Consider the following 72,089-nt stretch of genomic DNA (forward strand, 5'->3'; position numbering starts at 1 on the left):
TTTTTGGCCCCATTTTGCCTTCAGATCGTTAAGTCCTTATGTGTTAAGATCGCCATGGGAGGTGGAAGCACTGTCCCTCCCAGGCTTCCTCTCTGATCTTCTGGCTCAGGAGCTCAGCCAGCTGTTTTCCTTCAGGTTCTCCCCACCCTGGGCCAGATACCCTTGGGAAGGTCATCAGAATCTTCTATAGGTCATTTCACAGCCAAGATGGGAGGCAGTGAGATTGACACAGGTTCTCATTTGCTCTTGAGGGTTTTAGTTTGTCCTCACGGGTTTAAATTTGTTTTTGTGTATATGTCTGCTGCATTTCCAACTCTTTTTCTGGATTCATGACACTGCCCCCAGGTTCATCATCATAGCTAGATGTTTTCCAAAGACTTTGTGAGCTCTCACAAAGGACTGTGTAAGGATTGATCACCACAGTCAGTGACCCACTTCATGTCATTCCTGGTGCATGCGTGCGTGCTAAGTCACTTCAGTCCTGTCTGACTCTTTGCAACTCTATGGACTGCAGCCCGCCAGGCTCCTCTGTCCATGGGATTCTCTAGGCAAGAATACTGGAGTGGGTTGCCACGCCCTCCTCCAGGGGATCTTCTGACCCCGGGATCGAATGCATGTCTCTTACATATCCTGTACTGCTAGGTGGGTTCTCATTCATGGTAGTTCTGCTTATCTGGTCAAACCCTTAGTAAAGTGAAACACACAAAGGAAAGCTGTGGATGTAGATGAACTGGAATGGGAAGCCAGAGGGCAAATGTTAGCGTCACAAATCAGACAGAATTTGGAGAAGTAGTTGGATTCTCCTTCCCCACCCCCAACACTGCTTGAAGAAGCAAAGAATAGCAGGTGTATTTGCACAAGAAACAAAGCAACCAGCAGCCACTATAAAGGCAAGATGTCCTAGGAAGACAGTAGCACTTCGAGGACGTTAGGAACCCAAGAAGAGTATCAAGATGCCAACTCAGCCCACTAGGCAGCATGGCCTTCCCCAATTAGCCTGCTCAATTACAAGAAACAAGGTTCTGTAATCAATCACATCTGTACGCAAAGACAAATGAACACAGATTATCAAATTAAAGGAAAAGTAGAAAAATCAGACCTTACTAATTACTTGAAGGAAAGCAGTAACATGAATGAACCATCAACCTTAACCAACAGAATAATTCATTAACACTGGACTATGCCGGAGCAAGCCTTAAGCATTTAAACATTGAAAACAAATGTGTTTAGATACACTGGACATAATTTAATTCCCACAAAGGATACTGTTATAAACTAAGGAAAAACATACTTTAAAACTTAAAGCCTTAATATAACAAATGAAAAATGGGAAAACATAGTAAGAGGATAAGAAGCAGAAGGAAGAGAGCTCGGTTATTTACAAGTGAATATGAGTCAGATGAATAATGAAATTTTCAACACATACATTGAATGTAGGGTGGCAATACAATATCTTAGATATACTGGCGTACAATTAACTTGAAATTTTATTCCTCTGTTCAGCTATACTAGAATTTGTGGGAAAAGACAAATGAAACCATTTTTTTTGGTGCTCAAAGTCTCAAATTTTTATCAACTAGAGGATATTGCTGAAATAATTATTTAGGAATAAACAGTTTTAAGGAAATCTAGGCTAAAATAAGTCGCAATTCAAAATATAGCAGTAAATTTTAAGTATTTGTCTGAATAATTCTTGCCATAATTTTAAAAATCTGAATACAGAATCCAGAAGATCTTAAAACAGAAATCTTGATCAGGGAGAAAAGTAAAAATATGCTAAAGTTTCTCTTCTTCATAGATAAGATGGAGATACTGTTTAGTGCCAGTCTGTAGTGGAGAAATCTGAGATGAGTGGAAACAAAAGAATGGTTCAAATCACCAAAAGAAATGAGGGAAAGGTAAAATAGCAAGTGGGGAACTAGAAAACTTGAAATACAATGACAGAGATGCAACCAGGAAAATGAGTCTAATGAAGGATGAAGCGGAGAGCATCTCAGTGGTTCAAACAATCCAGCAAGTAGCCTGTGCAACAGGCTATTTACAAGAAATTGTACTCAAAGTAGAAAAAATAGAAAGTCTAAAAATACTGGGACAGAAATGCTTTTGCACAAAAAATTAAACCATGTATTGTAACACTGATATCAGGTGAAATTCAAAGAAAAAGGTTTGCAAGGGTTCAGAGGATGCACCTTCATCCTCTTCATTCATTACGGTGCCAAAGCTCTGATGAATTAAGGAGACATTCATTAGGTCTGTGAAGTGTGTCTGAAGCATGGATGGTACTGTTGTTATTATTAGAAGGTGGCCAAGAACAAGACCGACCCAGTGCATAATGAAAACAGGAACTTTCAACTCAAACGATTCTGGGGGAAATCTGTCTTCAGAGAAGAGTCCCATTTCAGTCAAGGTAAGAGTGGAACAACTCTTTACAAATCCCATGATGATAGAGGTGAGTTTGCAGATTATCAGGGAAGAGATGATTTTGAAGTAAAGCACTCCAGAGTGTGGGAAGAAACGAGGATAAAGAATATAAAGCAGAATGGGGCACGAGTCATGGAGGGGACAGTCATTTGAGGGGTATGCCCTGGGATGTGGGTGTGCTTGCCCCAGAGAAATCAGCTGTGATAAGCCCAGGCTTCCCTTTTCCTCCCAGTAGTTAAGCATCTGTCACAGAGGTGGCAGTGGGCAGACTATCTTTGGGGAAGGCCATGAAATCAAGGTGGCCCTTTCTTAGGGTTTTGAGTTGACCTTCTAGTTTTGGTGGCTGGCACTCGCAAAAGGAGGAGCCTCTGCCACTAAGGCTGCCCCCTCTTGAAATTTGCTTCAACCGTATTCTTGTTACTTGTCACTTTGTAGCAGCATCCTTTCTCTGCACAAATGCTCGGAAATGTAAAGAATTATGAGATTCCACTATGAAACATAAATCTGGGTGAAATAAACATTCAAAAGGAAGAAATGAAAATGCAAAATTTGGAGATGTATTCCTTATGGAAGGAAGTAAGTCATGTATGCACCTACAGACACTCATACACACTCATCTATGCTGATACGCTTGGAAGTATCCTTACAGCATCTTCTGAGCATGCAGAAGTGGCTAGAAACAAGCACGGCTATGTGCATGGAGGTGGAAAGAGGGAGTTGAGAGATGTGAGAGTTCCCCTTCAGGGCCATCCTAACAGCTTCTCCTCTGGTATCTCAGACTCTGGATACAGACTGCAGGATGGGAATGCTGGGTCTAGCACTGACTAACTTTGTGATACTTGTATGCAAAATGAGCATCATTCATACAGTCACGGTGAGAATTAGCTGAGCCAATCTAAGCTGTGTGTCTAGCTTTGCATTTGGCTCAGTGAATGTCCAATAACGTATTATTCTAATCAGTCCTCTTTTTTCCCTATTGGATTGTTTGGCAGAAGAGGAAAGTAAGAGGAAAAAAATATATATATGTACAAAATATGAAACCTGGCAAAGCTGAACTTTAGTAGGAACTTCTCTTAAACAAATGGTGATATATATTTAGGGGGTTGGGTAGAGACACAGGTAGGTCTATACACAGGCATGTCTGCTAGCTGGATGGGGCATATAGAGTCTCATGGAAAGCTTTTCATCAGAGGAACACATTTATTTATAACTTTTCCTCTTGTCAGATATTAAAATATAGATTATTATACCATCTGGAATATATCTGTTTGACTCCTCCTTCTCTTTCTCCTCTGATTACTAAAATTTTCAAAAGAAATCAAAGTCTCAAAAATTTTATTTTATGTGGAGAAAAATCAAGCTTCAAAAAGTCTTTTACCACAATAAAGGTGTTTTTAAAAAGTCTAGTTTGGGAAGCAAGGTTTTAAATATTTTGCTTATAAAGATGCTACTGAATAGTCAGATTTATTTTTCTTACTAGAGGCAAAATAATACACTTGGTTATTTTTCTATTGGAGGTTGTGGCAGTATGTATTTGCACCAGCAGTGGAGGGAGCTTCATTGTTCTACAGCCTTGCCAGGTCTAGGCATAGTGAACGCATTTTCCCTTCAATCATTCTGGAGGGTGTGTAATGATAACACATGCATAGATCACCTTTACACCTTTTTGTTTTTGTTTAGTTGCCCAGTCATGTCCGACTCTTGCATGCCATGGACTGTAGCCCATCAGGCTCCTGTGTCTATGGGATTCTCCAGGCAAGAATACTGTTCAGTTCAGTCACTCAGTCGTATCTGACTGTTTGCAATTCCATGGACAGCAGCACGCCAAGCTTCCCTGTCTATCACCAACTCCTGGAGCCTACTCAAACTCATGTCCATAACATCAGTGATGCCATCCAACCATCTCATCCTGTCATCCCCTTCTTCTTTTGGCTTCAATCTTTCCCAGCATCAGGGTCTTTTCCAATGAGTTGGCTCTTCGCATCAGGTGGCCAAATGATCAGAGGTTCAGCTTCAGCATTAGTCCTTCCACTGAATATTTAGGACTGATTTCCTTTAGGACTGGCTGGTTGGATCTCCTTGCAGTCCAAAGGACTGTCAAGTGTCTTCTCCAACACCACAGTTCAAAAGCATCCATTTTTCAGTGTTCAGCTTTCTTTATAGTCCAACTCTCACATCCATACATGACCCCTGGAAAAACCATAGCTTTGACTAGACAGACCTTTGTTGGTAAAGTAATGTCTCTGCTTTTCAATATGCTGTCTAGGTTGGTCATAGCTTTTCTTCCAAGCAGCAAGAGTCTTTTAATTTCTTGGCTGCAGTCACCATCTGCAGTGATTTTGGAGCCACACCATCCACCCCTCCTCCAAAAAAAAAAAATAAATCTCTCACTGTTTCCCCATCTATTTGCCATGAAGTGATGGGACCCGATGCCATAAAGTTAGTTTTCTGAATGCTGAGCTTTAAGCCAACTTTTTCACTCTCCTCTTTCACTTTCATCAAGAGGCTCTTTAGCTCTTTTTCACTTTCTGCCATAGGGGTGGTGTCATCTGCATATCTGAGGTTGTTGATATTTCTCCCGGCAATCTTGATTCCAGCTTGTCATTCATCCAGCCTGGCATTGTTGCCATTTCCTTCTCTATTTCAAATTTACCTTTACTCACTTTAGGATATTTTGTTGACTTAGTGATGTTTGGTGCACTGTCTATACAAGTTTCTTGCTGTTCTCAGTTTTCATTATGATTTCTTCTTGAAAAAAATGGATTATTACGACCTGTATTTCTGAATTCTTCAACCTATGAGATTTTCTTCTAATTACTCTTATTATTACCTGTTTCTAGCTTAATTGATGGTGATATGCATATAAACATAGTTAATATGATTCCAATCTTTTAAATTTGGTGACATTTTAGTTGAAAATCTGATAAAATGATAATTATTTAACTTAACTATTTCTTATACACTGACTAGAAATTCCAGTAGATAAACTGAGCTTACTGTTTTTATAAAGATCCCTTAACCATGTTCATGTGTTTCTTTCTGAGCCTTATATTATGTTCCATTGATCTATTTGTCTATCCTCTTCCTAATATCATTCTGGCTTAATTAATGCAACCTTGTATTATGTCTTGAATTTGATAACTGTGAATACTCTGGATTTTTTGCTTTTTCAGTATTATGTTGATAACTCTGGGTTTATTTTTCTACATAAAATTTAGGACTTTTTATTGATACCTACAAAATAGCTTGCAAGGATTCTTACATTTACTATTTTGTAAGGCAATGGCTACCCACTCCAGTACTCTTGCCTGGAAAATCCCATGGGCGGAGGAGCCTGGTAGGCTGCAGTCCATTGGTTTTCTAGGAGTCGGACACGACTGAGCTACTTCACTTTCACTTTTCACTTTCATGCATTGGAGAAGGAAATGGCAACCCACTCCAGTGTTCTTGCCTGGAGAATCCCGGGGATGGGGGAGCCTTATCTCTGGGGTTGCATAGAGTTGGACATGACTGAAGTGACTTAGCAGCAGCAGCACTGCCATGTATTAGCCCTGATAATTTTCTTTATTCTAGGCCAACTTTGTCTGTAATTAATATAGCTACTCTAGTTTCTTTTGCTTAGTGTTGGCATGAGACATCTTTCTCCATTACTTTTGCTTTACCTATCTGTTTATTTACATATAAAGTCTGTTTCTTGAGACTTGATAGAGTTGAGTCTTGATTTTATATCCAGTTCTACAATTTCTATGTTTTAACTGATATATCTAGGTCATTAATTTAAAGTACTTATTGATATCATTGGATTTAATGCCTCTATGTTTATAACTTTCTATTCACTACATTGATTCTATTTTCTTTTAAAATATGTTCCAGCTTTCTTACTTTTTTGGTATTATTTGGGTATTTTGTTTGATTCCATATTCTTTCCTCTCTTATCACATCAACTATACTTCTTCCAATTTTTTAAGTAGTTACTCTAGATTTTGCAAAATATATGTACAACTAAGTTAAGTCAGCTTTTAAGTATTGATAGTACAGTATCAGTTCATGAGTAGTGCAGGTAACAAAATATTTCCATTTCATCACTCCTGTCCCTCACAATATGACTGTTATTCATTTCACTTATTTATCTATAGATCAATTAAGATAATAAAATATAATATTTCATTTTACTTATTTTTCCCTTTCCTGATATTCTTTATGTAGGTTGAGTTTCTGACTATATCATTTTACTTCTCTCTGAAGAACTTCCTTCAACACTCTTGCAAGGGAGGTCTATTGGTGACACATTCCCTCGGTTTTGAATAGATTGATGAATGATTAGACAAGATATAAGTAGGATGATAGAAACTACTATTTTTTTGAAGCTAAGTAAATATAATGCAAGTTATCTTAACAGAGGAAATGGAACACTTGGGCTTCCCAGGAGGCTCAGTGGCGAAGGATCTGCTTGCCAGTCCAGGAAATGCAGGATCCTTGTGTCCTGCCTCTGGGTGAGGAAGACTCTGTGGAAAAGGACACGGCAACCTACTCCAATGTTCTTGCCTGGAAAGTGCCACAGACAGAAGAACCTGACGGGCTGCAGTCCATGGGGCCCCAAAGAGTTGGGCACAATTGAGGGAGCCTGCACACACACAATGGAGCACTTAGAAGCCAGATGAGGGCTTGAGATTTCAACAGAGCAGGAAAAAAGGAAAAACAGGGGCTCTCTAGAACCCCTGGGCTGGACGGATGAAAATAATCAGCCAACTGAGTGTAGAATCTGGAGCCAGAGCAGCCTGTCGAGCAGGAGTTGAATCCAGGGAGCAGATGCTGCCAATGAGAGAGACAAGGTTTGGGGTGGAGAACAAGGGGAAGAGATGTGCTGCTTTCTTCCTCTGCCTCCTCTGCTGTCTTCCCTGATCCACCTGCAGTGGAAGACATTGACAAAAGACCAGATAAGATGCCCTTTCGGCAGCCAGACACCTGTTTTACAAAGCAGTATAAGCAAAGAATGAAGAATACATCTAAGGACAAAAGACTTAGAGGCATTTATTTATTATATTTGTTAATATCTTTGAAACACTCATTCAAGAAAAAAAATTATTTGTCATCATACTAGGCTAAATACTAATATGACAGGTACTGGAGAATAAAAGCACTAGGAAAATTAGGTAAATGATTCTAAGGGTCAGTCGCTCAATCCTGTCCGACTCTGTGACCCAATGTCTGCAGCATGCCAGGCCCCCCTGTCCATGAGATTTTCCAGGCAAGAAGACTGGAGTGGGTTGCCTTTTCCTTCTCCAGAAACACTGCCCCTTCCTTATCTCTTCTGTTTCTGTTAGCATTCACATCACAACTACTGGCCAAACTAGACAATCTTCTTCCCAAATTATATCTGGAATATCTTCATTTATCACTTTTCCTGCTAAAAAAACTTGAATGCAAACCATTGTTATCTTTTGTCTTTAATATTATGGGAGCTTCCTGTTCTACTGTTGGGCCTCTCACTCTAAAATCCTCAAAATAACAAGAGTAAACTTTTGAAAATATAAGTTATGTCAAGAACATGACTATTCAATAGATTTCCCAAATTTAAATAAAATTCAGGTGATATTATAAGACATTCACAAATGTGTATAACTCAGTCCCTGATTTCTTTTGCAAACTCATTTCATACCACCTGGGAATCCCCACTGAACCAGTGGTAAAGAATCTGCTTGCAGTGCAGGAGATACAGGTTTGATCCCTGAATGGGGAAGATACCCTGAAGGAAGTGGCAACCTGCTCCAGTATTCTTGCCTGGGAAATCCCATGGACAGAGGAGCCTGGTGGGCTAGAGTCCATGGAGTTGCAAAGAGTCAGAGACCACTGAGCGTGCGCATACACACACACACACCATTCTTTGTCTGAGGTCTGTTTATTCACTTATCGTTTCATAGTTATTAGTTTATTTGCTTGTCAAAAATATGTCATCTCTACTAGACTGACTGCAAGAAAGAGGAGAAAAAGAACTATCATTGCTTTGCTGATTTTTGGATATCCTTGTCTATTCAGTCTTTAGTAGTAGGCTTGCAATACATATTTGTGTGTGTATAGATGAATTAGTATAGAAAAAATAGGTTATGCTTTATGTTAAACTCCCAAGAATTACCGAGGGATATTTAATTCTGATGTAGTTGATTGAACCATGGATGGTTGCAGCTTGATATCAGGAGATTCTCAAAGGATTTTCAAGCATGGCATATGCTTGAAAAAAAAAAAAAACTATCAGGACATTTTCCCTAGCAAAACACAATTCCCCAACAAAAATGATCAGGCATTGTCTGATGAGATATTTTGAAATTTAGCATGAAATCATCTATCAAGTATTCTGATTAGATAACTGACCACTGCAGGACCCAGGAAAGAAAATAGTAGTTAGTCTACAGAGAGGTAGTGTCATACCACTGAATCCTTTCATAGATAGTAAGGTTGGACACAAAAGTAAAGCCTAGAAAATAGCTCAGAGAAATGTCACAGGCTGTAGGACTCCAAAGCTTGATGCAATCTTGGATGTGCTATTTGGCTGGCCTTGACAGGAAAGCCTTCTTTCAGTGTTTCTGTTCTGATCACGTCAGCAACCTGCATTCTCTTCAATGCATTGTCTGTTGGTGGCCAGCACATTAACACCCTTATCAGCAAATACACCAAGGGCTCTTGAGGTTTTTTTTTTAATTGAAGTATATTTTATTTACACTAATATGTTAGTTACAGTCTGACACAAAATTGCAGATCATATCATACAATACACAATATAAATTTTCTAAGTAGTTAATAAGCAAACACAAAGAGATATAGGATGTATAACAGATCATCAGCTATAGGGTTCTTTGAATGCAGATATTTATTGGAATTTCAAGGCAAGTTTAGTTATGGAAATATTAATGATTTACAACCTGGTTTTTTTTTTGGATTTTCCTGTACTTTCACACTTATAATTCAATAAATTCCAGTATTTCTCTGCCTCCAAATCTAGTTTCCTGACTACACTCATCTGCATGAAATAATTGTGCCAGTACTCTTAACAGCTACTCTGTACTAGTGATACAGGGCTATTTTTTTTTTTTTCCTCCTGTACCTTTCTGTGTAATTTCAGAACTCAAGGAGGATGCCCACTTTTCAGGGTATGTTCTATAAAATTATCATTATTTTTTTTAAAGAGACACAAATGTTTAGAACAGTCTTTTGGACTCTGTGGGAGAGGGCGAGGTTGGGATGATTTGAGAGAATGGCATTCAAACATGTGTAATATCATATATGAAACGAATAGCCAGTCCAAAAAAAAATAATAAAATGAAATAATAAACCCTTTCCTAGGGAAAAAAATGAATTAACAGCTAAAGGAATTGGAGCTAAATATTTGTAAATTATATGTGAAATGAATCTTATAGCTGCTCACAAGAGTAGTAGATGACCCAAGAGTGCTTAGTGCCAAAAAAAAGGCTCCATTTTTATAGTGTAACCAATAGTTAATTTTCATGTATGTTTGTAGTCTACTAAATATGTATAATGCAGAGAATATATCTATTAAAATGCATATACATTACACATGTATCCATTTTTATAAACACAAATTATTACCTTATATAAAAAAGCTTTTGAATGTTAAAATGTTCTCAAAACTTAAAAAATTATGGACAAGTTTTAAGAATATTCCAAATAATAAGTTGATATTTATATTATAATTATGTATTTATATATAATATATTCATACTAATAAAAATCATACCTTTAATACAGTTTAAGCCATATATTCAAATATAAACATTGAGTGATTGGAGTCATGGAATAAATATATATGAATTTACGATCCTAAATTCATTGGAGTTTATCTTCAATTCTCATAAAATATAGTATATGAATCTTAGGCTCACAATGATGAACTAAACTCAGACAATGTTCTTGCAGATTTCAAGTAAATACACTTAATGTAGGAACATGTATTAGGCCTTCAACAAAATGCACTGTGATTTTTACATATCAAGAAAAAACTCTTAATATCATGGACATGTGACACATGACTCCATAATTGCTACATATACAAGTTGTTGCTGTTATTTAGTCTCTCAGCCATGTCTGACTCTTTTGTGATCCCATGGTCTATATAGCCCTCCAGGCTTCTCTGTCCATGGGATTTCCCATGCAAGAATAGTGGAGTAGGTTGCCATTTCTTTCTCCAATACACACAAGAGATACATACAATTTTTACTGATTTTATGGACCATGTATGTGTTTACTGAACTTTAATTTTGGAGACTCTGTGAAAATATTTATTGCATTGAGTTTGATGGTGAGAAGTCAAGAGAAATGCTTGGCTCTGTAGTATCAAGATTAAAGTTTTAAGTACTCAATGTGCAACCAAACAGACAAGTGAAAACCGAGTGTTTAGACTGTGTGCCATAGTATGGGGTCTAGAAAAGATGAAACTTCAACCTTTTTTGTATCTTTCATCTTCAACACTATGCAGACTATCACATAAATTTTGAAAGAAATCCCTATGGTCCTCCTAAACATAGTTCTTGGTTTTCAATAGAAAAGCATTTGTGAAGGTTCTCAACTCTCAATATGTCTAATTAGCTTTCCTTGTGCATTGAGACAAATTTCTCTCAAGATTCAAAGCTAAAGTTAGAAACAATTTTAAATGATATCAGAATCTGGTCTGATAGCACTTTGATTTTCAATATAAAATGAAACATTTGAGAAACTATAGGCAAATTATCATGTTAAATTATAGGCATTTGTCAATGTTTCAGCCCTTTTAAAACACTTTATTGCAAGTTATTGAAATGATAACAGATCACTCTGAATTTTCATATCTTTTAAATTTTATATTACTTTTAAATTTTATATTACTGACATTAAAATATTACATTTCAGCATTTTAATTTGATATACATGAATAAATACATATATATTATAGTTGAGACCATATATAGAGCAATAGCTACAAAAAAATTTATTTTTAATTTTGCTTTAAAATCAAACTTGGGACCTCCCCAGGGTCCAGCAGTTAAGACTCTGTACTCCCAATGCAAGGTTTGATCTCTGGTCAGGGAACTAGGATCCTGTATGCCACACTGGGTGGTCAGAAAAAAAATTAAGAAAAATAAAAATAAAATTAAACTTTACTCTTGATGTTGAAAGAATGCTGTTTCTGTACTTAGTATCATTTATTCAAACCAGAAAAATCTCCTCAACATATTTTAAACTTCTGGTAATTTTACAAAAAGAATTTTTTTACTGGGGATATAGTTTCATAAAAAATTCTTCTTTGTCTGAAGTCCTAATTTAACTGGACCACATGCAATTTTCTTTACTAACAGCTCTATGATAAAGAAACTTTGGAAACAACTTCAGTTCAGTTCAGTTGCTCAGCTGTGTCTGACTCTTTGTGACCCCATGAATCACAACACGCCAGGCCTCCCTGTCCATCACCAACTCCCGGAGTTCACTTAAACTCACATCCATAGAGTCAGTGATGCCATCCAGCCATCTCATCCTCTGTCATCCCCTTCTCCTCCTGCCCCCAATCTCTCCCAGCATCAGGGTCTTTTCCAATGAGTCAACTCTTCTCATGAGGTGGCCAAAGTACTGGAGTTTCAGCTTCAGCATCAGTCCTTCCAATGAACACTCAGGACTGATCTCCTTTAGGATGGACTGGCTGGATCTCCTTGCAGTCCAAGGGACTCTCAAGAGTCTTCTCCAATACCACACTTCAAAAGCATCAATTCTTCAGTGCTCAGCTTTCTTCACAGTCCAACTCTCATATCCATACATGACCACTGGAAAAACCATAGCCTTGACTACACGGACCTTTGACTTCACATTCCAGCATGTCTGGCTCTAGGTGAGTGAGCACACTATCATGCTTATCTGGGTTGTGAATCTCTTTTTTGAATGGTTCTTCTGTGTATTCTTGCCACCTCTTCTCATTATCTTCTGCTTCTGTTAGGTCCATACCATTTCTGTCCTTTATCGAGCCCATCTTTGCATGAAATGTTCCCTTGGTATCTCTAATTTTCTTGATGAGATCTGTAGTCTTTCCCATTCTGTTTTTACCTCTATTTCTTTGCACTGATCGCTGAGGAAGGCTTTCTTATCTCTCCTTGCTATTATTTGGAACTCTGCATTCAGATGCTTATATCCTTCCTTTTCTCCTTTGCTTTTCGCTTCTCTTCTTTCACAGCTATTTGCAAGGCCTCCTCAGACAGCCATTTTGCCTTTTTGCACTTCTTTTCCATGGGGACGGCCTTGATCCCTGTCTACTGTACAATGTCACGAACCTCCGTCCATAGTTCATCAGGCACTCTATCAGATCTAGGCCCTTAAATCTATTTCTCACTTCCACTGTGTAGTCATAAGGGATTTGACGTAGGTCATATCTGAATGGTCTAGTGGTTTTCCCCTCTTTCTTCAATTTAAGTCTGAATTTGGCAATAAGGTGTTCATGATCTGAGCCACAGTCAGCTCTGGGTCTTGTTTTTGCTGGAATATTCATCAATGGCTTATTTTAATATAGCCAATAATTATATAACTCATGTCAGGCACTGTGCCAATTACTTTGTAAATTTCTCTGATAAGTTTCTTGTACATTTAACCCAATTTTGGCGTCTGAATTTTGGCTGATCCAAACAAACAGAGACAGTATACAGATCCAGGTGGCCCAGAATGTTACCGATGACTGATGTGATGTTAGTGGCGCTTCCTTCTTAAGTTTCCTTCTTAAGCTATGAAATGTCTATGGCTCTATACCCATGTTTTGGATTTCTTGAACAAGATAAACCATTCTTCAAAAAGAGTGGTATTTTTTATCCTTTCTCCCTGTGATAACGATTTCTGCACTGGGGAAATAAACTGTAATTAGCAGAGCGCATTTCCACACGACTTGGGCATTCTACCAGTGATTTATAAATTATACATCGTATGCCTTGAGATTTATGTTGTGATACTTTATGCTTGTCATCTCAGATGTGAAACAAAGAAGCAGGAAGCCAGAGTATATGGCAAAGGTTAAAACAGCCTCCAGGTTTTCTGCACTTAATTTGTGAAGACTTCCAACACTAGGGGGCAGCAGGCGGCTGCGACCTGCACACTAAGCGCCACCAAGAGGAGCTGCCCCACGTCCCCGGTCAGGGGCAGAAGCTGGGAGGACCCCATGCCCGAAGGGCGGTGGCCAAGAGGAGTTACCCCACGTCCGAGGTCAGGGGCAGCGGCCAAGAGTGTCAGAATGCGACGGCGCAGGAACGGCTGAGAGGAGCTACCCCGTGTTCGAGGCCAGGGGTGGCAGCTGGGAGGAGCCACCCCATGTCCAACGAGCGGTGGTTGCGTGGGTGCAGGAGGGCCTACAGGAGCCATCTCATGTTGAAGGTCAGGAAGGGTGGCAGTGAGGAGATACCCCTCATCCAAGGTAAGGAGCAGAGGCTGAGCTTTGCTAGAGCAGCTGTGAAGAGATACCCCATGCCCAAGGTAAGAGAAACCCAAGTAAGATGGTAGGTTGCAAGAGGGCATCAGAGGGCAGACACACTGAAATCATACTCACAGAAAACTAGTCATTCTAATCACACTAGGACCACAGTCTTGTCTAACTCAATGAAACTAAGCCATGCCCACGGGGCAACCGAAGATGGGCAGGTCATGGTGGAGAGGTCTGACAGAATGTGGTCCACTGGAGAAGGGAATGGCAAACCACTTCAGTATTCTTGCCTTGAGAACCCCATGAACAGTATGAAAAACAAAATGATAGGATACCGAAAGAGGTACTCCCCAGTTCAGTAGGTGCCCAATATGCTACTGGAGATCAGTGGAGAAGTAACTCCAGAAAGAATGAAGGGATGGAGCCAAAGCAAAAACAATACCCAACTGTGGGTGTGATTGGTGATAGAAGCAAGGTCCAATCCTGTAAAGAGCAATATTGCATAGGAACCTGGAATGTCAGGCCCATGAATCAAGGCAAATTGGAAGTGGTCAAACAAGAGATGGCAAGGGTGAACGTCGACATTCTAGGAATCAGTGAACTTAAATGGACTGGAATGGGTGAATTTAACTCAGATGACCATTATATCTACTACTGCGGGCAGGAATCCCTCAGAAGAAATGGAGTAGCCATCATGGTCAACAAAAGAATCCTAAATGCAGTCCTTGGATGCAATCTCAGAAACGACAGAATGATCTCTGTTCGTCTCCAAGGCAAACCATTCAATATCACAGTAATCCAAGTCTATGCCCCAACCAGTAATGCTGAAGAAGCTGAATTTGAATGCTTCTATGAAGACCTACAAGACCTTTTAGAACTAACACCCCAAAATGATGTCCTTTTCATTATAGGGGACTGGAATGCAAAAGTAGGAAGTCAAGAAATACCTGGAGTAACAGGCAAATTTGGCCTTGGAATATGTAATGAAGCAGGGCAAAGACTAATAGAGTTTTGCCAAGAAAATGCACTGGTCATAGCAAACACCCTCATCCTACAATACAAGAGAAGACTCAATACACAGACATCAACAGATGGTCAACACCGAAATCAGGCTGATTATATTCTTTGCAGCCAAAGATGGAGAAGCTCTATACAGTCAACAAAAACAAGACCAGGAGCTGACTGTGGCTCAGATCATGAACTCCTTATTACCAAATTCAGACTTAAGTTGAAGAAAGTGGGGAAAACCACTAGACCATTCAGGTATGACCTCAATCAAATCCCTTATGATTAGACAGTGGAAGTGAGAAATAGATTTAAGGGCCTAGATCTGATAGATAGAGTGCCTAATGAACTATGGAATGAGGTTCGTGACATTGTACAGCAGACAGGAATCAAGAGCATCCCCAAGAAGAAGAAATGCAAAAAAGCAAAATGGCTGTCTGGGGAGGCCTTACAAAGAGCTGTGAAAAGAAGAGAGGCAAAAAGCAAAGGAGAAAAGGAAAGATATAAGCATCTGAATGCAGAGTTCCAAATAATAGCAAGGACAGATAAGAAAGCCTTCTTCAGCTATCAATGCAAAGAAATAGAGGAAAAGAACAGAATGGGAAAGACTAGAGATCTCTTCAAGAAAATTAGAGATACCAAGGGAACATTTCATTCAAAGATGGACTTGATAAGTTCAGTTCAGTTCAGTCGCTCAGTCGTGTCCGACTCTTTGCGACCCCATGAATCGCAGCATGCCAGGCCTCCCTATCCATCACCAACTCCCGGAGTTCACTCAAATCCGTGTTCATCGAGTTGGTGATGCCATCCAGCCATCTCATCCTCTGCTGTCCCCTTCTCCTCCTGCCCCCAATCCCTCCCAGCATCAGAGTCTTTTCCAATGAGTCGACTCTTCGCATGAGGTGGCCAAAGTACTGGAGTTTCACCTTCAGCATCATTCCCTCCAAAGAAATCCCGGGACTGATCTCCTTCAGAATGGACTGGTTGGATCTCCTTGCTGTCCAAATGATTCTCAAGCGTCTTCTCCAATACCACAGTTCAAAAGCTTCAATTCTTTGGCACTCAGCCTTCTTCACAGTCCAACACTCACATCCATACATGACCACTGGAAAAACTATAGTCTTGACTACATGGACCTTTGTTGGCAAAGTAATGTCTCTGCTTTTCAATATGCTATCTAGATTGGTCATAAGTTTCCTTCCAAGGAGTAAGCATCTTTTATTATTTTTTAATATAAACTTATTTATTGTAATTGGAGGTTAATTACTTTATAATATTGTATTGGTTTTTGCCATACATCAACATGAATCCACCACAAGTATACACGTGTTCCCCATCCTGAACCCCCCTCCCTCCTCCCTCCCCTTACCATCAATTTCATGGCTGCAGTCACCATCTGCAGTGATTTTGGAGCCCCCCAAAATAAAGTCTCACAGTTTCCACTGTTTCTCCATCTATTTCCCATGAAGTGATGGGACCAGATGCCATGATCTTCGTTTTCTGAATGTGAGCTTTAAGCCAACTTTTTCACTCTCCTCTGGCAGTGTTATCTGTTTTAAATAGTTTGGCTTACCTCAAGCTAATGGCTTCCCTGGTGGCTCAGAGTTTAAAGCATCTGCCCGCAATGCAGGAGACCTGCGTTCGATCCCTGGATGGGGAAGATCCCCTGGTGAAGAAAATGGCAACCCACTCCAGCATTCTTGCCTGGAGAATATCATGGACAAGGAAGCCTGGTGGGATACAGAGGAGCCTGGTGGGCTACAGTCCACAGGGTCACAAAGAGTTAGACACAACTGAGCGACTTCACTTTCACCTTCAAGCTAAGGATGGAATTTTGCCATTTCTAGCAAGAGATGATCGAGTGGATATTATACTAAGGGAAATAACTCGGAGAGAGCAAGATAAACACTGTATGATCTCAAATGAACAAAACAAACAAAATGAAAGTAGACTCATAAATACAGACAACAAATGAAAGTTTGCCAGAGGGGAGGAAAGAGCGTGTGAAATAGGTGAGTGGGCTCAAGTAGTACAAAACTTCAACTATGAAATAAGTAAGTCATGGAGATGAAACATACAGCAAATGAATATGGATGATAATATATAATAATATACAACTTTATATGGGAGCAGATAGTTATTAGACTTATGTTGATCATTTTATAATGCATACAAATGTCAAATCACTATGTTGTACACCTCAAACTAACATAATATTGTACTTTAACTATATTTCAATCAAAGAAAAAGGGATTTCACCAACAGATGACCCAAAAAACTATTTTATAATATTTAGTCTAGTTGTTATTAAATTCTGTTTTCCAAATTTTTAAAAGTTTGAAAAAATTAAAAGTACTTTTGTGAATGGTTCTATCATTTGAAATTATGGTGTTTTACTTGATAATTTAAAAATTATTAATTGATTTGAAATTTTGAAAGAGGGAATTTTCTTCTAACTTTGACAGATTTTTTTTAAATCACCTTTTCTTTCATTGTGATTACAAAATTCAACTATATGACATTTAAAAAGGGCAAGAAGTTTAGGATGGAAGGCAAATCTTATTTCATGGGATGAAAGGATGAGAAACTTTGTAAATGTTTAAAATGTTCAGTATTTTGACTGTGATAGTAAATGCACACTATGAGTTTTCAAAATGTTTCAAATGAACACTAGAATAACATGGATTTTATTGTTACTGATATTCAGTAGCTCAGCCGCGTTTGACTCTTTGTGACCCCGTGGACTACAGCATGCCGTGTTTTCATATCCTTCACTTATTTCCATCAAGTTGGAGATTCCATCCAACTATCTCATCCTCTGTCTTTCCTTTCTCCTCCCACCTTCAATCTTTCCCAGCATTGGGTTCTTTTCCAATGAGTCAGTTCTTATCAGGTAGCCAAAGGATTGGAGTTTTAGCTTCAGCATCAGTCCTTCCAATAAATATTCAGTGTTGATTTCCTTTAGGATTGATTGGTTTGATCTCCTTGCAGTCCAAGGGACTCTCAAGAGTTTTCTCCAACACCACAGTTCAAAAGCAGCTATGCTTCAGCACTCAACTTTCTATATAATGTCCAGAGTTTTTAACTATATTTGGATGAATAGAAGCATATATGTCTATTGAATCCTCCTAGAACTGTTCTAAACTTTCATTTTATACAATAAGTAAACATACATTAAAAAAAAGAAAAGTATATTGAGAAAGAGAAACAAATTAGGGAAAAATAATTTTTTTAAAGTAATACAAACAAACCCTCAGGCGTTCCAGATATTGGAGTTTTCATATATGTATTTTTAATATAATTATAAAATATTATACATAAAAGTAAAAAGACTGTAGAAGAATAGTTGAAAAAAATGGATATCTATAACAAAGAAAACTGAATACATGGGGACTGGCAAATAACCAATATTTATTTAAATATAAAAAAGTAGAATTAATGTAAAAAAGGAGAGATAAAAGTATCTGAATAAAATTCAATCAAGACTGAAACAAATACAGATACCCATGTGCACACACAAACATATTAATAAATTAATGCTGTGAAGAACTATATCCAAAAAACTGAATTAGGAGAATGGAAAATTTTATGGACTATTATATCTAAAAATTACTTATGTTATCCAAATTACAGACTAAAAATGATTAGATCACTAAACATTATGCAAATTTGATTGCTACTCAGTCTCATCACTTTTAAGACATAAGTGAAGTTGCTCAGTTGTGTCTGACTCTTTGCGACCCCATGAACTGTAGGCCTACCAGGTTCCCCTGTCCATGGGATTTTCCAGGCAAGGGTACTGGAGTGGGTTGCCATTTAACTGAAACTTTAAAAATATATTTATCATTGTATCAAAGAAACTCTTCTGGAAATTAGGAAAAGCAATAAGTCTAATTCAGTCCCTAAGCTAGTTATGTCAAAAATTTTAAAATTCAATTAAATTTAAATTAATTCAAATTCAATTCAATTGAACTAAAATTAAATTAAAATAAACACTATGAAGTAACATCATTTTTCCTCATATATAAAACATTTTTCAATAAAATTTGAGCAAACCAACTAAGGCACTTCTAAAACAAAACATTATGAGTATTATGGCTTATTGTACCCTTGCAAGTATGCTAAATGTTAGTTGATAATAATATTATTAGACTAAAGAAGCAAAATCAAATGATCAATTCTATTGATCCAAAAAAGACATTTCCTGAATTAACGTTAAAAAAAAATAGCCAACTAGTAACGGAATTAAACTTCATTAAATTGGTAAATGTTATCTGTCAAAATCTTACAACAAATAATGATGTGTTGTTGTTCAGTTGTCAAGCCGTGTCTTTCTCTTTACGACCTCGTGGACTGTAGCATACCAGGCTTTTCTGTCCTCCACAATCTCCCAGAGCTTGCTCAAATTCATGTCCATTGAGACAGTGGTGCTATCTAACTATCTCATCCTCTGTCGCCCCCTTCTTTTGCCTTCAGTCTTTTCCAGCGTCAGAGTCTTCCAATGAGTTGGCCCTTTGTGTTAGATGGCCAAAGTACTGGAGCCTCAGCTTCAGCATCAGTCTTTCCAATGAATATTCAGGACTGATTTCTTTTAGGATTGACTGGTTTGATCATGCAGTCCAAGAAACTCTACAGCACCACAGTTTGAAAGCATTAGTTCTTTGCTTCTCAGCCTTCCTTATGGTACAATTTTCACATCCATACATGACTACTGGAAAAACCATAGCTTTGGCTATAAAGATCTTTGTTGGTAAAGTGATGCTCTGCTTTTTAATACTCTGTTTAGGTTTGTCATAGCTTTCCTTCCAAGGAGCAAGTGTCTTTGAATTTCATGGGTGCTGTCACCATCTGCAGTGATTTTGGAGCCCAAGAAAATAAAGTCTGTCACTGTGTTCACTTTTTCCCCATCTAATAGCCATGAAGTGATGCAACCAGATGCCATGATCTTTATTTTTTTGAATGTTGAGTTTCAAGTCAGCTTTTTCACTCTCCTCTTTCATCCTCATCATGAAGCTTTTTAGTTCCTCTTCACTTTCTGCCATTAGAATGGTATCATCTGCATATTTGAGGTTATTGATATTTCTCTCAGCAATCTTGATTCCAGATTGTGCTTCATCCAGTCTGGCATTTCACATAATTTAATCTGCATGTAAGTTAAATAAGCAAGATGACAATATGCAGCCTTTGCATACTCCTTTCCCAATTTGGAACCAGTCTGTTCCAGGTCCATTTCTAACTGTTGCTTCCTGACGTGCATACAGGTTTCTCAGGAGGCAGGTAAGGTGGTCTGGTATTCCCATGTCTTTAAGAATTTTCCACAATTTGTAGTGATCCACAGAGTCAAATGCTTTAGTGTAGTCAATGAAACAGAAGTAGATGTTTTCTTGGATTAAACTGTAAGTTTGCAGTTTTCTTTGTTGAAAATATATATATATATGTCAATAAACAGATAAAAGTAGGGAAAGAGAATATATGTGTCCATTTTGAAATATACTGTCCTCTGAGCACACATGAAAAAAATACATTAATTCAACAGGTAATTATTATGCCTTATATTACATAAGACACTGTAAGGCTGGACCCTGGGGGCCATGTTGGGCCGCCCCTCCTCTCCCTCCTACCGGCGGGGGGGAAGTCCCTAACGGAAGGAGCCAGATCCCGGGGACCAATGACAGCACACTTCGCCAGCTAAAGCCGCCCCACCCCAGCCACGTAGAAGGACCTGTCAGCACACGACGCCTTGGCCTGGTGACCTATCTGAACCCCCGTCCATCTAGCCTGACCATCCCTCGCAATGAACCTATAAAAACCACCCCTAACACGGTCCGGGTGTGGACTTCCTCTACCTGCCTGTTCGGGTCCAGGAACCCCGTGCAGGAGCGCTTCCCCATTAAAGCCTGTTAGACACACTTTTCGATGTCCTGGTCATCTTTTACCTAACAGACACCACCATAAGGTTTCATCCAAAAGCACTTCTCTGTGACCTGTGACATCAAAAATATGGAATAGCTTAATGTGTTTCATAATATGTTTTGAAACTAGTGATGATGTAAGTTGACAAATTTCATTTAGCCTTTTTAGTAAAAAGTAACCTTTTGTATGAGTGTTTTCATCATCCCTGAATTCATGCTACAGGTTAGTCAACACTCTCTGCACCACTTACTGTCAATATTGTGGTCAACTGTAGATAGCTTATCTGAGAAGACTATGGATTATTTCTGGTCCTCAAAATATTTGTTTATAGTTTAAACTAGACAGGCAAATAGAAATTAGAAGTGAGATATTACAAATTATAGAGTAATTTGGTAATACCATAAAAATCTTTTATTTTACCAAAGTATCTTGCTGTACAGATTAGAAAAAATTAAAAAAGAAAGTGTTTCACCAACAGTATCTTATACAGCATCATCTAGCTAATAAAACTACTAAAATTAAGCTAGAATATATGAAAAATTGGCAGTTTAGTAGTTAATATGCTTTATAAGCTAGCTATTCAATAAATACTCATTGTGACTGACAGTCTCATATCACATGTGGCAAAATTAAGTGCTTTGAGCATCCCATTTTTGCAAATAAAGAAAAACTAGATAACCACTAGTCAAGTAAGAATTCCTAAAGTGTATTGGAGATAGGCTTATGTAATATCTAAACATCCTTTCAATTCATTCTATATACCAAAATATCCACTCTAGGCAATATTTTCATTGTTTTTCTTACATTTCTTTTCAAATGATAAAATTTCCTTTTCTTATTGCTTAGATTCATGTACATGGTGACTGCATATTTAAGCTTTAGTGATTGCATTCAGGCTTTTTTTTTTCCCCCAAGTAAGGGTATTTGTGGTTTGACAACATTTCTGTGATTTCTTAATGTAGTGACCCAACTGTTTTCGCTTTTTCACTGAGAATGCTCTCCAGTAAAATTGTGAGGTTAGCTTGATTTGTAATAGATGCTTGTTCACTGGGAATAATAGGCCTGGTCAGGGAACCAATTATTTCACCCTTTCCTCTTTCTAATTGCCAGACAGCAGAAATTCTTAACCTCTAATAAGAAAGTATGCATTCAACCAGTGTTTTGGGGGAATAATTTACGATACATTTCACTTCTGGTTTATTGTTTTCCAGAGGCTTATATCTTCTCATTGCATTCATCTAATTTTATTCTGAATTATTATTGCTGCTTCAAGCTTGAATGTATTCATGTTTGTCATACTGTTTTGTAAATGCGTATGGCTCTTGCCCTCCATACCAAGAACAAGAATGAAATACACAATCGGTATAGTGCTCTTTATTGCCCCAATGGGATTTCTTTCCTGATTAAAAATTAAAGGTGGCGGTAAGACTCTTAAGTTTTCTTCTAAGTGAAAATGTATTTCTGTATTGGAGCCCTGTCATAATGAGTAAGTATGGTCATTAATGATTATAAATGAACTATTTTATAGTAATTGAAATAGCAGTAAGGTTTAGAGGGCTAAGCTCATGTCATATGTTCTAGGGGAGTCATGTATTACATGCAAAGCTTCTTGATGTGGACTTATAATATGTTTGTGTATCTGTGAGTTAGTCAAGGTAAGTTTATGGGCTTCCAGGGTGTTCACAGAACTGTGGAAAGTACACGGGAGGCAATGAATTATGAAAGGTATCACCTAACACTCTTAATTTGTAAAAGGAAAACTGTGCTATGTTGCCCTAAGTTGCTTTAGTCATGTCAGATTCTTTGTGAATCTGTGAACTGTAACCCACCTGTCCATGGAATTCTGTCCATGGAATTCTCTGTCCATGGAATTCTCCAGGGTAGAATACTGGAATAGATTGCCATGCCCTTCTCCAGGGGATCTTCCTGACCCACGGATGGAACCTGGGCCCCTTATGTCTCCAGCATTGGTAGGCAGGTTCTTTATCACTAGCACCAACTGGGAAGTCCCAAAATGAAAACTATTTGTATGCAAATGAAAATGAATTTTGCAAGGAGTTGACTATCTCTGTGCAAAGAATTTGTAGAAGAGAGAAATCACGATGAAGATGGTTGGCAGTTTTGTAGATGACAAGGCTTGAAAGAGAGAGAAAAGTTTATAAAGTTGAGTTTTTAGTTAAATAAAACTTTGGGGATAATACTATCAAAAAAAGAAAGCCTAACTTATAATGGATAATGGTAAGTAGACTTGGTGGTGTGTTTATATAATAAAGATGCCTGAAGATTCCATTTTTGATTAATACCTACATCAGCTAAATAGACTTCTGTTTCTGTATGTGTACACTGTCCCTCAGTCATCCCTGACTCTTTGCGACCCTATAGACAGTAGCCTGTCAGGCTCCTCTATCCATAGAATTTTCCAGGCAATAATACTAGAACGAATTGCCATTTCCTACTCCAGGAGATCTTCCTAACCCAGGGATCTAACTCACTTCTCTTGATATGTACAAATAAAATATGACAGTGAAAGGTGTCAAATTTAGCCTTGTTGTTTAATAATTTGACTTCTAATTTTGCTTGTAAAATTAATCAGGATATTAAAAGCAACTGTAATTTATTTAGTGTTTACCTGAATCATGCAGCTACGTCTTATTTATTCCTCACCAAATTTTCTGGTTTGACATTATTTCTATTACACTCTTTCTTTTCTCTTGCATATTTTGTTTAGGTGGGAAAGTAATCAGTTCTGTTACATGTATGAAAATGGTCATTGGAAGTAACTTTTAAATCTTTTTGTAAAATGTTATGTTTTAAACACCATATATGGGGTTGAAGGAGATTGTCAAAGAAAAGTATGACAGGAATATCTTTGAACAAACCCAGACACATTTTCTCTCATGTATCTTTGATATGGAGAATCTCAGCATCATTGAGACATAATGGTTTATAGAAAGTAGGTTAGAAAATCCATTAATATCTATCATTAGAAAACCCATTATTATTTATCATTAGATCTTAGGTCACTTTTTAGAAGTTTGTTTTTCATCTAGAATAATGTTATAATTTTCCTCTCAGCAGACGAAAAGTTACTCACCAATTTAGTATGGACTTCCCAGACAGAGCTAGTGGTAAAGAACCCATCTGCCAACGCTGGAAATGTAAGAAACATGGGTTTGATCCTTTGGTCAGGAAGATCCCCTGGAGGAGGGCATGGCAATCCACTCCAGTATCCTTGCCTGGAGAATCCCAGTGACAGAGGAGCCTGGTGGGCCACAGTTCTTAGAATCTCGAAGAGTCAGACATGACTGATGTGATTTAGCACACACACATTATATGTTGTATTATTATATCCCCAAAATCATTGTGAATGATGACTGCCACTTTGAAGTTAAAAGATGCTTGCCCCTTGGAAGTAAAGCTATGACAAACCTAGACAGTGTATTAAAAGGCAGAGACATCACTTTGCCAACAAAAGTCCATATAGTCTAAGCTATTATTTTCCTAGTAGTAGTGTATGGATGTGAGAGTTGGACCAAAAAGAAGGTGAACAACTGATGCTTTTGAACGGTGGTGCTGGAGGAGATTCTTGAGAGTCCCTTGGACAGCTATGAGATCTAACCAGTCAATCCTAAAGGAAATTAACCCTGAGTATTCATTAGAAGGACTGATGCTGAAGTTGAAACACCAATCCTTTGGTCATCTGATGCGAAGAACTGACTCATTGAAACAGATCCTGATGCTGGGAAAGATTGAGGGCATGTGGAAAAAGGAGGGGGACAGAGGATGAGATGGTTGGATGTCATCACTGACACAATAGACATGAGTTTGAGCAAACTCTGGGATAGAGTGAAGAACAGGGAAGCCTGGGGTGCTGCAGTCCATTGTATTACAAAAAAGTAGGACATGACTTAGCAGCTGAACAACAGCAACATTATATGTTGATAAATAGGTATGGCAGAATCTCTTTTCATGTAAAGTTAGCAGAATAGTACTACTTTAAAAGACTTTGGTCATAAATTACGTAATGAACAGTATCTTGATGATTATATAATATGAACTTATGAACTTACATTCGTAAAAAATCATTAAATTCCTAGATTTCCTATGCTTTTGTTCTATTTTTAAAGTATAAGAATATTTGTTTGGAATCTTTTCAAGAATAAAACCAGATAAGAAATTTATGAGTTTTCAAATATGTGGAATATAGGGCTTCCCTGGTGGCTCAGATGGTAAAGCATCTGCCTGCAATGCAGGAGACCTGGGTTCAATTCCTGGGTCGGGAAGGTCCCCTGGAGAAGGAAATGACAATCCACTCCAGCACTCTTGCCTGGAAAATCCCAGGGACGGACGAGCCTGATAGGCTACAGTCCATGGGGTCCAAAGAGTTGGACACGACTAAGTGACTTCACTTTCACTATTGAAACATGCACATACATATAAAATGAAAAATAGCACTACATCTAAAGAAGGGCTTCCATAATTTTGGTTTTGTGAGTCAAGTGCAATGAACTGGCCAAGTCTCTTGAATTATGATGTTGACACTTTTACCACAAAGAGCTGTTATTTGCTCTGAAATCACAAATTATATTTTAATTTCCTAATTGAAAACATCTTATTTTGCAAAGGCTTAGCCATTTCCTGGACTTCTTCTGTAAATTTCTATAATACAAAGCCATATAGCCCATGCCTAAATGTTATAACTAGATGGAGTATGCCTAGTACTTTTATATACATTGTATGGTATTTAATTTAATTATTAAAAAATTCAGCAATGTAATTTTGCCTTTGATTCTATTTTCAAGTTTTTCTACATGAGATATGTTGTTAAAATAAATATAGCATGTGCAGATTTTATTGCATGCCATCTTTTGCCATCTTAGGGCGACTGTTTGTACAAAACTGAAGTCTTGTGTTCCCAGTTTGCAACTCAGATAGACAAGTCAGGAATCAAAGAATGAGCACCACTTGTAGGTTGTGATTATATGCTGTAAATAGCACAATAATCAGGCTAATGAAAGTAAATAAGGGCATGGAGAAGGCAAATGCTTTCATTTGTTTTGGAAGTCTTTATATGGGCTTTTGACAGTAGATTAGCCTACCATGTAATTCTTTGGTAGTATTTACCATGTTTTACTTTTCTTCTCTATATATTCACTTGATGAAATCAAGGAAGTCTCTAAGTATAATTCTGAAAGGCTAAGAGAATCCAAACTCGGATTCAAAGTTTGCTACAGATCCCAGAAAGGAAGAGAAATGTAAATGAGTGATCGTACAAGTGAGAATTTCCCATATCTGTATAATATATATAATGCATGATTTGCCAAGCATTTATTTTCTAGTTTTGTAGAAGAGCCAAGAATACTTGTTGAATTCTCTTCCACTCCTCCACCTTGTGCCCTTCTTGAATTTTCTCCCTGAATAAATTGAAGAATTTAGTTTTTACTATGTTTTGAAAATGGTCACATTGGAATTCTGATTAACGTGGGCAAGGTATCAAAGTGAATCATATTTTTCCAAAAAGCAACTTCTGCTGTTAGGAATTTAGTTCCTCTGAAAACTACCATTTCATTTTGTGATAATAATTTAGAAATACAGCATTTTAAAAGTAGTCTTCCTTACTGACAGACACATATAGCTCAAAGAACATTTATTTATCAGGGACATGACTGCAATTTAATTAATAGAATTGTGGTTCTCTCTCCCTCTCTCTTTTTTTTTTTCCCCCATGAATTTAGTAGTATTTCTTTGGATATTTACAGGCTTAACCTTACTCTGCAATATTTTAAATTCATTTTGGCCTATGGTAAACTTAGGGAAAAATAAACAGAGGCCCAGCAACATTGGTTCAACTCAAGTTTCTACCACCTATTAACTGTATAACTTTTGGAAAGCCATTTACCTTCTCAAAGTGAATGTGAAGCCCTTTATCAAATGAAATTAAAATAACTTTTGACTGGCTCTCATGAATGTAAACTGGGTCATAATACCCGATAATTCCTGTACAATTCTGCTCAAGCCTGTAAGCTATATTGCAAATTTAAGATAATTTTAGTTCCAGTGAGTACATATGAAGTTTGCAGGATGCATGAGAAGAGAAATATAACCAAAGTCACAATTCTTGCTATAATGTAATGTGTTTTGTTTGTTAGAATTTACTAATCAAAAAAACATAATCTCGATAAATTTCTAGATGTTTTAGTGGATTAAACACGAAACAAGCACATTTGTGTACACACACAAACACTCACATACACACGTGATAATGGCATGAGGCAATGTACATTCCAGTTTCAGGTGAGAGACGGATACTCACATATACAAATTCCGTATATTTAAATGTGGTATATCCAAACAATGGTTTGAGATTTCAAGACAGAGGCAATTTCTGTGGGTAGTAGAGTGCCTCGGGCAATATGAGAGAAATCTTCAAGCAACCCTCAGAGTGGTTTAGGTTTGCCAATCAGTTTGGGCCTCTATATACTTACTCCTCACCTCACCAGTCTGCTCCTCGCCTGCTGATTTCCAAGCTCTCCATTCCAAGGTTACTCTTGCCTGGAGCATCATGTCATTCAGTTGCTAAGTCATGTCCGACTCTTTGTGACCCTACAGACTGCAGCATGCCAGACTCCTCTGTCCTTCACTATCTCCCAGACTTTGCTCAAATTCACGTCCACTGAGTCGGTGATGCTATCTAATCATCTCATCCTCTGCCTTCAATCTTTCCCAGCACTGGGGGCTTTTCCAGTGAGTTGTCTCTTTGGATCAAGTGGCCAAAGTTCTGGAGCTTCAGCTTCAGCATCAGTCCTTCCAATGAATATTCAGGTTTGATTTCCTTTAGAACAGGCTGGCTTGATCTCCTTGCTGTCCAGGGACTACCACAATTTGAAAACTTCAATTCTTCGGCATTGGAGCATTTCTTTCTGCCTAAAATACTCTTTCTCAAGAAGGCTCCTTGACTCACTTCCTTGCTTAAGTCAGGCCTCCTTTCATGTGTCCCTCATGCATAGGGGTGCTCTCAACTTTCCTGCAAGAAACAGCTGTCTGTCCTGAAACAACCTACTGTCTGCCCTTCCCCACTCTTTGCTTTCATAGCACTGATCTCTCATTTACTATGTACCGTGCAGTTTTGCAAAGGATTTGCAATATAGGTGATATGATCTGCCCACCCAGGTACTGAGAAATAGAGATGTTAAGTAAATTGTCAGCAGGGCATAGTTGTTTTTGGAACCAGGATTGGAGCCCTTTAAGACATATTCCTGAATTTTGTACTTTATCCACCTTTCCTAGCTGAAATCAATGAGCACGTAGTCCTGACTTGACCTACTTTCATACACATGCAGACATTTCTAATTGCATGTGATATTTAAGTGAGAAAAATCACTTCTGAACTAATATTTGTAATTCTTTAAAACTCATTTTTGGGAAGAACAGTTCAGATTTTTATCTCACATTTTCTGTTCCTCCTTATACTGACTGGCTTCCGTGTGGCTCAGCAGTAAAGTATCTGCCTGCAATACAGGAGGCACAAGAGATGTGAGTTTGATCCCTGGGTCAGGAAGATCCACTGGAGAAGGAAATGCCAACCCACTCCAGTATTCCTGACTAGGAAATCCCATGGACAGAGGAGCCTGGCAGGCTACAGTCCACATGGTTGCAAGAGTAGGACACAGCTTAAGTGACTTCACCACCACAAATATATTGACTTGCTGAAATCTCATTTATCATAGTCAGTAGAAAAGTGCAGTGGTTAAAAGATGGACTGCAGAGTCAGTAGCCAGGTTATAAAGCCCTGATGTTCTTCTTGGGGTGAGCACCTTGGGGAATTCACTTACTCCCTGGATCTGTTTCATCTGTAGGAGAATAGCAATTTACTTAATGTTTGTGAAGATATGGTAAGTTAACATATGTAAACACTTAGAACAGGTCATATAGTGCAAGGACAATATATCCGTTAATTTAACAAGACAGTTGTGTTGTTTTGTACCATATGTATTTGAAGTACTGTTAAATTATTTTTGTTTTATAATAATTTTAGATTTACATAAAAGTGGCAAAGATAGTGAAGAGATCTTCTGTATACCAATTACTGTGTGCCTTTAGCATTCAGTTCAGTTCAGTTACTCAGTCACATCTGACTCTGTGACCCATGGGCTGCAGCACGCCAGGCTTCCCTGTCCATCACCAACTCTTGAAGTTTACTCAAACTCATGTCCATCGAGTCAGTGATACCATCCAGCTATCTCATCCTCTGTCATCCCCTTCTCCCTCCTCCTGCCTTTAATCTTTCCCAGCATTAGGGTCTTTTCCAATGAGTCAGTTTTTTGCATCAGGTGGCCAAAGTATTGGTGTTAATATCTAAGTGTTAATACCTCACATAACCTTGGTCCTAAAAAAGTAGGTTCCTGATTGCTAGGGAGTAGGGGCTATCTGAAGGTTTATGGGGCTTCCCTGGTGGCTCAGATGGCAAAGAATCCACCTGCAATGCAGGACATCAGAATTCGATTCCTGGGTCAGGTGTGATTCCTGGTTGGGTTTGACCCCTGGGTCAGGAAAATCCCATGGAGAAGGGAGTGGCTTACCCACTATAGCTTTCTCACCTGGAGAATTCCATGGGCAGAGGAGTCTGGTTGGCTATATTCCATGTGGTCATAAAGAGGTGGACACAACTGAGTGACTTAACACTTTCACGTCACTTCAAGGGGTTGATAACTTCAATATTTCTTTTTGAGATAATGAAAATAGTCTAATATTGCCTATGAGGTTGCTTGCCCATATATGTGAATATACTAAAATTTTTAAATTAAATTCAATAAGTGAATTGCATCTCAATAACAGTTTAAAAAGTAAAAATTTCCTCGAAAAATGACTTTAAGTATTGACATATATAATCAGAACAGTTTAATCATATCTTGGAATTAGATAAGCCACAGAATTATTGCATCAGAGAAACTGAACACACAGATGTAAAGTAAGTAACAGAGGAAATGTCTCAAAAATAAAGATGCTTGTAGCTGTTCACAGTTTAGGACAATGGTTTAAGTAACATCCCCTAACAGTATAACACAGTATCACAACATGAGCAAAAGGGAATATGAGATGGTGGGCTTTCTGACTCTCAACCACCAGACAGGTGATGTCAGCCATATGCCTGTCATAGCCTGGGGTTCAGGGAGCAAACTGTCTCCAGGCAAGTAAGGAGAATAAAAGGGGAAGAAAGAGGGGTCTATTTTAAAGGAAAGATTTTGTTTAGCAGTGGATTAGAATGAAAAATGAAAAGCTGATCCTCAGGCTAAAATGGAGTTATATATACAGGTTTTTTTCAGGTGAGAAGAGCCCTAACATTTACTGTGAACTTACTTTGTTTAAACACGGACTCACAGAAGAAAAGAGAAGAGAAAGGTCAAGCATAGCTATTTTGGGTTTCAGAAAATTGCCATCACAAATCTGGTATTGAAAAAGGAAGGAAGTCAATGAATTAACAATGTGAAATCCTCTTGTTATAATTAGATGTAAACTAGTTAAGATTTACTGGCGGTTAAGAGAAGGGTCAAGGGGACAAAGAGAGCAGTCAGACTGGCTTGCTTACACGCCCACTTGAAATATCCAGAATGTATTACTTTATCACGTTACTTGTAAGTCATTCAAAAAATCATTTATTTATGGTTATGTTCTTTTATAGGTTCCTGAATCCAACTCCAATGTGTGTGTATGTGTGAGTGTGCATACTTCCCCACATCACCAACACTTCTCATCCACCAGCTTGGTGTCCTACAATCCAATTCAATTCTGATTCTCTACCCAGAGATAGTCTCAGATTCAATTTAAGGGTTCAGAGCAAAAGATTGAAGTTCAGTCCTACAAGACTTCGCCCTTCCCCTCCCCACTTCAAATGCCAATTTCAAGCTTAAGTTGTTACCTATACTTCTGACCAATTGTCTGTGAGTCAGAATTTCTGCTAATCACCTCCTTGGGTTTGATTAATTTGCTAGAGCAGCTCATAGAACTCAGAGAAACATAAAGTAATGTTGTATAAAGTAAGAGTTGTGAGTTAAGTTTTATTTGGGGCAAAGTGAAGACTGCAGCCTGGGAGATAGCACCTCAGAGAGTTCCAATAAATTGCTCCAAAGAGCTAGTGGGGGAAGGCCAATACATGCGATTTTGATGAAGGGAGAGTTCAGTGCAATCAAGCACTTACTTTACAAAAGGTTTTCTTTTAGTCACAAGGAGCTGAGTCCCTTGGACTTCAAGGAGATCAAATTAGTCAAACTTTAAGGAAATCGATCCTGAATATTCATTGGAAGGACTGTTGCTGAAGCTGATGCTCTAATACTTTAGCTACCTGATCTGAAGAGAGAAGACCCTGATGTTGGGAAATACTGAAGGCAGAAAGGAGAAGGGGACAGCAGAGGATGAAATGGTTGCATGGCATCACTGACTCAATGGACATGAGTTTGAGCATGCTCAGGGAGATGGTGATGGACAGGGAAGCCTGGTGGTCTGTAGTTCAGTCCACGGGGTCACAAAGAGTTGGACACAGCTGAGTGACTGAACAGCAACAACAATGGAGAGCTGACATCAAACACCATGAAGGGATTTAGTGTTTTTCTAGGCATAAACAGGTGGTGCTAGTAGTAAAGAACCTGCCTGCTAATGCAGGAAACATGAGACATGGGTTTGATTGCTTAGTTGGGAAGATCCCCTGGAGTTGGAAATGACAACCCACTCCATTATTCTTGCCTGGAGAATCCCATGGACTGAGGAACGTGGCCAGTTATAAGATCATAGCATGGCAAAGAGTCAGACACAACTGCAGCGACTTAGCACACAGGCACATACCAGATTTAAGTAGATGCAAGGATTGGGTTCGTGAAATCAGTTTCTAAAAATATCTAACTACCTAAAGACCTGTTCTACAAGTTGTCCTGGAGCACAGAGTGGCTCACTCTCCACCCTGAACTTATTTGTGGCAACTTGAAGGTCAACAACTGCAGTAGAACAGGATTCAGTCTCCACAGAAAGAATGAAAAGAAAGAAAGTGAAGTGGCTCCGTCATGTCTGACTGTTTGTACCCCATGGTTTGTAGCCTGCCAGGCTCCTCCGCCAACGGGATTTTCCAGGCAAGAATACTGGAGCAGGTTGCCATTTCCTTCTCCAGGGAATGATCCTGACCCAGGGATTGAACCTGGGCCTCCCGTGCTGCAACTGAGACTCTTTACCAACTGAGCTACCAGGGAAAAACTAATCTCCACAGAGGCAGATGACAAATATCCTTGGCTGATCACTTTCAGTCCTTTTGGGCTTTTATGAAGGCTTCGTTGCAGAGACATAATTTATTAAATCATTGACCATTGGCAACTGATTCACCCTCCAGTCCCTCTCCCTTCCCTGGAGGGCAGGGTGTGGTACTAATCTCTGGTCTCAAGGTTGGATCTCTTGGCAACCAGTTCCCATGCTTAGGTGTGGTCCCAAAGTTATCTCATTAACTTAAGAAAATAAAATTTTATGGCTCTCCTCACCTAGGAAATTTCAAGAGTTTTAAAAGCTCTGTGCCAGAATCAGGGATGAAAATCAAATAGGTATTTCTTACTATAAATTATATAGCAAATAATCTCATTATTAAAGTGGTATTTTTTAAGCAGTTATAGCTATGTCATTTTTATACCATTAAAGTTTTATTGATGACAGTTCAGTTCAGTTCAGTCGCTCAGTCATGTCCAGTTCTTTGCAACTTCATGGACTGCAACACTCCACGCTTCCCTGTTCATCACCAAATCCTGGAGCTTGCTCAAACTCATGTCCATTGTGTTGGTGATGCCATCCAACCATCTCATCCTCTGTTATCCTTTTCTCCTCCTGTCTTCAATCTTTCCCAGCATCAGGCTCTTTTCCAATGAATCAGTTCTGCACATCAGGTGGTCAAAGTATTGGAGCTTCAGCTTTAGCATCAGTCCTTCCAATGAATATTCAAAGGACTTATTTCCTTTAGGATTGACTGGCTTTTTATCTCATTGCTGTCCAAGGGAGTCTCAAGAGTCTTCTCCAACACCACAGTTAAAAACATCAATTTTTCGATGTTCAGCCTTCTTCATGGTCCAAATCTCACATCAGTTCATGATTACTGGGACAAAGCGTAGTTTTGAGTATGTGAATCTTTATGGGTACAGTAACGTCTCTGCTTTTTAATAGGCTGTCTAGGTTTGTCATATATGTTCTTCCAAGGGGCAAGTGATACTAATGATAATAGTAGTTATCATCAAACATGTAAAAATGGTTAAATAATTCTGAAAACTAAATTTCTGAGTCACATCTTTGCTAGAAGGAATATACTTCATATAAATGGTGCATCTTCTTATGGAAAAATAGGAAAACATTCAGTTCAGTTCAGTTCAGTTCAGTCCCTCACAGCACGCCAGGCCTCCCTGTCCATCACCATCTCCCGGAGTTCACTCAGACTCACGCCCATCGAGTCAGTGATGCCATCCAGCCATCTCATCCTCTGCTGTCCCCTTCTCCTCCTGCCCCCAATCCCTCCCAGCATCAGAGTCTTTTCCAATGAGTCAACTCTTCGCATGAGGTGGCCAAAGTACTGGAGTTTCAGCTTTAGCATCATTCCTTCCAAAGAAATCCCAGGGCTGATCTCCTTCAGAATGGACTGGTTGGATCTCCTTGCAGTAGTGATAGGATAAAATCTGATATAGAATTAAAAAAGAAATTCTGATATATTTTAATTTATTCTTTATTGACGTAGAGTTGATTTGCAATATTATTGATATAGTAGCTTCAGGTGTACAACATTGTGATTCAAAACTTTTATAGGCTATATTCCATTTATAGTTATTAAATATTACACATATTCCCTGTGCTGTGCAATATATCATTATAGCTTATTTATTTTATACAAACTAGTTTGTACCTCTAAACTCCTATCCCGATCTTGCTCCTCCCACCTTTCCTTTCTCCACTGGTAACCATTAGTTTGTTCTTTATATCAGTGAGTTTGTTTCTTTTTTGTTATAGTCACTAGTTTGTTTTATTTTTTAGATTGCACTTATAAGTGATAACATACAATATATGTCATTCTCTGATTTATTTCACTTAGCATAACACCATCCAGGGTTTATATTGTTATAAATGGCAAAACTTAATTATTTTTCAAGTTGGAATATATATATATAAATATATATATAATGATATATATGCATGGAATATATAGGTGGAATGTGTATATTGTGATATATATGCATGGAATATACATGTGGATGATATATATATATATATATGTATGTATCTTCCAGCTTCTTTATCCATCCATTTGTTGATGGACTCTGAGTTTGCCTCCATATCTTGGCTATTGTAAATAACACTGCTATAAACACTGAAGTGCAAATATCTTTTCAAATTAATGTTTTTGTTTTCTTTTGATATATACCCAGGACCATTTGGTAATTCTATTTTTATTTTTTCGAGAAAACTCCATATAGTTTTCCACAGTGAGTGCACCAATTTACATCCCCACCAACAATGCTCTAGAGTTCCCTTTTATCCACATCTTGTAAACATTTGTTTTTTTGTGTGTGCTTTTAAATGATAGCCATTCTGATAGGTGTGAGGTGATATCTCATTATTTTGAATTTGAGTTTTCCTCGTGATTAGTGATGTTTATCTTTTCATGTGTTTTTTGGCTTGGAAAAGAAGTCTATTCAGGTCTTCTACCCATTCATTAATTGTTTGTTTTTGTTATCAAGTTGTATAAGCTGATGATATATTTTATATATTAACACCTTACTTATAGTTGATATAATTTGAAAACATTCTCTCTCATTCAGTAGGTCAATGATAATACAACATTGCTTCAGCATCTGATAATGTCCAGCACCCGACGAGTTCTGGACACAAGTCTTTAAACGTAGCATTTTTCACAGAAAGAGAGAAAACCAAATGGATCCTCAGGAATGAAATACTACCACTTTAATAGTTACTTAGCAGGGCACTTTGGTATCTTCCAAGGACCAGTTTATATACCAACAAACCTATGAATTTGCCATGCTGATTTTTAGTATTTCCCTCCCTCATTTGAGGGGTTCCCAGGTGGCTCAGTGGTAAAGAATCTGTTTGCTAATGCAGGAGACGCAGCAGATGTGGGTTCAGTCCCTGGGTGGGGAAGATTCCCTGGACTAGGAAATGGCTGCTGCTGCTGCTGCTAAGTCGCTTCAGTCGTGTCCGACTCTGTGCGACCCCATAGATGGCAGCCCACCAGGCTCCCCTGTCCCTGGGATTCTCCAGGCAAGAACACTGGAGTGGGTTGCCATTTCCAAAGGAAATGTGTCTCCAGTGTTCTTGCCTGGAGAATCCTATGGATAGAGGAGCCTGGCGGGCTATAGTCCATAGGCTCTCAAAGAGTTGGACACGACTGATCGACTGAGCATGCATGCCTGCCTCATTTGAGGCAATTTTCTCTTGAGAAATTTCATTTTTAGTGTTAGAATTCTTACCTAAACTCAATAATATTATAAAAATTAATAGAAAGATCTAAAATATCAAAGTTCACTTCATTTCAACAGCTTTCATATCCCAGAGAGTCATATATATAAAACATACACTACTTTCTGTGTACACAGTAAGATGATAATGCTTGTATTCTGATATAGTAAAAGATTTTTTAAATATTTTACTCTTTGATACCTAAACTCTCTTGGCTGTTTCACTAATTTGCTGGGTGATATAAGATAACTAACTTAATGTTAATTATGGGTTAAGGCTTTCTTTCTATGCTTGTCAGCTGTGAACAGTGTAATTATAAAATGTCTAGGTATAGTGAAAAGGAAAAACAGAAACTCATTGGTATAATTTGAGGAAAGTAAATTCTTCAGGGTTACTTTAAGTTGCGGTGTGAAAATAGAGAAATATACAGACACAGGACACATGATACATATGTGAAATATGTACATCTAAAATATTATTGTGTTGTGTAAATGTATTTGAAACCCGTGTTCTGTAAATAAAAACAATGATTGTTTTTACCATATCTCCTACGGTACATGGTGTAGGCTACTTAAGTGAAAAATGATACATCTGAAGCCAGTTATGGTTCTATCCTGTAAAATTAACTTTTATATACAGGGCTTTCCTAGTGGTTCAGTGGTAAAGAATCGCTTGCCAATGAAGGAGACCTGGGTTTGATCCCTGATTTAGGAAAATCCTCTGGAAAAGGAAATGGCAACCCACTCCAGTATTCTTGCCTGAGAAATCCCATGGACAGAGCAGTCTGGTGGGCTACAGTCCCTGGGGTTGCAAAGAGTCAGACGTGACTTAGTGACTACACAACAACAATATATTTTACATATGGCGAGTTTGAAAATAACATAAGATGATTTGAGTTTTATCCTTTCTTGTATTGTTTATGATACTATACTTTATCTCGCTCGGTCGTGTCCGACTCTTTGCGACCCGTGGACTGTAGCCCACCAAGCTCCTCCGTCCATGGGATTCTCGGGGCATTCGTGATATAGTATTATTTGCCATGCTTCTAATTTTAAAGAGAAAAAAATTATTTCGATTCTTTAAAACTTGGCTTCATACTAATAGTTCTATTTGATAAAATTTTTCTGGTGACAACTGTGCCAGAGTATTAGACTTGTTCTCTGTTATCTGTCCCATCTCCATTTACATATGTTCCTTTACAGATATTAATACAATGTTTGCAGCAGCATTTTCCACGGTTCAGATGCTCAAAGGAGCCCAGAGGGAATAACTGTGTCGTGGACACAACCGCACTTCTACTCAGGCTGTGTAAGTCTGGACTTCCTGGAAGCAGAGAGGGGTGCAGGAATTTGAGTGCTCATGGTGAGTGAGGAAGTGCTCTTCAGGAAAATCTGTGAGAAAGGGGGTAAAACATGATGGGGACTTAATCAAGGACATGCTCTTAGGAAACGTCAAGTCATGGCTTTATCAATAGGAAAAGGCTTTGGATCATATACCTCAGCATCATGTTTTCCCTTTGAAGTCGGGTGCCTGGCTGTGACTATAGGGGTGAGATTGCTTTCTGGGTAGGGTGGCTTATTTCATGTGAAGGCAGGTTTCTATGTAGTGTCAAGGAATAAGAGTCCAATATTTCTAGCAAGGAACTTCCCTGAGACCTCAGCTTTTAAAGAATCTGCCTGCAATGCAGGAGATTCCAGTTCGATTCCTGGGTCAGGACGATCCTCTGGAGAAGGGATAGGCTATCCGCTCCAGTATTCCTGGGCTTCCCTGGTGGCTCAGCAGGTAAATACTAACAAGTGATGAATAAGTGGGCCGAGATCTGGGTGGGACACCACAATGTCCTCTCCAGAGGTTAATAATAGAATTATTGATGGAAGCAATATTGGTCTTCTTCACAACATGATGATCTCTGGGTAGTTGCAGCTGGCTTCTTTTAAGGGAAATAGAAGTTCCACAGCTCTTAAGTTTAGGTCTTATATTGATAGTGTTTATTAATCAAATAAAGTTACAAGACCAGGCTTGATGTGAGATAAGTGGCTTTCTTATCATAGGCAGGAGAGATAATTGACTGCAACTATTTAGTATACTATCTGAAATGTTAAGCATAGTCTTTATTGCAACATTTTGGTGGAGAAGGCAATGGTAATCCACTCCAGTAATCTTGCCTGGAAAATCCCATGGAAGGAGGGGCCTGGTAGGCTACAGTCCATGGGGTCACTGAGTTGGATTTTTCACTTTCATGCACTGGAGAAGGAAATGGAAACCCACTCCAGTGTTCTTGCCTGGAGAATCCCAGGGGTGGGGGAGCCTGGTGGGCTGCCGTCTATGGGGTTGCACAGAGTCAGACACAACTGAAGCGACTTAGCAGCAGCAGCAGCAGCAGCAGCAATATTTTGGCAGGTAACCTTTTCCTTTATTTTTTTCCAGGTGAAAAAGCAACCACACAATAGACTGAATTGTCCCAAAGAGTTTTACCCACAAATGATATTAGCTTCTTTTCCAATTGTGAATACTGGGTAGATCCCATTGAGGCAGGAAGTAGATGGGTCCCCCAAGGGTGAAGCAGTTGGAAATTCATCCACTGTGAACTATTCTCCAAGTCAAGAATAGCAAGACAACTGAGAACGGAGGCTGGGCCCTAACCAGACTAGTTATTTCTCCTTCTCAAAGTCAGGAGACCTCTCTGACTACACAAGTGTAGGAGGGCTCCTTGGAGGTCATAACGGGAGTAATGCTAAGACATCTTCAGTGAAAGCCATACCCATAGACATCTTTAGTGAAAGCCATCTAGGCTAAGAGATGTGTGCATGGACATGGGAGGATCCTTCGATATACCAAAGATGGACTCTGGGCCAGGCAAATCAGAATGATTGGCTAAATGAAAATGGAAAGAAATGTCTCATAAAAGTAATTCAAACTGTCACAAGGGCGTGACCCAGCAAGTCTGTCTCTGAGTCTGCTGGTGTGTCTATCCACATATACTATACTCTTTGTTCCTCATAATAAATACTTTACTGTTATCACTACTTTCTTTATTTGTAGGGATTCTTCTTCTGCAAAGCTGAAAGGCCAGGTCCTGGTCACTGACCATTGGCCTAGTGGCTAGGATTTGGTGCTCTTACAGCGGCAACCTGACCTCACTCTCTGGTGGGGGATCTGAAGCCCTGCTTCAAGCCGCTGCAGTCCAAGGCCTCCTGACATCTCCACCAGCTGAATCAAAGGGATTCCCCACCTCCCTCCATAGGGCTGGGTAGGATAATTCCTCATGCAGAAGAGGCAGGATTGCTTGATTCTTCAACATACTATTCAGATTCTTACAACCTTTAGTTTCCTTTTTGGACAAAGAGACTTCACTCCTCCCCTTGACTGTCTTTTTCCTTAAGAAAACATGTCAGGGTAAAGAGCTGGAGATATTGGGGGTGTGTCAGTAAGCAAATACTTTTAGATATGAATGGAATGGAGGCTGAACATGGCTAGGCTAGAATAAATGAACCCCCATTTAACCTATGAAAACTATCACGTGGGAAGATCAACATTAGTGTTTCTGTTTCAGCTTTGGGGATCCTTTGCTTCAACGGTCACATCACATTACTTTCTAGTTGGGATTTGGGGTATGCTTTTTTACTAACTCAAGCTCATTTCATATAACAGGAACATTTTTTAAAAGAAGTAGATCTTAATTGGAGTCTTTTCAATTCAATTTTCATAATAGCATCTCTTGTATTTTCCCCATTTTCATGTAAGAATGAAAGGTTTTTTTTTTTTTTTAATTAAGCAGTAAATCTGACTGTTAAGTATTTATATAGGTATCTTGACTCAAAATCTCATTTTCCAGTAGATACTCTTTTAAAATTATTTATTTATTTGGCTGTACCAATTCTTAGTTTTGGCATGTGGAATCTTTTTGTTGCAAAAAGTAGGATCTAGTTCTCTGACTAGAAGTAGAACCCAGGTCCCCTGCATTGGGTATGTGAAGTCTCAGCCACTGGACCAGCAGGGAAGTCCCATTTAGTAGATGACCTTTGTTAGCATTGTATTAATAATCCTAATCTGAACCCATAGGATCAAACTCTTAGTCAATGCCTCATTTGTTCTTTCTCACAGTAGTCTGTCAAGCCTTGGGAAATCTCCCTGAGAAGGTCATAATAGTTAGGAGAATTAAAAAAAAAAAATATATATATATATATATATATATATATGAGCTTTCATTTTGTCTATGAATAGATCTAAGGTTAACCTGTGGACTGAAGGAGAGGTGAAGATTATACTAGCGTGTTTCCATTCTTTCTTAACAAGCATTACATTCCTTGACCTCTGGCCTCCGGGCTCACCAGCTGATATTCTAATGATTCACAAGGGGAAGACTGTAGCTGCCATGAAAAAAAAAAAAAAAAAAGTTGCTCAAATTTCCCATTGTAGAAAGCACGATCACTTAATAATCCCAGCTGCTGCTTCTGTGAATTAACTACTGCATTCTGAGCATTGCCATGCCTCCAGTACAGCTCTAGGTAATGCTTGATTATGGTCATGGTACAGAACTAGGCAGGGACCACAGGAGACGTGGGCTTGATACCTGGGTCAGGAAGATCCCTCTGGAGGAGGAAACAGCAAGCTATTCCAGTATTCTTGCCTGGAAAATTCCATGGACAGAGCAATCTGGTGGGCTGCAGTTAGGGGGTTGCATGAAGAGTTTGACATGCCTGAGCACTCATGCATGTGACAGTGTAATGGAGCAAGGAGTGGTCTCCCTATGGGCACCCTTGGCTCAAGGTCTCCCCAACAGCCTGTGCAAATCTTTCTCGCTCTTGTTCTGCAACCATACACTCTTCTACCCAAGTCTCGTCCGTCCTCTTTATTTTTCCTAGGTATTAACTTTCATCACAGTCTGAAGGTTCTCCTCACCTCTTCGTACTCTAATATTTCTCTTGCACATTTAATACTACCTTGGAGAAAAGTTCTCAGCCCCAAAATAAAGCTATGAGATAGAGTTTTTTTTTTTTTTTTTTTAATGATGTAGAATGAAAGTGAGAAACCGGAATCAATATTTTGGAAGTGTTGAATCTAGAACCAAACCCAATGAACTCAGACATCTCAGTGCCTTAACAAAATCAGCATTTTCTTCTCTAATAAGGGACTTTTTGGTTGGGTGATATGTTTGGAATATTGATCCAGAAATCAAGCCTCCTCTATCTGGTGGGTCAGTCAGTAAAGAATCCACCTGTAATGCAGGAGACCTGAGTTCGATCCCTGGGTTGGGAAGATCCCCTGAAGAAGAGAATGGCTACCCACTCCAGTTTTCTTGCTTAGAGAATTCTATAGACAGAGGAGCCTGACAGGCTACAGTCCACGGGGTCACAAAGAGTTGGACACTACTGAGCGACTCATACTCACTCACTCACTCTATCTTTGTACTTCTTCATATTATTTAATGGAACCATCAGTTAAGTTCAGTCATTCAGTCCTGTCCAACTCTTTGTGACCCCGTGGATTGAAGCATGCCAGGCTTCCCTGTCTATCACCAATTCCTGGAGCTTGTTCAAACTCATGTCTATTGAGTCAGTGATGCCATCCAACCATTTCATCCTCTGTTGTTCTCTTCTCTTCTTGCCTTCAATCTTTTCCAGTATCAGGATCTTTTCCAGTGAGTCAGTTCTTCACATCAGGCCAAAATATTGGAACTTCAGCCTTGACACTTCTATTTTGTTACATCAAGCAACTGTCCCTATTATTGTGTCTGTTCTTGGAAATCATATCTATTCCTAAGTATGATAAACATGGAAAATTTTACCTGGGAGATTCTCATGTGATAAGCGTGCCTGTAGTTCACATAGCTTTTATCTTTGTTTATTGGCCTGGAATCAATTATTTACCCAATTATAGCTACAAAAGAAGTTGAGAAATATAGTATATCTCTTAGGAAGGATAAGCATGTTTGGTTGATCAGGCATCAACTGTGATAGTCAGTCTAATAATAAGACTATTCCATTCTTTTTCCCACTCCCAGTGGTTATACCTAATTCCTCTATCTAATCACGGATCAAACACTGTGAAGGATGCAAGTCCTCTGCATCAGTTGGAGATACAGTACATCCAAGTCTGTGTGTGTGTGTGTATGCTCAGTTGAGTCCGACTCTTTGTGACCCCATGAGCTGTAGCTGCCAGGCCACTGTCCATGTGATTTCCCAGTCAAGATTACTGGAGTGCGTTGCCATTTTTTTTTCCTCCAGGGGGTCTTCCCAATCCAGGGACTGAAGCCTGGTCTCTTGTGTTTCCACTGGCACACAATTTCTTTACCATTGAGCCACCTTGGAAGCCCACGCTCAAGTCTAGTGACCTACAAACTAAAGAGTTAAGTTCTGTGTCCTTTCCCATCTTTATCCTTATTAACCCAACATGGAATGCTAAACCAGAGACAGTGAAATAGAACTAAAAACTTTTTATTTCTTGTATTCCTGGGCCAAACTGTTTTTTCTCTCAACTTAATGGCAGCTACCTTGAGGCTATTAGAAATAATGGCATTAAGTGAGAAGGCCACACTCATAAATATGTCACAGGGTGAATATTAATAAGACTTTATCACTCAAAGTTGCTTGCATCTTATTCTATACTTTTAAAATATAGAAGCAATCAGTTTTTCCTATACTCCAAAGCCCTAATGTACTATTTTTAAGTATAAATTTATTTATTTGAATTGGAGGTTAATTACTTTACAATATTGTATTGGTTTTGCCATACATCAACATGAATCCGCCACAGGTATACACGTGTTCCCCATCCTGAACCCCCCTCCCACCTCCCTCCCCGTACCATCCCTCTGGGTCATCTCAGTGCACCAGCCCCAAGCATCCAGTATCACGCATCGAACCTGGACTGCTGATTCATTTCATATACGATCTTATACATGTTTCAGTGCCATTCTCCCAAATCATCCCACCCTCTCCCTCTCCTAACTTACTATTTCTATTCATTTTCACACCTTCATACAAATAGACTGATTCTTTTCTGAGTTTACCTTTTCTTGGAACCCCTTGCTAAAAGCAGACAGTGAAAGCTGAAACACATTATTATTTTGAATCTCTGCAGCCCTTTCACCTACATTTAGACTTAAGGGTCTGCCTTCCATAGTCACTTATTTTAATAAAAATTTTTGTGCTTCTGCATAACATTCTCCCTCATATTTCCATCTATCCATATCTTTTAAATTACCCTCCTAGTGTAAAGTCTTTGATACCCTCCTTGATAAAGTCTTTCAAGCAGGGACCAAGAGATTTGTTAGAAATTTCAACATATTGCTGGTCTTAAAAATTTCCCTGTAAAAATATGATTTGTTATTGCTGTTGTTTAGTTACTAAGTTGTGTCAAACTCTTTTGCTACTCTGTGGACTGTAGCCCATCAGGCTCCTCTGCCCATGGAATTCTCCAGGCAAGAATTCTGGAGTGGAGGAGGGAGCCATTCCCTTCTCCAGGGGATCTTCTCAACCCAGGAATCAAACTGAGGTCTCCTGCATTGCAGGCAGATTCTTTACCATTGAGCCACGTGAGAAGCCCCGAAATATTATTTACCATCACCTTTTCTGAATACCTGATTTATTCCCATGTCAGTAATCACTGGAAGGATACAGAGAATCCTGCAACTTTACAAAGGGGAGCCACAGCTTTCTAAATGGGGATTTGTTTTCCAGTCCTTACAGTCTGAGAATCAAGTATAGGCAGTGTCCTTTGGACAGCTGAGAGAGGCCTAAACATCTCTGCTCACTGTCCTGCAGGATGTCAGGAAATGTTGGCATCCCATTTTGTGCTGGCCTCAGCCTACTGATAGTGATGCCTGGGGCCTAGAAATGCATTCATCTGAGGTCCACTCCCCCGCTTAGAACAGATATTATGGCTGGACTGGCCTTTGTGGCTCTTGTTGTGAATGCAAAATGCCCTCCGCCATAACCAATGAGCCTTATTTATATAATCGTATCATGAACTTAAGAGAAACAGAGGATAAAAAAGTGAATTTCTTTATTTTTTCTCTAATATATGCCCTCCCCACCCCACATCTTGCCTATACAAGAGTGCAATGTAATATATAGGCTGTTTTCTTCTGTCATTGGGGTGGTAGTAGTTTAGTTGCTCAGTTGTGTCTGGCTCTTTATGACCCCATGGACTGCTGCCCTTAGGCTTCTCTGCGCATGGGATTCTCCAGGAAAGAATACTGGAGTCGGTTGCTGTTTTCTTTTCAAGGAATCTTCCTGACCCAGGGATCAAACCTGAGCCTCTTGCATTTGGTGGATTCTTTACTGCTGAGCCACCAGGGTAGTCCAGGTAAGAAAATTAGTGTGAAATTATAGTAATTTCCCTGTCTTCTTCCAACTGGACCCAAACACCTCAAGTCTCTGACCTCATGGAATCTCCCAGTACAAAGTATAGAGAGAAAGGCTTCTGCCCTCACTGGGAGTTCTCCCGTGGCAAATGGTGTTGCTCCATAGACTCCCTGACCTTTGGGTCTCTGGGCATAAATTGCTTGTTTTGAACTACATTATCTATTTTTCTTTTTAAATGTACCCAAAACATTCATATTTTCATTGCATGGTTGGGAATAAGTAAGTAATGTGTATTCAGTGTCCAAATTAAATCCCTAAACATAAGGCGATTTTCAAGTACAGGGAAAACAAGAGGTTGTACAAGAAAGGAGATGTTATTTATAACATATTCTTCAGCTGTGCAATCAGTCAGTTCAGTTCAATCACTCAGTCGTGTCCAACTCTCTGCAACCCCATGGACTGCAGCACACCAGGCTTCACTGTCCATCACCAACTCCCAGAGCATGCTCAAATTCACATCCATCAGGTAGGCGATGCTATCCAACCATCTCATCCTCTGTCATCTTCTTCTCCTCCTACCTTCAATCTTTGCCAGCATCGCTTTTCCAGTGAGCCAGTTCTTCGCATCAGATGGCCAACATCATTGTTTTCACTTTGGCTCAGCCTCTTCATTCTTTCTGGAGCTATTTCTCCACCCTTCTCCAAAAGTATATTGGACACCTACTGACCTGGAGAGTTCATCTTTCAGTGTCATATCTTTTTGTCTTTTCATACTGTTCATGGGGTTCTCAGGGCAAGAACACTGAAGTGGTTTGCCATTCCCTTCTCCAGTGGACCATGTTTTGTCAGAACTCTCCACTATGACATGTCCATCTTGGGTGGCCCTACACGGCATTGCATAGTATGCACACACACACACACACAAAATAGCATAGATTCTGAATTCCGAGTCAATGAAAATGAGCAGAAGGAAAATGTCTCTGTGTGTGTGAGTATGTGTGAGGGAGCAAACTCTCTACCCACAAATTGGAAAGTAAGGCTTCTGAAATTCCTAGCCCTTTGGGTATTCATTGATATAAAACCTTAAATCCTGCAAGTAAACTATGAAGGGTTATCATCAAAGAACATATAGTCAAAAGCAAGTCAATAAAATTTAAATAGTCAAAAAATAATATTGTCACTCTTATTTGTTAAAGTTGATGCAAGATAAAGGCCTTAAATTGTTGCCATAATTTTAAAAAATGTTTTTTTCATTGATAAACATTATGAGTAGTTTTTGTGTTACAGAAAAAGACAAATTATGAGCCAAGTTAGAAGTTAGACTTTCATTACTGTATACAGATGGTCATCCATGCTGTTCCAGAGAAGGCAGTGGCAGCCCACTGCAGTGGTCTTGCCTGGAGAATCCCAAGGACAGAGAAGCCTGGTGAGCTGCCGTCTATGGGGTCGCACAGAGTCGGACATGACTGAAGCAACTTAGTAGCAGCAACAGCAGCAGTCCATGCTGTTCAGTCTCTGATTTGAATGAACTATAAATATGACATTTATGAAAGCTAAAATCTGGATTTAAGCTTGAAATATTATAGCTTTCTTGTCTACATATTTTAATAGTTTTGGATATTAGGTTTTTCTCTGTCCCCTTTCCACATAAACTCTAGAGTCATTTACTTTGTTTATCTATAATCAAGAGGGAAAACCTTACAATGCAAATAGGAATTAAATCCATTTTTTAGCATCTTTACTCAGAAAGAGCTGATTAGTTTTTAAAGAAAAGAATTCAGAAACTATCTCTAGGAATTTTAATTTACGATAAAATGATGCTGAAGAAGGTACACATGACTGGAATAAGTTTCTTTTTGGAAGGTAGAAAAGTGATAATCTGAGTCATCAGTGGAGGAAAAGCAACACTAATGGAGAAAAGGCTGTATTTTACAAAATGTGAGTCTAAGAGACTGTAAAATGAAATTGCACTATGTATTTTATTCCCAGTTTATACTGAACATTAAACACATAAAGTAGAAAATCATTCTGTCATACTGATTTTTTGTTTCCTATGGGCGGGTCCCGTGTGCCTGTGAGTTCAATCGTGTCCAACTTTTCCCGATTTCATGGACTGTAGCCAGCCAGGCCCCTCTGTCCATGGAATTTCCTAATCCAGGGAATCTTCACAACTCAGGGATCATACCTGCAACTCTTGTATCTCCTGCATTGGCAGGCGGATTCTTTACTACTGGCACCACCCAGGAGGGGTTCATTGGTGGCTCAGATGGTAAAGAATCTGCCTTCAATGAGGGAGACCCAGATTCGATCGCTGGGTTGGGAAGAGTTCCTGGAGAAGGGACTGGCTACCTACTCCTATATTCTTGCCTGGAGAACTCCATGGGTAGAGCAGCCTGGCAGTCTAGTCAGTGGGGATGAAAAGAGTCATACACAACTGAGTGAATCTTTGTCCAGTCAGACAGTCAATATTGGGCATTGAAATCACAAAGTAGAAAATTATCCTAACATACTATTTATTGTTTCTTATGGAGATTTGGGATTTTGTTTATTTAATACATCAGGTAGAACTAATTGAATTTCCAATCTGAATTTAAAAGTATATAAAAAAGGTTATTTCTTAGTATTTGAAACAACTTTACTCTCCATTTGTCTAGCAAGTGTTAAGAAAGGATAAAAATAAATGAATTTTTCCTCTTATTAAATCCCTGAAGATTCATTATAATTGATTATTTCTATGTACCAGACCATCTTATTTCTGCCGTTGAAGATGCTATTTTAATGTAGTGTGAAAGTGACCTGGAATATTAAATTACACAGTTTAAATAATTCTAGGTTTTTAAGACTTGTGACATTATACTGATTTTCCTATGCCTCATTTTATCTCTCTGCTCCATCTTCAGTTAAACTCACATTCACATACACACACAGGTGGACGTGTGCACACACAGTCTTCAGATAAATTCACATCCACTTACACACAGGCATGCACATGCACATACCCAAGCCAGTCTGTGGTTCCCTGTCCAGTTCTAACTGCTGCTTCCTGACCTGCATACAAATCTCTCAAGAGGCAGGTCAGGTGGTCTGGTATTCCCATCTCTTTCAGAATTTTCCACAGTTTATTGTGATCCACACAATCAAAGGCTTTGGCATAGTCAATAAAGCAGAAATAGATGTTTTTCTGGAACTCTCTTGCTTTTTCCATGATCCAGCGGATGTTAGCAATTTGATCTCTGGTTCCTCTGCCTTTTCTAAAACCAGCTTGAACATCAAGAAGTTCATGGTTCACATATTGCTGAAGGCTGTATATTGTCACCCTGCTTATTTAACTTCTATGCAGAGTACATCATGAGAAACGCTGGACTGGAAGAAACACAAGCTGGAATCAAGATTGCTGGGAGAAATATCAATAACCTCAGATATGCAGATGACACCACTCTTATGGCAGAAAGTGCAGAGGAACTAAAAAGCCTCTTGATGAAAGTGAAAGTGGAGAATGAAAAGTTGGCTTAAAGCTCAACATTCAGAAAACGAAGATCATGGCATCCAGTCCCATCACTTCATGGGAAATAGATGAGGAAACAGTGGAAACAGTGTCAGAATTTATTTTTTTGGGCTCCCAAATCACTGCAGATGGTGACTGCAGCCATGAAATTAAAAGATGCTTACTCCTTGGAAGAAAAGTTATGACCAATCTAGATAGCATGTTCAAAAGCAGAGACATTACTTTGCCGACTAAGTTCCATCTAGTCAAGGCTATTGTTTTTCCTGTGATCATGTATGGATGTGAGAGTTGGACTGTGAAGAAGGCTGAGGGCCGAAGAATTGATGCTTTTGAACTGTGGTGTTGGAGAAGACTCTTGAGAGTCCCTTGGACTGCAAGGAGATCCAACCAGTCCATTCTGAAGGAGATCAGCCCTGGGATTTCTTTGGAAGGAATGGTGCTAAAGCTGAAACTCCAGTACTTTGGCCACCTTATGTGAAGAGTTGACTCATTGGAAAAGACTTTGATGCTGGGAGGGATTGGGGGCAGGAGGAGAAAGGGACGACCGAGGATGAGATGGCTGGATGGCATCACAGACTCGATGGACGTGAGTCTGAGTGTACTCCGGGAGTTGGTGATGGACAGGGAGGCCTGGCGTGCTGCAGTTCTGGGGTTCGCAAAGAGACACGACTGAGCGACTGAACGAACTGAACTGAACTGAAACACTTTGTTGAGCTAGGGAAAACAACAACAACACTGGATTCATTAGATAGTTTTGAGAATATAATACCTTGTTCTTTGGTATTGTTTTAAGTCTATTCAAGTTTAGATATTGTCTTCTGGGTCAGAATAATAATCAATAACTTCATTGTAATGACAGAGAAATTCAAATCGTATAAAGTCAAAGTATATCTACTACCTTTAAAATTTTTAAATGTACTACTCGTTTTAAAATAAGCTGATTAAGAAAATATATTAAAATCGACATTCCTTTTTATTGTTAATGACAAAAATGTAAATAAAGCCCATATGTACTGAGAGAGAGGGGTGGGCAGATTAGCATCCTTGCTGCTGCTGCTGCTGCTACATCGCTTCAGTTGTGTCCGACTCTGTGCGGCCCCAGAGACGGCAGCCCATCAGGCTCCCTTGTCCCTGGGATTCTCCAGGCAAGAACACTGGAGTGGGTTGCCATTTCCTTCTCCAATGCATGAAAGTGAAAAGTGAAAGTGAAGTCGCTTAGTCGTGTCCAACTCTTAGCGACCCCATGGACTGCAGCCTACCAGGCTCCTCTGTCCATGGGATTTTCCAGGCAAGAGTACTGGAGTGGGGTGCCATTGCCTTCTCCATAGCATCCTTGACACTGTGTCTATTATATGGTTAATATTTTCAATAAACTAATCAGATATAAAAATATTTTGAGAGAGCTTTAGCTGTAGATGCCAGCATAATGGGTCAGCTTCTTCAGAAGAAGACTTTTCATGAAAGCAAAGTGCTGCAAATGTTCAAGATGACAGCTGTCAACACTATGAAAGACCAAGATCTCTTCATCTATGTAGGAGCCTCTGTTGTCTGATTTTAGTTCTAAATTGTGCACAGATGATAAAAACTTATATTTTTCTCAACCAGGATAATGAGTTTTTTTTCTTTAGAAATTACATGTTTGGAAAAGGAGAAATAAGAGACACTTGTTTTATTTTTAAAAAATCAAACATCATAGAGTATAGTGTCATATATGCTAGCATTTCTTAGGTTTTATAATGAACATAATAGGATCCAAGGTACCAATAATGAAAAAGACATATGGTAAACTGAGAAATCATTGCTCTCCTCACAAGTATTAAATAGGTTTTTTAAAATCTCCATTATGATAATTATTAGTGTTGTAAACATTGCTTAAGACAAATCTTTTTCTAAATTTAGATTCATAGATGAAAATAATCTTCAGCTGTTATTTCAATTTTTAATATCTAGACCTGTGACATGTAATTGATTAAGTTATTTATGTTTTATTGGTTTTAGATTTTTTACTCTTGATTTAGGAAAGAACACAAAATAGATTGAACAGTTAAGTTATTGCCTTTTTGTAGATCTAAACATTTGATCAGAAAGTCACTAATATTCAAACCAATACAGCTTAAAATCAGGATGGAGTGATGATATTTACATACTTCAATATTGGTACTCTATCCATTTAAAATAAAATGTTTGATTTCTTATGGAATATCTATGTTTCATTAAAACCAACGGGCCAACATCCACAGTGGCTGAAAAACTCAGACTGTTTGACCAGTAAAATAAAGTATATAGAAAAATATATTGTCTTCGAAATATTATATAAAGATATTTTAATATATGGTCAGCCTGTTTTAAAAGTCTTCTTCAATAGTCACATGAATCCAAACAAAAATTATGGAATGACTTCTGTCAACAAGTCATTATTCTCAATCTTACATTCCTTGTGTTATTTTATAACATAGTTCAATAATGATGTACAGTGAGAGCAATTTTGGTATGGAATTGCATATAGCTCACTTTGCAAGAGTACATTATGCCCTTCTTGTTTTTTTAATAATCAATGAAATGCTGCTGAAATTCTGCAATGAAATGGAATTTAAAAGACTTTAAAGAATAGTCTAATGACTCAAAATGACTATTCTAATAATCTTACTTTTTAGATTTATGCTGCTAATGAGATTTTTAAAATGTAGAGCATTTTTATAGATATTTTCTTTTTAAATTCTATATGTTTTCTATATTTGTATGTATATCAATATTTATGTTCATATCTACCTACATGTCTATATATTTAAACATTATGTGTGGAAGCTCTATGTATCATTAGCTATGATAACTGCTGATACTGATAAGTCAATGCACTTATCCTTGAGGAATTATCATATCATTCACTCATATGCTTTATCTCCATATCTTTTCCTTTTCAATATTTTGTTTTCATATTTCCTTGCAAGGTCTTAACTATAAACGTAAGAGAAAGGAAAATAAGAATTTAACTTATCAGTGACTGTGTACCTCTTTTGTCATAATTTGAAGTGGAGAGAACAGTATATCATCACTCTAATTTTTGGACATATTGAAAATATTTTTATCTGTTTTTTAAAATTTAAATTGATTTATTTTAATTGGAGGCTAATTACTTCACAGTATTGTATTGGTTTTGCCATACATCAACATGAATCCTCCATGGGTATACACATGTTCCCCATCCTGAACCCTCCTCCCAGCTCCCTCCTCGTATCATCCCTCTGGGAATTCTATTTGATTAGCTTGATAGTCCATATCCTCTTGCTATATGTCACATAACAGGGCATGAACCATCAGATTGTTGGGATTTTGCCTCCAAGAACTGTAGCATGATTTCTCACTTTTTGAACTGAGAAGCTATGGAGACACCTGTTCTCTCCCAAGATTTGTATTTTTTAGTGGCATTGGAAGTGCCTCCTATTTTCCAATAAGACAAAGCTATTGCCATCATGGCATACAACATGGTAATATCCCTGAAATTTACTGACAACTGGATATTGAAATGCATGTCCCCTGCCTCCTCTTGAGGAACATTTTCTTAATTATTCATTTTCCATTTTACTTATTTGTTTTAACTTTCTCTTTGTTGTCTAAATCAAATATTATTTATGAAGTTCATTATCTATACTTTCACTTGAAGACAGTCATATCTCCTTTATAAAAGAAATAGCTCTTCTTTTACAGGGCTCAATGGAGTCCATTTATTCAAGTAGTTGTGAATTATCTAGCCCAGAAAGGACTTTTACTTTGTCTGTGACGCCTTCCTTCAGGTTTGCTATCCGATCCTGATCTTCTTCTAGTAATCTAAAGGGAGACAGGACACATATTTACAGAGTAATCTCTCAGAAATTATGGGGAGTGATGACCCAATTCAGGCATAAAATGTCAAAGCATTCTTTTCTTTAATATGACCCAATTACACTTTTGACCTTGGAAAAGATGGTCCCGATTTTACCTTTGGAGAACAGAGTAAAATTTCAGGCAGAGTTTTTAGTTTCTTCTAGAAATAGATCTGCTGCCAACAATAATGTCATATCAGAAAATGGCTGTGCTAGGCATCATAGCCTATATTTACTAATGAAAGAAGAGAGAAGATATGAAATTAGGTGTCCTACTCTGGTTACATGTTTGAAAATGTCTTCTTTACATCTAATCACTTATCTGAGCAAAGTCTAGCTTCATCTCTGGGTTTATTTACTGAAAACTCAAACAGATTTCGATTTTATCAAAATAATGTTTTTATGTATATGACAGTTAAAGTTATCTATTCAAATGATGATAGCAATTTTCCTCCAATGTGGTAATGAGATGAGTTATCGACTTTGAATAGATTCTTCAGGATAATAAACTAGAATGATATTCCAGAGACTAAACTAATACTTTGAAGTTTGATTTTTACTGCTTAACCATGAAAACAAGGGTGATATAAGGCATTAGGATGTGCAAACATATTGGAAGTGAAATTTTGCCTTGTTAACAATGAGCAAGCATCTCCATGTAACTATTAGACTCTTCTTTGTGTGATTCATCCGTTTTACTGTACAAGATATTGTCTAAAATTTTTCTTCTGACTTGCTTTTTAGTTTACTTGTTCTCTTTAGTTTTTCTACTCTAGTTTCAAACCTATCAATTTCTTGAGCTTCTAATTTTAGACTTTGCATTAATCACTTTGAGAGTTCCCATTTTATTCTGTATAGCATCAAATTTTCCATGGAAATTCTTCTTGTTATCTAATTTCTCAAAAGTATTAAGCCCTGTTTTTTAAGGTCCTTGTCTGAGAATTCCAGTACTTGAACCTCCTCTTAGTCTGTTTACATTGCCTCTTTTCCCCATCATTTCTCAACCCCTTTAGTCTGCTATTTCTTCCTTATGCATTGACCATTGTGATGAAAAATTTCAGAAGTGATTTGATGCTTTGTATGATGTTCCATTCTGAAGAAAGAATTTATATTTGCTTAATTATGCTATTACACAGAGGCATACCTCCTAATCCAATCAAAGATTTGGCAGGTCCAGGAAGAATAATTTAATTTTGCTTTCTCTACTTTTAGTATACAGCTCTTTGCTATTTCCAAATAATACCATGAAATATGAACTGATTCACCATTCTAAACTTATCCCCTTGTCCCTGTGAGACTGCCAAAAACTTGAGGTGACAATTATTTAGTTAGTTAGTGTTAGTTGCTTAGTCATGTCCGACTCTCTGGGACCCCATGAACTGTAGCCCACCAGGCTTCTCTGTCCATGGAATTCTCCAGGCAAGAATACTGGAGGGGGTAGCCATACTCCAGGGATCGTACCAGGGTCTCCTGCATTGCAGGTGGATTCTTTACCATCTGAGCCACCAGGGGAAGCCTTTTGAGGTGAGTAAGTGATATTGAATACTAGGCTTACTCTGCTGGACTCCTCTCTTTTCTGAGATCTTGGCCTTTCAAGCCCTTTGTGTCTTGCAAGCTTATCAATGTCTTCAAACAGGTGTGTGTGCTCTCATTTGGTGTGTGTGTGTGTGTGTACATTTGCACATGTATGTGTATTTTCTGTATTTTGGCCACCTTTTCTACTCTTTCATAAGTTAGGTTTGAAATAAACTAGCCTACATATTTAGGAAGAAGATATTCCTTATGAGAAATTAAGCTGCATTAAAGCCAGTATGCCTGGAATTGAGGATAAACCTCAGAGAATTGATATGCAGCTATACAGGATAATTGTCTATAACGTCCTCAAATCAGGCTATTTTTCTCCACATTAAGGATATGAACAGAGACTATTTCCTCTTTGTCACAGATACTGAAGCAGAATTTCTGAAATAATGCACAAATTTTCATGTACAATATCTGAGAGAGGGAAAAAACACAGTTTTCTCATCTATCTTGTGATTTCACCAGTATTATTACTTACTGCTATATTAAAGTTGAGAATGACCCTATGTGGTGTGACATAAAACTACATTTCTCTAAATACACTTTATGGCTAGGTAGGAATTTCTGAAGACTTTAGGTTGAAGACTAAACTTTGTGATAGAGACTCTGTTTTCTCCACTGCTAAATATTGGAACTTTGGTTAACTCTTCTTCAATGCATATTGATTTGCAAAAGAGATTAGATGGGAGGAAAAAAGCACAGAGATGTAATTAGGAGCAGCTTTGTGAGTGGGGAAGATTATTGGATGCTACACAGAGAAACCTGGCCCCAGTTTCTAAGACAGAGGTTCAGGAACCTGGTTTTTGGAAGTGCCTGGAAATGAACTCGGGGCAGGAGCTGAGAGAGGGCAATATCTAAGCACAGTAGTGATGATAGATTAAAATTCCTGCCAGCTTTAATTGCAGTCTTCTCCACCTGCATTGTAGGAGACACAGGAGAGGTGTGTTCCATCCCTGGGTCTCAGGAAGATTCCTTGGAGAAGGAAACAGCAACTCGCTGCAGTGTTCTTGTCTGAGAAATTCCATGGACAGAGGAGCCTGGCGGGCTACACTCTATGGGATCGCAAAAAGTCAGACACAACTAAGCGACTAACACACAGAAAATCACTATCTCACGTCCCCTGCAGGTATGTACATCCCATGTGTTGGGAGAAATACCTGCTGCTTCTGACCGGGGGTCTCAGCAATGGACAGTCCTGGGGGAGAAGTGGCTGACTGCTCTAGGAGACATGACTCTCCCTGCTCTACAACCTTGTGTAGAAACATTTCTTTGATGTGTTGAGGCCCTAGTGTGTCCCAGAGAATCGTCTGGAGCCGCCACAGGTGAGGTGTCTTGAGCCGAGCAAGCTGAGGTTCTCTATGAAAATCCACATTCAATTCCACACGGATGAATTCATAAGGAAAGTGCTAGGATATAGGAAGAAACCAACATGGGCAGTACATAGATATACACATTGGATATTAGTATATTCTCTATTTCCACATGTGATCCAATACTTACTAAAATAAAACTAAAAAGAGACAAAATGGACAAACTGATGATTGTGCATGCATGCTAAGTTGCTTCAGTCGCGTCCGCCTCTTTGCGACCCCATGGACTGTAGCCCACTAGGCTCCTCTGTTCATGGAATTCTCCAAGAAAGAATACTGGAGTAGGTTGTCATTTTCTCCTCTAGGGATTGATGATAATAGTAATACTAAAATATACATATTTTTATTTTGTCATTAAACAATAAATCAATTTATCAATTAATATCAATAACACCACAGTAGAGAGGTGTTCTGAAATAAAACAATAATCTATGAAGCTATAGCTGACTGTTCAATAAAAAATGATTTAGGTTTAATAAAAAAATCAAATTTAATTATTCTATCAACATTGTTAATAAAAAGAAAAAAATGCATTTCAGTAAGTGCATATAACAATTTTAAAAACTACTCAGTTGATATAAAATCAGGTTTTCCATTTGCATTTTTTAAATCTTCAAATATATCATTAAAATATATTAGAAATATTATTTTATGACTTCCTTTAATAAATATTTACTTAGTGAGTACCTATTTTGTATGCTAAGCACAAAGGATATAGGAGTGAATAAAACTGATAAAAACCTGCCTGAATTAAGTTTGTGAAGCGTACATTCTCATGTGAGGAGGCTGTAAACACACACACACACTTTATAGAATTAACAATCTTATTTTCTAAAAGTGCTCAGTAGGTTACATGAAGTTGTATGTCCATTTAAATGAAGCAAGGATAGACAAGGAAAGGAGATGGATAGAAGGGATGCACTGCAATTGACAAGGGAATGAACTTAGTTATGTTGCCTGGACTCTTTAAGTTCATGGTCATGAGCCTCAAAAAGTACCTTTGTGCTACTCAGCAAACATGCCTCTTTCCTTCATGGTCCCATTTTCTGTTTCTATTTCATTCCTTCTCTTTTCAAAAAGCTCCAACATCTTTTTACCCTACTCTCACACTTATCTGCTCTTTAATGATTGCTTCTTCACTAAGTAAATTAATCCGAAAATAAAATTTATAGACTCAGACAATCCCTTTCCAATCACATCTGCATCCACATATGACATCTTCCTGCTTGATACCCCAAATCTGTATTTTCCAATCCAATAGCCACAAGCCGCATGTGGTCATAGAGCATATAAGAAGAGAGGCTAGTCCAAACTGTGAAATACTGTGAATGCAAAATCCACACTGGATTTCAAATAGAGTAGGAAAGATTTAGTGTAGAATATCACACTTAATTTGTTATACTGATTAAATGTTGAAATAATATTTTGGATATATTGGGTTGCTACTGCTAAGTCTGCTAAGTTGCTTCAGCCGTGTCCGACTCTGTGTGACCCCATAGATGGCAGCCTACCAGGCTCCTCCTTCCCTGGGATTCTCCAGGCAAGAACACTGGAGTGGGTTGCCATGTCCTTCTATATTGGGTTAAATATTTAAAGAATTTCACCTGCCTTTTTTAACCTTTTAAAGTGTGGTTATTGGCAAATCTAAAATCCCTTATACTGCTAACATAATTCTGTTAGGAAGACCTGCTCTAGAAGAACTTGGCCTTCTGTCTGAAGCAGATCGCTCTCCTTTCACAAAGAACACATATAAGTGAGATCATCACACCAGCTTGTCTCCCATACCTTCCAGTCTATATTGCCAGTTTATTTTCCCTGATCTCCAGAATCATTTTTTTAATTAAGTTTTACTAAAATATAGTTGATTTACAATGTTGTGTTAGTTGCAAATGTACTGCAAACTGAATCAGTTTTATATACATATGTTATATATGCATATATTCAGTTATATATGTGTATATATCAATTATATTATCAGTATATATATATATATATGTAAAGAATGATACATTTACCCTTTCTTTATTCTATAATATATGGCATCATTTTCAGTAGCATGGACCTATGGTGCTACTCTCCCATCTTTTAAAAGATGCTCACAGAACCCTTCTTCCCCTGACAATTACTGTCCCATTTCTCATGTCTCCTTCTCAATAAAGTTTTTCCAAAAGGTCCTATAGGCTCAGTTTTCGTCTTCTCCTTTGTGTGTGCTCTATTACCACTCCCATTTTCCAACAACAGCAACAAACACCAAGGACAACAAGCTGCTTTTCTGATATGGCCGTGATCAGCTTCCTTACAATAAAAATCTAGTGATTAATTTCAAGCCCACATCTTCCTTACCCAGGCAGAACTGATTCTCTCCCCTTCTCTACAGAATTCCTTCCCTAGTTTGCGGAACACTCGAGTCACCCAACTTCCCTCCATCCTCTCACTTTACTTCTTCTCAGTCTGCTTCTGGAGTATCTTTTTCCTTAAAGTACTTATGTTGATGGGCACTGACTTAGTCTTCCTTTTACATTTATTTTCTTGGTGATCTTATACAGCCTTAGGAACTTTCAGTTTTGATCTCCCGCCCAAATCTTTATAGGAACTCTGGATTGATATATACGATAGCCTATTAGCTTCTTCTTTTTTGTTTCTAGTTAGCCTATCAAATTTGGCATTTCCAAAACTGATATTCTGACCTCCTCGACTCCAAATCTGTTCCAATTGCTGCTTTCCTCACCTCAGCTCTCTTCCTGCTGTTCAGACTTAAAACTGTGGAAGAGGAGGCATTTTTAAAAAATCCTCTTTCTTTCTCATTCCTTACCTTCAGTCAGGAAACAAACCTGGTTGTCTTCAATTTCAAACCACCATAAACACCCCAGCCACTTCTCACCACCTGCCCTGCCGTGACCAGGAATGTACCATTCTTCTCTCCACCCCCAGCCCCCACGTGCACATGTGCTCAGTAGCTTCAGTCTTATCTGACTCTCTGCGACCCTGAGGCTCCTCTGTTTACGGGATTCTCCAGGCAAGAATGGGTTACCCTCCTCCAGGGTATCTTCTCCACCCAGGGATCGAACCCACGACTCATGTCTCTTGCATTGGCAGGAGGGTTCTTTACCACTAGCTCCACCTCTGAACGGTACTCACTGGTAAAACCTCTGCTCATGCTGTGTGTTCTCCACCGGGAGGCAGGAGTCATTCTTTTCATTTATCTATTTATTTTTTACTTTACAATATTGTATTGGTTTTTGAACACAGATTAGATTGTGTTGTTCTTCTGCTTGAAACCCTGCAGTGGTTCTCCGTTACCTTGATATGAATCCAGTGAGCTTGCAATGATATGCCTCCAAAACCCTACCTAATTCTCTTCCCTACCATCAGCCCTCTCCTATCATTTTGCCCTGTACTAATTTTCTACTAACCACTAATTTTCTACTAAGAGTCTGCTGAAGCCACACTGGTCTCTTTTCTGATCCTTGAAAAGAAATCAGGCACATCTCTGCTTTAAAAGTTGGCAGTGTTTGTTTGCTCTGTTTGCAAAGTTTGTTCTCCAGGTTATAATGTAAGATAGTGTTTTTACCTACTTCACAACTTTGTTCAAATGCCACCTTCCTGATGTGGCCACCGGGCAAACGAGTGAGTCCCCTTGCCCATGTCTATGTCCATGCCTTTCTGATCAACTGTTGTCTCACTGAGATATGGAAAACCCGATCTTTCTAAATCCGGTCATGTGCATTAAAGCATTTAGGTTAAGTGATCATTAGTTCATCCCCTACTCCTCTGCTTCCACCAGCAAGATTTCTCTTTGCTTGATGGCCAACTTTTCCCCAGAAAGCTAGAGCAGAAAATGAATATTTACAGTCATGGAGTTTCTTTGAACTTTTCAGGGAATAACCTGAGGAGCAGAAGAAAAAGGGAAAAGAAAAATTGGGGATTTCATTGGTAATGACACGTGAAGAGAAAATGAAGATTGATTACACTATAGGGAGGCTTCTATTGGATTTTGTATTTTCTTCCTTGCCTGAAATGCCCAGAGCAAAGTTTGTGTTTTCCTGGTGGACAGCTCACTATTCAGGGAGGTACAGACACTCCTAGATGGAGACTCTGGTTGAAATCAGCAAGGTTTTAATTTCCTGCTATTTTAAAGGAAAGAGCATAGTGGTGAATATACAGATTCTCACTGTTCAGCATTTTGCTATTTAAAAAAAAATCAATTTTATTCCCCACAGGTTAAAGTGACTTTAAAAAAATGAAGGGAAAGCCCAGATTAGAAAGCATCATTCACTGCATTAGCAATAAGAGCATTAAAGCATTTTGTGTTTCATGAGTGGAGATGTCCAGAACCTGTAAATAACACTCGCAGCCTGCTTTATCCCTTTCTTTCTATCGCTTTGGTGTTAATGAAAATATTCTGCCTCTTGTACCTTATATTGTAGGGTTTTTTCAGGTCATAATTCATCTCTTTCTAAGTCTATAGTTAGAGTGAATTAAGAACCATGCAGTGATTTTCTTGAACCAATGCCAAGGTGAGAGTAACTTTTATATAATACCTTTAAATTCAACTGGACTATAACGGCATGTTCTGGGGTCCAAAATATCTTATCATCAAAGACTGAATCAAAAGGCATGTTTTTCAAAATTCTCTAAATTAAATACAGTAAGCTGACTTTTGTGGAGGTGGGGGGTATTTACTATTAATATTTTTAAACGTTTGCTATATCAATTCATCCTATACTGGAAAGATTTTTAAAAGCCATAAAATGGTAAAATTAGCTTCATCTATGTAATTTGACCATACTTACTGGTGATCTGAACTTTTTCAAAGTGGTGCATTCTCCATCTTCAGTCTCATTTGTGCATTCTTTATATATCTTCTATATTTAAAAATGATGTTTTGAAGATCAATGTGAATGTGGAGAATAAGATTTGGGACAAACCAGCCATAGTATGTATTTTTTTTCTTGTATTGTTAAATGGAGTAGGGCTTGACCATAATAATTTATATTGCTGGGTTATTTCAGTTGATAGCTGTAGCATCTTTGCCATGAGTTGTCTTTAAATCTATATTACAATGCTTCTGTTACAGATAATTGTAATGAAAATAAACTGTAGTCCAAAACCATTTTTTAAAAAATAATAGTCTACATTAGGAATGCCTTTGAAGTGTGAAACCAAAAATAATTTACTTAATTGCATTTATTTCAGTCTAAATGGAGTTGTTTGTTATTGAGTAGAAAAGGGAACATATTTATCTATATTTACCCAAGTTCTCAGAACAAGTAGTAGAAGCTTATTCCACATTATTGAAAAAAAATAAGCAGGCACTTATTATTCTGTATTTTTATTACATTCATTCTTTTAGCAGGTTGCAGGTACTTTGTAAACAAGAGTAGACAGTTTAAAAAAGATAAAATGAAAAAAAAATGCATTTGTAGGAAAGAGTCTCAGCAGCATCTGCTTATATAGGTCTCAGGATGGGCATGAGGTACTACAATTTCTCATGTACCTTATGGTATCTTCCTATAAATGCTGTAGATTAAAACAGCTTTGACATACAGTGACATATTGGATATTTAGTAAATGCATAGCTTAATGATAGAAACCTATTCTAGACAGTTTATCTTTTTATAATGATATTATTTAAAATAGAAAGTTAATAACACTCATTTAGAAATTACAGGATATATAATTCAAGGTTTATGAATTTCATCACTCACATTTTATCTATTTGAAAATGCAGTGTATTTTATGTAAATATATATTATGGTGGGGTAATTTAAGTGGTTTTAGAACACTGATGCAGAGAACATTATGCAAAATTCTGGTCTGGATGAATCACAAGCTGGAATCAAGACTGCCAGGAGAAATATCAATTGATGATGCCACTTTAATGGTAGCAAGTGAAGAGGAACTAAATTGCCTCTTGATGACAGTGAAAGAGGAGAATGAAAAAGTTGGCTTAAAACTCAATATTTAAATAACTAAGATAATGGCATCCAATTCTATCAATTCATGGCAAAAAGAAGAGGAAAAAGTGGAAACAGTGACAGACTTTATCTTCTTGGGCTTCAAAATCACTGTGGATGGTGTTTATAGCCATGGAATTAAAAGGCACTTGTTCCTTGGAAGGAAAGCTGTGACAAACTTAGACAGCATATTAAAAACCAGAGATATCACTTTGTCGACAAAGGTCTGTATAGTCAAAGCTATTTCTGGTAGTCATGTACAGAAGTGAGAGTTGGACCATAAAGACGGCTGAGTGCTGAAGAATTGATGCTTTTGAACTGTAGTGTTGGAGAAGACTCTTGAAAGTACCTTGGACTGCAAGGAGATCAATCCAGTCAATACTAAAGGAAATTAACCTTGAAAATTCACTGGAAGGACTGATGCTGATGCTGAAGCTGAAGCTCTAATACTTTGGCCACCTGATGCGAAGAGCTGACTCATTGGAAAAGACCTTGATGCTGGGAAAGATTGAAGGCAGGAGAAGGGGATGACAGAGGATGAGATGGTGGACGGCATCACTGACTCAGTGGACATGAGTTTAAGCAAGCTCTGGGAGATGTTGAAGGACAAGGAAGCCTGGTGTTCTGCAGTCCATGGTGTAGCAAATAGTTGGACAGGACTGAGCAACTGAACAAACAAAAAATTGCAGACATCAATAAAATTTCCCTGAATCTGTTGGCATGTATATTATTAGCTAGAGCTCAACATATATAAAAGGTCACATGCAGTGACATGTACAAGTAAATACTGAATGTACTTTGAATTATAGTTATTTTATATTCCTGAATGATAGTTGTATCTCTGGGTCTGGTAATGCTGCTAGCTTTATCTTTTGAAAACAGGTTGGTTTTCTCTTGCCTTTTTTGCTTATTCCATGGTTTTTGGTTGAAAGCCAGACACTGTCTATAAAAGAATAATGAAGGAAGTGAAGATAACACCCTGAAACTGGTCTACCTCTTCATCTATTAAGGAGATAGTGTGAGAAATTGAGTTGATCTCATTAGTAGCTGAACTGGGTTTGGATTTTGTTTTTGTCTTAGTCATTGACAGTGCTCCACAGACTTCAAAGTTCCCCTGGGACAGGTTGCTGTTCCCTTGAACTTAGTGTCAAGTCTGAGTGTTTAGATCCTTTTATTTTTGGTCCTGAGTTCCTGCTTCATCCCCAAACTTCATCAGTTCCTGAACACTTGTACCAACATGATAACACTCTTGCTGCTTCCTCAGCAGGAGGCTGCCCATGATCTCTACTGAATGGGTCCTTGATTGGAGGTAGGGAATCCAGTTCTATTGTCTGAGCCTAAAACTCTATATCTGGGCCTCAAGAATGACACTTTCTCAGCATTCCCCCTCCCCGCCCCATTCCTCTGTGTGGCATATACATTATACCCTGTACCTATGAGAGTTCTTTGGAATGAATTTTTTACCACTTCTCCAGCAGAAGGAGAATTTTGTTTTGCATTATCTCAGTATGCTGTGCCCAAGAGTTCTCTACCTTCCATCAGAAGCAATGAATTTGTTGAAAATAACAATATGAGTTTTACATATGACCAAAGGAAAGTTTTAAAAGCTGGACAGAGATTATTAAAATCTTTTGTTTCTTAAGAACATATTTAAACACTATAATTATAATTTGTGACATTGACTCTTAAATTATGAGAAATATAACACTGAATGAAAGATGTGTTTTGCTGTGCTTAGTCACTCAGTAGTGTCCGACTCTGTAGCCCACCAGGCTCCTCTGTCCATGGAGATTCTCCAGGCTAGACTACTGGAGTGGGTTGCCATGCCCTCCTTCAGGGGATCTTCCCAACCCAGGGATTGAACCCAGGTCTTCTGCATTGCAGGCTGATTCTTTACTGTCTAAGCCACAAGGGATTTGTAATAAACGTGTCCAGAGTCCAAGAAGTGCTGTAAATATTTATTTTAACAGTCTTTTGGAATCAAAACTTTCTGTACTAACTGTGATTTTTTGAATACATTTGGCCCTTCATATTTTCAGGTTCTGTATCTGCAGATTCAACCAACCCCAGATCAAAAGTATTTGGAAAAATGTTTAACGTTTCAAAAAACAAAACTTGAATTTGTCACACACCAGCGACTAGTCACATAGCACTTACAATGTATAGCAGCTCGGTGGCTCTGATGGTGAAGAATCCACCTGCAATGTGGGAGACCCGGGTTCGATCCCTGCATTGGGAAGATCCTCTGGAGGAGGGCATGGTAACCCACTCCAGTATTCTTGCCTGGAGAACCCCCATGGACAGAGGAGCATGGTGAGCTACAGTCCATGGGGTTGCAAAGAGTCAGACATGACTGAGTGACTAAGCACACACACGTAGCATTTACTCATAGTAGGCATTATATATATTCTAGAGATTAGGCCTGTGGGAGTATATGTATACATTGCACACAAATACTACACATTTTGCATATGAGACTTGGGCTCCAAACTGATTTTGGTATCTGTGGGATGGAGTCTTGGAACCAGTCCCTCTCAAATACTGAGAGATGACTATAATATTAAGAAAATATTTGCAGTGATGACTTACTTCCCCAAGCAGGTGGTTGTGATAGCTGCCAAAACTAACAAGTCTTCTAGTTGTCCATTGCTTTTAGTCTTCAAAATTTATGGGGAAAAAAAAGGTGACTTTATCTCACTGACTGATCTGTAGAGACATACATTCCTCCAAGATATTGTAGATTTGGTTCCAGACCACTACAACAAAGTGAATATCAAAACAAAGGAAGTCACAGATTTTTTTTTTTGTTACCAGGTTATACAAAACTATGATTACACTATACTGCTGTGGCTGCTAAGTCGCTTCAGTTGTGTCCGACTATACCATAGTCTGTCAAATGTGCAATATCATTTTACCTAAACAAATGTACATCTCTTGTTTAATATTATCTCATTGCTAAAAAATACTAATCATTATCTAGGACTTCAGCAAGTCATAGCAGAAACATCAAAGATCACTGATCACAGATTACCATAACAAATATAATGACAATGAAATAGTTTGAACATTGAGAGAATCATCAAAATATGGCACAGAGACAAAAAGTGAACAAATGTTGGGTAAAAGGCAGCAACAGACTTTGCCACAAATCTTTAATTTGTAAAAACTGCAGCATCTGCAAAGAGCAAAAAGAGAAGTTCTATAAAGCAAGGTATGCCTCTGTAAGATAAATATATATACACACGCACACTTGTGTTTAGAAAGGCAATAACAGTGACCCTATGTGCACGATAGCAAAAGAGACACAGATGTAAAGAACAGACTTTTGGACTATGGAGGATAAGATGAGCATAGAATGATATGAGAAAATAGCAAAGAAACATGTATATTACCATTTTAAAATAGATGACCGGTGCAAACAGGGCACTCAAAGATGGTGCTCTGGGACAACCCAGAGGGATGGAGTGGGGAGGGAGGCAGAAGGGATTTTCAGGGTTGGGGACACATACACACCCATGGCTGATTCATGTCGATGTATGGCAAAAACCACCACGATATTGTAAAGCAATTAGCCTCCAATTAAAATAAATAAGTTAATTTTCTTAGAAAAGAAATCAATTTTAGGAAATTTTAAAGGTATAAATGGATCCAGCCAACCTGATAAAACTGGTATACATCTTTCTTTTCCATATTCATGTAAAATAAATTGTGGACATTAGTAACTCATCAAATGAGTCATGGCATTATGAAATGTAATAGTGCTTGACTGTCCGAAGTACAGTCTTCACTGACTCACTTTGGCACTTTATTCACTAATTGGTATCTGCCAGGTTCTTCCCAAATTCTATAGCAAAGTAGTTTCATCAGCATCATAGAATAGGAAACAGTGAATTTCCCATTCTGTGTCTAGTACTGTGCCAAGATTCAGAATCTATGTATTTTTTACACCAAACACCAGGAATTTTTTCTCTGATATTCCAGGTGGATGACTTAAAAAAGGTAGAAAAGATATAGAAAGTCTTTCTCAATGATTTTATAGTTAGAAATTTAAATACAGAATTGTCTGTAGTTCAAGCTGTAGTCTATCTTACTATAATTATTTTATTTTTTTAAAAAGGACTCATCTTAAAAATAAAGACTTTTTTTTTTTTTTTTTTGCAGAGCAGTTTTAGAGTCAGCAAAATTAGGGGAAGATCAAGATTTCCATATATAAACCTCTGCACCTACACCCTCCTCCATTATCAATAATCCTGAGTGGTACATTTGCTAAAATCAATGAACCTACTTTATAAACATGCAAAGTATATAATTTGCTTTGTGGTTCACTCTTGGCACTGTCTATAATTCCTTTTTGAATAACATGACATCAATTATGCTTCTTGTTTTATTTGTGTTGCATGTTCAGAATGGCAATCTAAGTTGAGAAACAGCCTCCAGCTTGAGAGTAGGGGTCTTGGCCATCTGATTGACAGGTGGTGAATACCTGAGCAGACTCTCTGAGTCAGAAGACTCCAAATGGGGAGGGACTTCTTGTCCCACTTCAAGTAACTGTCAGGCACACGGCCATCCCTGAACACTGAAAGGCTTTCAGGGTTATTAGCTGCCAAGCCCTCTCTGAATCACGTGAAAGGAAAGCTCAGTTTAAAACAGTGTCCAGAAGCTAAACTAAGAGCCGGGTTTCCAGGAAGCTAAAATGTTCTCAACCACATTCCAGCTCTTTCCATAAGACTAGCCATTCTGATTATTGACATCACTGTAGAAGTGTCCTGTCAGTAATAGCTAGGAGAAACCCTTCAGTGTTGGGAATTTTGCTTACTTAATTCATGTGTCATTAAGAATTCCACAACACTGAGAATAGTTTATCTCAAAAACTTTCAAAACTGTTTTTTAAAATGAGGATTTGCCAATATTTTATTTGCTTAAAAGAAATAATTTCTCAGTGTTTACAATGTAGTGTTCACATCTGAGATTGTCTAAAACCTCAGTGCCACCCAGCTCTTTCTTGTCTCTTGGGCACCTTACCTAACCTTTTGGAACCATAATTAGTTTCAAAATTGTTGTTTGTTCTAATGACACTGTAAATGGTTAAACCAAAATTATTTCAGTTATAAATGCATAAAACCGAACAAAGCAAGCAATAACTTAGATTCTTGTAAAACATCCACTATTTGTTAAGCAACTACTAAACAGGTAAAATCTGGGGAAAAAATAATACAACAGACATATCAGATTCTTCAACTGCTTTCTATAAATAGAAACATTATGTTCAAACTTCAGAAATATATATACTGAAAGTCATTGGGTATATTATTTTATTGTTGGATGTTAACTTACATGTGGATATTATGCTTTATTTCCTGCTAGACACAACTTATGTCTCAGTAAAGACAAGTTCAGTTCAGTTCAGTTCAGTCGCTCAGTTGTGTCCAACTCTTTTCGACCCCATGAATTGCAGCACGCCAGGCCTCCCTATCCATCACCAACTCCTGGAGTTCACTCAGACTCACATCCATCAAGTCCGTGATGCCATCCAGCCATCTCATCCTCTGTTGTCCCCTTCTCCTCCTGCCCCCAATCCCTCCCAGCATCAAAGTCTTTTCCAATGAGTCAGCTCTTCGCATGAGGTGTCCAAAGTACTGGAGCTTCAGCTTTAGCATCATTCCTTCCAAAGAAATCCCAGGGCTGATCTCTTTCAGAATGGACTGGTTGGATCTCCTTGCAGTCCAAGGGACTCTCAAGAGTCTTCTCCAACACCACAGTTCAAAGCATCAATTCTTCGGTGCTCAGCCTTCTTCACAGTCCAACTCTCACATCCATACATGACCACAGGAAAAACCATAGCCCTGACTAGATGGACCTTAGTCGGCAAAATAATGTCTCTGCTTTTTAATATGCTATCTAGGTTGGTCATAACTTTTCTTCCAAGGAGTAAGCATCTTTTAATTTTGTGGCTGCAATCACTATCTGCAGTGATTTTGGAGCCCCCCAAAATAAATTCTGACACTGTTTCCACTGTTTCCCTATCTATTTCCCATGAAGTGATGGGACCAGATGCCATGATCTTCGTTTTCTGAATGTTGAGCTTTAAGCCAACTTTTGCACTCTTCTCTTTTACTTTCATCAAGAGGCTTTTTAGCTCCTCTTCACTTTCTGCCATAAGGGTGGTGTCATCTGCATATCTGAGGTTATTGATCTTTCTCCTGGCAATCTTGATTCCAGCTTGTGCTTCTTCCAGTCCAGCGTTTCTCATGATGTACTCTGCATATAAGTTAAATAAGCATGGTAACAATATACAGCCTTGATGTACTCATTTTCCTATTTTGAACCAGTCTGTTGTTCACTTCTCACTTATTTCCACAAGCTAGCTAGATTTTCACTAAACTTTCAGCTTAACTGTCAGATATGGTTGCTGCTACTGCTGCTAAGTCGCTTCAGTCGTGTCCGATTCTGTGCGACCCCATAGATGGCAGCCCAACAGGCTCCCCTGTCTCTGAGATTTTCCAGGCAAGAACACTGGAATGGGTTGCCATTTCCTTCTCCAATGCATGAAAGTGAAAAGTGAAAGTGAAGTCTCTCAGTCATTTCCAACTCTTCGCGACCCCATGGACTGCAGCCTACCAGGCTCCTCCGTCCATGGGATTTTCCAGGACCATAAAAAAGCAATGAAATCTATAAATATCGTATGCAAAAAGGGACTTATAGTTTCCCTTTGTAAAGTTAACTAAGCCTTTTTTACTATGTGTTACCTCTGCTTACAGGAAATGTGTCCTGATTAAGAAGCTCCAAAATAAAATCTTTACCTTGTCAGATTTAATTTTATATGTAAACGATTTATGGCTTAAAGTTATGCAAGTATAGTGATTAGTCAATTTTATAACAACCGAGGTTGTTGTTGCCCATGAAAGTTAGGCTGTGGAGTGGGGGTGCTGGGGGCGATGGGATGAATTGCGAGATTGGGACTGACATATATACAGTATCATGTAAAATAGATAGCTGGTGGGAGCCTGCTATATAGCACAGGTTGCTGAGCGCTGTGCTCTGTGGTGACCTAGAGGAATAGATTGGGAGCTCTGAGAGAAGGGATATATGTATATGTACAGATGACTTGCTTCCTTGATTATGTACAGATGTTCCTTGTTTATGTTTCTTAATATGTACAGATGATTTGCTTCCTTGGGCTTCCCTCATAGCTCAATTAGTAAAGAATCTGCCTGCAATGCAGGAGACCTGGGTTTGATTCCTGGGTCAGGAAGATCCCCTGGAGAAGGAAATGGCAACCCATTCCAGTATTCTCATCTGGAAAATCCCATGGACAGAGGAGCCTGGCAGGCTACAGACCATGAGATCACAATAGTCGGACATGATTTAGTGACTAAACCACCACCACAGCAGAAACTAACACAACTTTGTAAGGCAACTATAGCCCAATTAAAAACAAAGAAAAAGGTTCTCTACACAATAACATTATCAGTTGAAGCTATAAAAAAAAATCTGTTTCATTCATACAAGAAAGAAAGTTCTCTCTTTTCTTGAGAAGTTGAGATTTCAAGTCTTTCTTTTTTCTTTTTTTTTTAATTGCATCATTGGAAATTGACTGATTGTATTCTAGAGTAAAAACAGTTTGAGACAACAGTAACTGAAAAAAATCTTCAGTTAACTCTACAGGATAACCAAGATTTCTAAATCAAGTTCAGTTCTTTGGGTGAGATGGGCTGAGAAATGGAAGAAATAATTGGTTAAACTGAATTTTGTTTATATCTGTTGTCCAAGGCTCTATTTTTAAAGCTAAATGAGTACTTTCAGTAAATTTAAAAGTTAAGTCAAAGTTATGTCTACTGAGAAGATACTTCTAATTCTAAACATAAACAGTCTTTTCAACCTGCAATAGCCTGTTTAAATGGTGTCTTTAGATGAGTAGTGTTGATTTAATTGTCAACAGCCTTTCCTACTTTTGCTCTAGGGTATTGGTTCCTACGGACAAGAACTGTGCAAAATAATTATTCCCATATTCCCCAAATAATTATTCCTAGATCAGGGCCAGTTTTTGTCCTAAATGTCATCAGGATAGAAACTTTTTTCTTTTATTCACTAGGTAATTCTTTACAAAATTTTCCAGTTGAAAGTTAAATATATTTCTATGCCATGTGTATATGCACTGAGAAAACATAAATAATGTAAATTGGTAAATAATTAAGTAATTATACTCAGGTAAGGAAAGATGATAAAACCTCAACAATTACATTTTTGTTGTTGTTGCTTCCTTGTTATATCACAGCTGATCAGTACTATCTGTTTTTTTTTTTTTTTCCTAGTTGTAAGGCATTAGGTTTTAATCCACTACCTAAATCAATTTAAAAGTGAATCCTTCATGGCTGTCAGTCAAGGATCATTCTCAATTCCTTGAGGCCACCTGTGTTCCTTTCAGCATTTCCCCCCAAGCCCCGTCTCTCATCCATCTTCAAAGCAGCAATGTGGTCTAGTACTTCTCATAATTTGAAATTCTCTGACTTTAGTTACTCTAACTTCTTTTGCCAACTGGAGAAAGCTTTACAATTTTTCTTTCTTTTTTGTTATTTAAATATAGTTGCCCTAAAAACTTATATTACTTTCAAGTGTAGAGCAGTGATTCACTGTTTCAATGTTTATAAATTATACTCCATTTAAACATATTACATAAAAACACACCCCCTACTCATCTCTGCACTGGTAACCACTAGTTTGTTCTCTATATCTATATGTCTAAGAGTGGAACTGCAGGCTTATTTATAGAATTTGCCAATTTTTGCTTTTACTGTTTTCAAAGTGACTGTACTAATTTTCACTACCACTGCCAAGTATTTGAGTTTTCATAGTTCTTAATACTAACTTACAAAATTTTGCCTGTCAGAGAGTTAAAATATCTTCAGTTCAGTCAGTTCAGTCACTCAGTCGTGTCCAATTCTTTGTGGCCCCATGGACTGCAGCATGCCAGGCCTCCCTATCCATCACCAGCTCCCAGAGTTTACCCAAACTCATGTCCATTGAGTCGGTGATGCCATCCAACCATCTCATCCTCTGTCATCTCCTTCTCTTCCTGCCCACAATCTTTCCCAGCATCAGGGTGTTTTCAAATGAGTCAGTGTTTCACAACAGTAGCCAAAGTATTGGAGTTTCAGCTTCAGCATCAGTCCTTCCAATGAACACCCAGGACTGATCTTCTTTGGATGGACTGGTTGGAACTTCTTGCAGCCTAAGGAACTCTTAAGAGTCTTCTCCAACACCACAGTTCAAAAGCATCAGTTCTTTGGCACTCAGCTTTCTTTATAGTCCAGCTCTCACAACCACACATGAATACTGAAAAAACCACAGCTTTGACTAGACAGACCTTTGTTGGCAAAGTAATGGTTCTACTTTTTAATATGTTGTCTAGATTGGTCATAACTTTCCTTCCAAGGAGTAAGTGTCTTTTTATTTTATGACTTCAGTCACCATCTGCAGTGATTTTGGAGCCCAAAACATAAAGGCTGTCACTGTCTCCACAGTTTCCCCATCTATTTGCCATGCAGTGATGGGACCAGTGATGAATTTAACTCAGATGACCATTATATCTACTATTGCAGGCAGGAATTCCTTAGAAGAAATGGAGTAGCCATCATGGTCAACAAAAGAGTCCTAAATGCAGTACTTGGATGCAGTCTCAAAAACAACAGAATGATCTCTGTTCGTTTCCAAGGCAAATCATTCAATATCACAGTAATCCAAGTCTATGCTCCAACCAGTTATGCTGAAGAAGCTGAAGTTGAATGGTTCTATGAAGACTTACAAGACCTTTTACTACTAATACCCCAAAAAGATGTCCTTTTCATTATAGGGGACTGGAATGCAAAAGTAGGAAGTCAAGGAACACCTGGAGTAACTGGCAACTTTGGTCTGGGAATACAGAATGAAGCAGGGAAAAGGCTAATATAGTTTTGCCAAGAGAACGCACTGGTCATAGCAAACAACCTCTTCCAACAACACAAGAGAAGACTCAACGCATGGACATCACCAGATGGTCAACACCGAAATCAGGCTGATTATATTTTGCAGCCAAAGATGGAGAAGATCTATACAGTCAGCAAAAACAACATCAGGAGCTGACTATGGCTCAGATCATGAGCTTCTTATTGCCAAAGTCAGACTTGAAGAAAATAGGGAAAACAACTAGACCATTCAGGTATGACCTAAATCATATCCCTTATGATTATACAGTGGAAGTGAGAAATAGATTTAAGGGACTAGATCTGATAGATAGAATGCCTGATGAACTTTTTTTTTTTTTTTTCTGATGAACTATTGACTGAAGTTCCTGACATTGTACAGAAGACAGGGATCAAGACCACCTCCATGGAAAAGAAATGCAAAAAAGCAAAATGGCTGTCTGGGGAAGCCTTATAAATAGCTGTGAAAAGAAGACAAGCAAAAAGCAAAGGAGAAAAGGAAAGATATAAGCATCTGAATGCAGAGTTCCAAAGAATAGCAAGAAGAGATAAGAAAGCCTTCATCAGCGATCAATGCAAAGAAATAGAGGAAAACAACAGAATGGGAAAGACTAGAGATCTCTTTAAGAAAGTTAGAGATAACAAGGGAACATTTCACGCAAAGATGGGCTTGATAAAGGACAGAAATTGTCTGGACCTAACAGAAGCAGAAGATATTAAGAAGAGGTGGCAAGAATACACAGAACTGTACAAAAAAGATCTTCATGACCCAGATAAGCACGAAGGTGTGATCATTCCCACTCACCTAGAGCCGGACATCCTGGAATGTGATGTCAGGTGGGCTTCACAAGAAGCATCACTACAAACAAAGCTAGTGGAGGTGATGGAATTCCAGTTGAGCTATTTAAAATTCTCAAAGATGATGGTGTGAAAGTGATGCACTGAATATGTCAGCAAATTTGGAAAAATCAGCAGTGGCCTCAGGACTGGAAAAGGTCAGTTTTCATTCCAATCCCAAAGAAATGCAACATCACAGAATGCTCAAACTACTGCACAATTGCACTCATCTTACACACAAGTAGAGTAATGCTCAAAATTCTCCAAGCCAAGGTTCTGCAATATGTGAACCGTGAACTTCCTGATGTTCAAGCTGGTTTTAAAAAAGGCAGAGGAACTAGAGATCAAATTGCCAACATCCACTGGATCATCAAAAAAGCAAGAGAGTTCCAGACAAACATCTACTTCTGCTTTATTGACTATGCCAAAGCCTTTGACTGTGTGAATCAAATAAACTGTGGAAAATTCTGAAAGAGATGGGAATACCCTACCACCTGACCTGTCTCTTGAGAAATCTGTATGCATGTCAGTTATCGGTAGAGACAAGCTGAACTATAGATCAGAAAATCTCCAATTATATCTATTTAATAATGTCAATTCAGTTCAGTTCAGTGGCTCAGTCATGTCCAACTCTTTGTGACCCCATGGACTGCAGCACACCAGTCTTCCATGTCTAGCACCAACTCCTGTGGCCTGCTGAAACTCTTGCCCATTGAGTTGGTGATGCCATCCAACCATTTTGTCCTCTGTCATCCCTTTCTCTTCCTGCCTTCATTTTCCAGCATCAGGGTATTTTTCAATGAATCAGTTCTTCTCATGAGCTGTCCAGAGTATTGGAGTTTCAGCTTTAGCATCAGTCCTTCCAATGAATATTCAGGACTGATTTCCTTAGGATTGACTGGTTTGATCTCCTTACAGTCCAGGGAACTTTCAAGAGTCTTCTCTAACACTGCAGTTCAAAAGCATTGATTCTTTAGCACTCAGGTTTCTTATGGTCAAACTCTCACATCCATACATGACTACTGGAAAAACCATAACTTTTGCTAGATAGACATTGTAGGAGAAGTAATGTCTCTGCTTTTTAATATGCTGTCTAGGTTGGTCATAGATTTTCTTCCAAGGAGTACGCCCCTTTTAATTTCATGGCTGCCGTCACCATCTGCAGTGATTTTGGAGCCCAAGGAAATAAAGTCTCTCACTGTTTTCATTGTTCCCCCATCTATTTGGCATGAAGTGATTGGACTGGATGCCAATGTCTTAATTTTCTGAATGCTGAGTTTTAAGCCAGCTTTCTCACTCTCCTCTTTCAATTTCATCAGGTGACTTTAGTTCCTCTTTGCTTTCTGCCATAAGTCTGATGTCATCTGCATATCTGAGGTTATTGATATTTTTCCTGGTAATCTTGACTCCAGCTTGTGCTTCATCCAATCTGGCATTTAGCATGATTCATTATACAT

This window comes from Oryx dammah, unplaced genomic scaffold (genome assembly GCF_014754425.2).
Source record: "Oryx dammah isolate SB20612 unplaced genomic scaffold, SCBI_Odam_1.1 HiC_scaffold_20, whole genome shotgun sequence".
NCBI classification, from domain to species: Eukaryota; Metazoa; Chordata; class Mammalia; order Artiodactyla; family Bovidae; genus Oryx; species Oryx dammah.